General features: G+C 36.7%; 3 protein-coding genes across 5 annotated transcripts; all 3 read right to left on the reverse strand.

The window, feature by feature from the left end:
• Positions 1-29,023: 29,023 nt before the first annotated feature.
• Positions 29,024-30,242, reverse strand: LOC113275655 (protein MIZU-KUSSEI 1-like). The gene has a single exon (XM_026525194.1). It carries the CDS (start codon positions 30,050-30,052, stop codon positions 29,270-29,272), a length of 783 nt encoding a protein of 260 aa, XP_026380979.1. The 5' UTR covers positions 30,053-30,242; the 3' UTR covers positions 29,024-29,269.
• Positions 30,243-33,212: 2,970 nt separating this feature from the next.
• Positions 33,213-38,473, reverse strand: LOC113275656. Of its 3 annotated transcripts, none has more exons than XM_026525196.1 (9): positions 38,294-38,473; positions 36,783-37,357; positions 36,429-36,510; positions 36,192-36,267; positions 35,892-35,972; positions 35,237-35,373; positions 34,696-34,945; positions 34,086-34,149; positions 33,213-34,003 (listed from the first exon to the last, which is right to left on the reverse strand). In XM_026525196.1, the coding sequence occupies exons 2-9, from the start codon at positions 37,285-37,287 to the stop codon at positions 33,357-33,359; spliced, it is 1,842 nt and encodes a 613-aa protein (XP_026380981.1). In that variant the 5' UTR covers positions 37,288-37,357; positions 38,294-38,473; the 3' UTR covers positions 33,213-33,356. The 3 variants fall into 3 exon arrangements, with proteins under 3 accessions (XP_026380981.1, XP_026380982.1, XP_026380980.1); XM_026525197.1 differs by having other exon boundaries at positions 36,429-36,501; positions 36,783-37,361; XM_026525195.1 differs by having other exon boundaries at positions 36,783-37,361.
• A 9,730-nt stretch (positions 38,474-48,203) lies between these two features.
• Positions 48,204-51,246, reverse strand: LOC113272587 (protein GAMETE EXPRESSED 3-like). The gene is made up of 9 exons (XM_026522401.1): positions 51,162-51,246; positions 50,738-50,925; positions 50,323-50,652; positions 49,958-50,204; positions 49,553-49,837; positions 49,382-49,468; positions 49,239-49,271; positions 48,944-49,146; positions 48,204-48,858 (listed from the first exon to the last, which is right to left on the reverse strand). The coding sequence occupies exons 1-9, from the start codon at positions 51,244-51,246 to the stop codon at positions 48,322-48,324; spliced, it is 1,995 nt and encodes a 664-aa protein (XP_026378186.1). The 3' UTR covers positions 48,204-48,321.
• Positions 51,247-72,089: the final 20,843 nt, after the last annotated feature.

The following is a 72,089-nucleotide window of genomic DNA, read 5'->3' on the forward strand; positions in this document are numbered from 1 at the left end:
CAGATTAAATTGAGTAATAGAGATATAACTCTTTGATATACTTTTCTTAAGATTGAGTCCGTCTGTCTAGTTGATTCTCTTGAAAGTATATTGGAGTTAGTATATACATATTGCGAAGCAAAATATTGGGTGTGGTTGTTAGACCCATGCTTTTTCAATTGGTATCAGAGCAGGCAAACACGTTTAAGACCTCTTAAGTCTGTGTTTTTAGCGATCTAACTTTATGGATGATATTGTTATCTCTGACAACGCAGCACCAGCACAGAAACACTCTGATTTGGTTCAAAGCCTTAAATCTCATGAGAAATCTCTCACATCTTCTACATAGACCTAAACTGTGTTCAACTGGGAAAAACGCTTAGATGAACAGTTGGATGATCTTTCAGATGAAAGTGATTCAGAAGAGGGACAAGATGTTGATGAGGAAGTCTCACAATATATCAAGATTTTCGACCATCTCATAAAGAAAAGTAAGTCAACAGCTTGCTTGGATGAATATCTGAAACCTCTCTATCTAGAAAACAGGAAATTGAGAAAACTCTTTAAGGGATATGATTGTGGTTACAAACTCTTACAATCTCTTCTTAAAGATCGTGAAGAACATGTGCGTTCAAAAAATTCTGAATGTGATAATCTTCATCAAAATATCTTTATGTTGAAAGAAAGACTTGCAGAAACTGAAGCAATATATGACTCTCAACAAAAATGTTTTAACGACAGAGAAATTAGCTTTCTCACCAGAGAAAAACAATTGGAGGCTGAACTAGCTGCTGCTCTTGATAAGGTCAAATCACTGGAAGAGAATCTGAAAATATTCACTGCTAGCTCTACAAAATAATACACTATGCTGGGGGCATATAAAAAACATCGTGATACACGTGGTCTGGGCTATAAAGGAATAGACGCTCAATCAATTTAGTATGTGCTAATGGAAAACTCCCATGTGAAAATTTTACTGATATCAAAAGCGAAAGATTACCTTCATCAGCTGATGTTCCTAAGGACAAAGATTGTCAACCTTCAAAAATAGCTCATATGAGAACAATCAAAAACATTCTCCTCAACTGTTATTATTGCGGCAAAAAGGGTCGTCTTGAAAGGAGATGTCGTTTCCGACTGCGGAATGAAAAAACTTCATAACATTCTTGTATGGATGTCTAAAGAAGTAATCAAACCTGCTTCTCATTATTTTGGTGTTAAAGGTCAAGTCTACAATTAAGAAAAGTGCTGTGATGAGACAATTCTTGGTTGTAAATATGATGCAAAATATGTTTACAATTATAAAGGGAAGAATGTTATATGGACGACTGACTCTTTAATTGATCTGTGAAGAGAAAAAGTCATAGAAAGAAGAAGAAAAGTTCAAACTCCTTTCTTCTCGCTGAAGAAAGTCTTGAATCTAAAGTGTCTGTTCCCGAATACATTCACATCAATAATCATGTCTCAAAAATCAAGACCAGTATAAACAGACTTAAACACGGTATTAAGAAGGCGAAGAAAACTTCTACATCAGGTAATACTTGTTCTTCTTCTATTAATTCTTTTGAAAAGACTGAAAAGGCGAGGGTACCCAAATATACCTCAAGCTAAAACTTTTCCTACCTATAAGTCCTTTCTCCGAAAGTGATTGTCTATGGACTGAGTCGAGACAATACAACTAATCGGTTCACACTTCGTGTGATCATCTATGGATACGAGATCGAGAAAATACAATAACGAAGTATGTTTATGGTGGCTCTCTAAAAGAGTCACAAACTGATACCTGCAAGTGCACAGGGTCTGTTGTAGTGAGTGTGCAAGGCAGGGTCGAACCACAGAGACTAGGGTGTATAGTTGAAGTTTTTAAGCTAGTTATCCAAATTAACAAGGCAGTAACTAAAGCAATGAGGTAACAGTGACAGAGAACAAAGAAAGTGAAATTCAGTGGCAGTGAATAAGAAACATTGAAACAAAGACAAACAAACCAAGGTTGTGAGCCAAGGGCAGTGACAGAACTGAAAAACAGTAGCATGTAAAGCAAGTAAACAGGAACATGGTAGGGCTTTTGAATCCACATCTTGATCCTAAACTAAGGCAGATCCTAATCAAATCATGTTCTTGTTTCATCTCAGGGAAGATTATGGATGATTTAACTAATCTTACTAACTTACCCCTAGCATCAACTGTCTTCTCACAGTACAGCTGATCACAGGCTTGTTTGCTCAACCAGTTATCTAGCAATCCGCATTAGTGGAAGGTTAATCCCCTAAGTTCTCTAGTTCACCCCTAGCATTGAGTGTCTTCTTACAGCACACTCAATCACATGTGCATTTGATTACTAAGTTTACTAACTTCCATACTTCAATTAAGCACAGTCCTTCAAATGGACTGAATCCTTAGCTACTCTCACTCTTACACCCCTAGAATCAGCTGTCTTCTTACAGCACAGCTGATCACAGGTGCATTCACTCAACTAGCCAATTATCAATCCTACTTAGTTTCAGCACTACAAGAATAGTGAAATGAACAAGGACTATCCTAGCTTACAATTCAAGAGTATCATCTAACCCCTAGCAAATGGAGTTAGAACATAATGAAATTAAATGACAATGGAATTGAAATTGTTTAAAACATTGAACTGAAATTGAAACAACATTAACAATTGAGGTCCTGGCTATTCCAGGCCTCTTGGTGGTGCTCTGGCTAATCCAGGCATGCCCAAATTCACAACCCTTAACACCTATTTATACATATAAGCAAAATCCCAAAAATCCCCCAAATCAGTGAAATTAGGGTTTACCAAATATCCAAAATTGACTCACCTAACAGCTCTGATTTTACTCAATTATCTTCACCCACTCTGCTATTTCTAGTTACAATCAACAATTCCCAAAAATCTTCAATTTGTAAAATTAGGGTTTTCTGTTGTGAAATAGAAATCAAAATCGACTCACCTAATCTCTGATAACTGCTCCAAAGTGTCGACCCATACTTCAATTTCCTCTCCTGCGTCTCCTGTTGTTCCAACTGCTCCTCTAGCTCGAGCTATTTTACCAATTTCTCTTCTTTCCTGTCTCTGAAACCCTAGGAGAGAAATTGGTATGATAGCTGGCTAGAAATAAGGGGGAAATAGATAGGGTTTCGTTAGGTAATAGCCATGATGGCTTTTGGTGGTGGATGTGGCAGTTGAGGAAGGTGGTGGTGATGATGGTGGTGCGGCAGGGTATGGTGGTGTTGCAGAGGGTGAGGGAGAAAGAGAAGAAGTCGATGGAAAATGGATTGGGGTGCGTTTGTTTTGGGTATAGGGTATTTGGTACTCGGGTGTTGAGCGGGTTTAGCAATTGTTGATGAACAGCGAGGATGAGACGTTGGATGCGAAGATGATGGATCGATCTAACGGCGAGACAGAAGGAAGCGAGTAGCGACCGTTGGATGCGGAAGTACAACGAAACTGACGGCTCAAGATGGAGTTAGGTGCTGTAGTGTTAGACAGGAGCTTCAGACTTTGATGTACTGACTATGCTGCGACCGTAGGATGCTGAGATGATCCAATCTGATGGCTAGAAAGAGAAACGAGTATGGATATAGGAAATGGATTTGGGTGAGAGTTTTGGGCCTTGGGTATGCCAAACCCATATCTTTTCTAAGAACAATTCTTCCTCTTCAAGCCCACTTCTAGCCTTTTGGTCTTGTGCACAACATTCTTCGCGGCTTCCTTGTGTGATTCCTCTTGGATTCCATCACTTTTCTGCTCTTTTCCGCTCCGCAATTCATCCAAACTTTATTTGGTACCTAAAAATGCAAAATTAATTAATAAAAATATTTATTCTTGAAAACAATGAAAATACAGAATATGGGTTAAAATGGAGAATTAGAGCACAAAAGATGAGTTAAATGCCAAGAAAAATATATATAAATATGCACTTTTTAGCACTCATCAAATACCCCCAAACCTGAATTTTACTTGTCCTCAAGTAAAACAAAACTAAGGAAATCCTAACTATACCACTGTCGCTGGTCTCTCGAATGCATTTAGCGTATGCACTAAGCCTTTTAAACCACTAAGTGTCCCTAGTGGACGAGTGAAGTCTCGTGAAGGTTTGCTTAGAACGTACCTACAAAGTTCTAGGACAAAATATAAGCTCATATTCCATCAAATGTGACATGTGCAAGACAGTTTAAGCTCACAGCCAAATGGAGATGTCAATCTAGCTATCAAAGGCACAATCCTAGCACTGATAACAATAAAGACATGTGATAAGAGTGTAAAGTGTATCTACACATGTGTAAAGAAAGATCGGATGTTATGACTACTAATCACCAAGAGATAGTTTTTAGGCTAAGAACCGAATTCTAAGCCAAGCTAGCTGTCCGGCTTTACGAGAATTGTGAATGTTCACCCAATGAGTTGGTGATATTTCAGTTTACCCGCGTTATACATCGATGGCTGCACCCTCCTTGCTTATTACAAGACTATTTACAACAAAAGATGACTCTTTACATGACTCTTATTTACATTGATTACTCTCTTTTATTTTTGGAACAAGAGAGAACTATTGTCTTTAACATGACAAAACGGAATAAATACTTGTTTTTTTTTTTTTTTTTATTATTTTTTTTTTGATTATTTTTTTTGATTTTTTTTTTTGATTTTTTTTTTTTTTTGTAAGAAATAACTTTGATCTTTACAACATAGTGACACTTTTGATACATGAACAAAAAGAAAAACATAATTACATGACTCTTAGCAAGAGGTGGCCCATCCTTATCGATGCATCCGGTCAAATTCATGGTTGCTTTTCTTAACGTATCCTCCAACTTCTATCCCAGCCAACCAAAGAACAAGCTAGTCAAGTCTCATTCAGTATTCTAAAGTGATTGGCAATCAAACTTCCTATCAAACACCTTGAAGATCGAGGCTATACATGTATTGGTAGATTGTGCGTGTGCAAGTTTCTTATCACTATGTAAATTGTGCTAGAATCAGGGTGCCTAAATATCTAGACTAAGAATCCTAATAAAAATACATATTTGCACAAGAGTCAACATTTCAAGGTAAATGAGCTCCATTTTTATGTTTTTTTTAATTTTTTAATTAAATTTTTTTTTTTTCAATTTTTTCAAATAGAATTCAAAAAGAAGGAGTTCTTGTTTTCAATTATGGCATGTGATCGTGGTATCTACTCTATACCCCCAAACCTAAACTAAACATTGTCCTCAATGTTTCAAAAGATGTAAAGAATTATAATACAACATATGGAGAGGATTATGCTGAGTAGAGAAAAAGGAAAGAGAATACCCGATTTCGGCGAAAGCAAGATTAGAACTCCATTATTCAAGGAAAAAATCCAACATTTTTTAGCCCAGATCATATTGGATTAGAACTATATATACAAAAGAAACAAAAGATTTAACTAAGAAACTATCTACTAGATTTTATACAAGAAAATTTGGTTTTTAATGGGATTGGACTTTTTGGGAAAAATTTGGTTTTGTCGGGAGACATTTGGTTTTGATGGAAAAAAGAAAAATTTTGGTTTTTAGGGAAACATTTGGAAAACTTTGGTTTTTATGGGAGAAAAACATTTGGTTTTTAATGGGATAAGGAGACCAAGCCCACTGTTCGGTTTTGCGAAGCCCAACTACGTTTTTGAAAAACAGGCCCACTGCTGGTGAGTAAAGCTCACTGTTGGTTTTTGGAATTTTGAAATTTTGGCCCACTCGAACTTTGGTTCAGGACCACAGTTCAGAAACAAGCCCAGGTAACAATTTGAAATTTGGGCTCTTAAATAGCCAAAGGTCGAGGCCCAACTGAGCTTTGAAAACGTTTTCTGTTTTTGGGTCAAGCCCACAGTGTAAATGTTTAGTTTTCAAATGGATGTTAAACCCACAGTCCCAGAAATTTAGTTGGGCTTTGGCTAGCTACTAACTAAAATATGAGGCCCAACTGGGCTTTCAAAAGTTCAGTTTTCTTTAAATAAAACAACAGCCCAAATCAATCTAAAACCACAAGCCCACAAGAAATTAAACAAACAAGCCCACAAGAAATTAATTACAAACCCAACAGAAAATATAAGCCCAAATGTTGGGTTTAATATTACAAGCCCACAAGAAAAATGGAAGCCCACAGTTTGGGTTCTCTTAATGGGTTTAGGCTTACCTGTGAAGCACAGCCCAGTTGGGCTTTGGATCATCCTAAGCTTTGGCTTCAACACTCAAGGCCCAGTTGGGCTTGGTTCAATTTCCTCTCCTTCTGCAGCTTCAGCCCAGTTGGGCTTGGTTCAAATCAGTTTACTTCACAAGCCCAGTTGGGCTTTATCTTACACCAGCTGCAGCAGCTTCAGTAGCAGCAGGAGCACCAGTTCAGGTTCAAAATGGTGAAGCCCAAATATGACAAAGCAAGCAAGCAAGGGCTTTGCAACAACAGGTAGCAGCTTCAGCAGCAATCAAGGCTCAGCAGCTTCACCAGTTCAGGGCTTTGCACCATCAGCAGGGGCTTTAAGGCAGCACCAGGGGAAGATTCAGCTAGCTAGCAAGCAAGGGCTAGCCAGCAGCTACAATTCAGTGCAAGAGCCTGGTTCAAAGCAACAATTGCACAGCAGCAGCAAGCGCAGCAGAGCAGCAGGGACTCAGCAGCAGCAGCAGTACAGTTCAACAACAGCAACAGGCAGCAACATGGGTAGTTCAGCAGCAACAGGCTGCAACAGCAGCCACAGCAGCAGTCTTGGCCTGGCACAAGCAGGAGCACCACAGCAGCACAAGCACAACAGCTCAGCAGAGGCAGTGAACAGGGAAGAAAGCAAAGAATGCAGGATGATGCAAGAAATGAAAAAATGCTTAAACTAAGATGCTTATGATTACACTAATATGCAGATGCTCTAAGTTACAGTTAGACTAAGTTACATCTAAAGATACAAAATTACAGCTACACTAAAACAACAACATTAAATCTATACTAAGTTACACTACAGGTGGAAAACAGAAAGGCAAGAGCAATTTTTTTTTTCTTTCAACTACACAGCACCAGTCCCCGGCAACGGTGCCAAAAAATTGGTGGCTCTCTAAAAGAGTCACAAACTGATACCTACAAGTGCACAGGGTCTGTTGTAGTGAGTGTGCAAGGCAGGGTCGAACCACAGAGACTAGGGTGTATAGTTGAAGTTTTTAAGCTAGTTATCCAAATTAACAAGGCAGTAACTAAAGCAATGAGGTAACAGTGACAGAGAACAAAGAAAGTGAAATTCAGTGGCAGTGAATAAGAAACATTGAAACAAAGACAAACAAACCAAGGATGTGAGCCAAGGGCAGTGACAGAACTGAAAAACAGTAGCATGTAAAGCAAGTAAACATGAACATGGTAGGGCTTTTGAATCCACATCTTGATCCTAAACTAAGGAAGATCCTAATCAAATCATGTTCTTGTTTCATCTCAGGGAAGATTATGGATGATTTAACTAATCTTACTAACTTACCCCTAGCATCAACTGTCTTCTCACAGTACAGCTGATCACAGGCTTGTTTTCTCAACCAGTTATCTAGCAATCCGCATTAGTGGAAGGTTAATCCCCTAAGTTCTCTAGTTCACCCCTAGCATTGAGTGTCTTCTTACAGCACACTCAATCACAGGTGCATTTGATCACTAAGTTTACTAACTTCCCTACTTCAATTAAGCACAGTCCTTCAAATGGACTGAATCCTTAGCTACTCTCACTCTTACACCCCTAGAATCAGCTGTCTTCTTACAGCACAGCTGATCACAGGTGCATTCACTCAATTAGCCAATTATCAATCCTACTTAGTTTCAGCACTACAAGAACAGTGACATGAACAAGGACTATCCTAGCTTACAATTCAAGAGTATCATCTAACCCCTAGCAAATGGAGTTAGAACATAATGAAATTAAATGACAATGGAATTGAAATTGTTTAAAACATTGAACTGAACTTGAACTGAAATTGAAACAACATTAACAATTGAGGTCCTGGCTATTCCAGGCCTCTTGGTGGTGCTCTGGCTAATCCAGGCATGCCCAAATTCACAACCCTTAACACCTATTTATACATATAAGCAAAATCCCAAAAATCCCCCAAATCAGTGAAATTAGGGTTTACCAAATATCCAAAATTGACTCACCTAACAGCTCTGATTTTACTCAATTATCTTCACCCACTCTGCTATTTCTAGTTACAATCAACAATTCCCAAAAATCTTCAATTTGTAAAATTAGGGTTTTCTGTTGTGAAATAGAAATCAAAATCGACTCACCTAATCTCTGATAACTGCTCCAAAGTGTCGACCCATACTTCAATTTCGTCTCCTGCGTCTCCTGTTGTTCCAACTGCTCCTCTAGCTCGAGCTATTTTACCAATTTCTCTTCTTTCCTGTCTCTGAAACCCTAGGAGAGAAATTGGTATGATAGCTGGCTAGAAAGAAGGGGGAAATAGATAGGGTTTCGTTAGGTAATAGCCATGATGGCTTTTGGTGGTGGTTGTGGCAGTTGAGGAAGGTGGTGGTGATGATGGTGGTGCGGCAGGGTATGGTGGTGTTGCAGAGGGTGAGGGAGAAAGAGAAGAAGTCGATGGAAAATGGATTGGGGTGCGTTTGTTTTGGGTATAGGGTATTTGGTACTCGGGTGTTGAGCGGGTTTAGCAATTGTTGATGAACAGCGAGGATGAGACGTTGGATGCGAAGATGATGGATCGATCTAACGGCGAGACAGAAGGAAGCGAGTAGCGACCGTTGGATGCGGAAGTACAACGAAACTGACGGCTCAAGATGGAGTTAGGTGCTGTAGTGTTAGACAGGAGCTTCAGACTTTGATGTACTGACTATGCTGCGACCGTAGGATGCTGAGATGATCCAATCTGATGGCTAGAAAGAGAAACGAGTATGGATATAGGAAATGGATTTGGGTGACAGTTTTGGGCCTTGGGTATGCCAAACCCATATCTTTTCTAAGAACAATTCTTCCTCTTCAAGCCCACTTCTAGCCTTTTGGTCTTGTGCACAACATTCTTCGCGGCTTCCTTGTGTGATTCCTCTTGGCTTCCATCACTTTTCTGCTCTTTTCCGCTCCGCAATTCATCCAAACTTTATTTGGTACCTAAAAATGCAAAATTAATTAATAAAAATATTTATTCTTGAAAACAATGAAAATACAGAATATGGGTTAAAATGGAGAATTAGAGAACAAAAGATGAGTTAAATGCCAAGAAAAATATATATAAATATGCACTTTTTAGCACTCATCAGTTTACTTGATACAAAGGTTCAGACTTAACTAAACACAATAGGATTGCGTATCAAGTAAATAGGAATTAACGTTTGTGTAATTTACTTTAATTATAATAAAACAATTATAATGCGGAATATAAAAGTAAATGACACAGCAAGATTTTGAACGAGGAAACCGCAAATGCAGAAAAACCCCGGGACCTATTCCAGAATTGAATACTCTCAGGATTAAGCCGCTACACAAGATTAAACTAACTTCGCATAGTTGAGACCAAGTAACTAACCCTATAGTTCACCTATTTCCTTCTTTATTCCCACGCTTCTAACTTATAAATAAGTCACGTACTTGGAACAATTCCTTTGGTTCATATTCCAAACAGTAAAGGAACAACAAATCTGTTTGGTATCAACTCTATTCAACCAAGTGATATGAGTCAGACAAAGGCTCTTCCGTTTATCTCAACATAAACTCCTTCGTCAGGTCCTTAAATCTATCTTATATTCAATCACCCAAAGGTAATCAATTAAGATTAAGCCAACAACACCTTTAATCTGAAAAATCGTATTGATGCCGATCTACTCAATTAATCAATCCAATCTACCACAAGGATAAACGGATTATTAATTGGATCCTCTTTTACCGAAACAAGTATTGTGCACACCAAAGATTATAAAACCCAAGTCAGATCTTCAATATCTTCTTTTTCTTCAAATCTTCTTAAATCTTCAATAAAAAACTTGCACACAATCACTTGAATCTCTTGTGATCAATCACGCACAGAACGGAGTATGTTAACAATGGATTATCACAAGATCGTCTTTAGAACTAACAACAGTCTAAAGATCCATGTCGAAAATCTGAACTAGTTTGAGTGAATTTTATATCATAAGAGAAGATTCTCAAGAATAAACAAACTAGGTGCAATCAGATTTCAACCTCCGTTAGTCAATCAAATCAATCGAAAACAAAAGATAAACCGCAATTATCTAGTTTCCCACCAACGGGTCGCGCTAGAGCTTCTCAATCTCAAAGAAGACTTTAAACTGAGCGGTCGTAAGAGATTTTTCCTAATTAGGTTACTCTCCTCTCCGAATATTCGGCTACACCAGTAACAACAACAAAAGAGTAAATCTGTTGTTACGAAGGATTAGTTTGCTAGAAAGGAAAACTTCGAGTATTTATAGACAAGGAAGTTTGGACACCAAGGAATTTCCAAAACCGAAAATATTCTCAAGATACTCATTAAAGCACAGATTCTGTTTTCATAATTCCTGGAAATGCTCTGTCCAAAAATAACGATCGAAATCTCTCGGAAAATCTAATTAGTAAAGGCACATTACTAATTCTGTAATTTCTCTAAAAAATGAAATTAATAACCTTAATTAAAAGATTCCGAACTTACTTGTGTTTCGATCATGGGATTCACTTCCCTTAGCCGTTAAGGAATATCTTTAAAGAAATAAACATTCACAACACGTGTTCAAAGTTTGTCGACATCTTAACTTTGTAAGTTCTCTTTCACACTTACAACCTTGAAACCGATTTGCCACACTTCCAAACAAGTTTAGAATTGGTTCATCCGACTTTCAAGAACTATGTGATTGATCAAACCAACATTCAATCACGATCATGGGTTTACGGTTCTACCAAAACATGTTTCGGTTCTACCTCCATGTGAGTACTATGCATAGTCACACTAGCTTTCCAAAAATTCGGTTGACTAGGTACTAGGATCGGTTCCCCACTTATATATGGTATCTAACTTATATGTGTTGCACATGTCCATAGGATTGGTTCTCCTTTGCCTAAAAACGTGTTGCGCATGTCCATAGGATCGGTTCCCCTTTCTGCTATAAACCTTGTTGCACCCCATACAAGGATCGGTTCCCTTTGATGTACTGCACCCCTTACAAGGATCGGTTCCCCTTTCCTTTTAATTGGTCAGACATACAAAATCCGATCATACCACATGTGATTATTTAAGATCGGTTTTACTAATAAAAGTTATACTAATACATAAGTCAGGCCTTTGTGAATAGTTCTACCAAGAATACGACAAGTTGTGAGCGGTTATACTCTATCACACATATTGGTTTTTTATAAGATATGCAATGAATAACAAAACCAATAACACCTGGCAATTTCCTTTTCGGTCCACAAACAAGTTTATGAACTTACTTCCTTAGAACACATGTAAACACCGTTTCCTAGGATTAAATCCTCACCTCATATCCATACATAATCACAATAGCATTCAAATGATTATGGTGATGTCTTATCTACAAAGTTTAATGGTTAAGCAATAAACCTCGTATTGTATTCCTTAATACTATGTCTATCTAGAGTTGAAATATGCTTCGCAGTTATGTTTTCAATATGCACGACTTGAAAGATACGTTAGTGAATGAAACAGATCAAGTCTATCACTAACCTCAAGTGGAAGGATGATTGTTGTCGTTGTAGCTCCTTGCTTCTTCACATCTTCAAGAATTCGCAATACTTGTAATGTCTCATATCCTAATACTTTCAAGCTAACCTATACGAAGTTGACTCTAGTACATAATCAAGTGACTCTTAACATTAGTTTTGATTCACTAAAATATGACAACCAAACTTGACATACCAACGCTTGGTGTGTTCAACCGAGCAATGCTCTAACAAAGACTGATGATGTTTCTGATAACAGTCAGGAAAGAAAAAGGGAAAACGTCAATGCCCTTGATGAGATATTTTCTTGTCAAATTATAACTTGACTGCTTCTAATGATCATTCTCTTTGAGACCGTGTGAGGATGCTCATAATTCTCGAGAAGTTTTTCTTCTTAGCAAAGTGGTCTCTGTTGTATCTATTTTCGTTTAAAAAATAAATTGATCATCTTACTGTTGAGCCCGCTCCGGTTAATTATTATATTTGTAATATACTTGATCGGTAACTATTGAGAAAATTCTCTTTGTTGCTCACTTTGAAAACCCTCGTTTTTCTTCCTTATGACAGTTGATTTGTTGTCTTTCAAAAATTATCTTATGTTCTTTCCTCTTGAGCTAAGATCTTCTGTCAATGTGTTTAGAATTTGGATTTGATTTATATCAAAACAACTTCTAAATTAGGCTACATGGATATCTTGGTTTTGAACCTGATTCATAACCATGAGTGTACGTGCACCTGGCCCATTACCGAACGTAAACGAGTAACCCTAAGGTTTCCCTATGAACATCTTATATATATATATATATATATATATCACGAATTCTTCCTCTGATATATACTCGTTCGGTAACGTCAAAAATTCCCCTGTGAGAACATGGTGTGCACAATGGACGGATGCAAAAGGAACACAATAATGAAGGCGGCAAAGTTATTGAGTTTCAGGAAAATCCTCTCTCCATAACCTGCTTCCATGCAGTTGATCATGAAAAAGATATGCCAGTTCAAATGTCGTCTCAATTGGTGGAAAATCTTCTTCGAGATTTTGGGGTTGTTCGTGAACAACTTAAAATTGCAACAAAGAATCTTGAATTTCAGGAAATTGAACTGAAGAAAACAAATGATGAACTTACCTTTGTTCGATCTCTGGTTGTTGATTATGTCTGAAGACCTCCAGGTTTTGTTTTTTCTTAGGAGTTACACTTTATTTTTGTCCAGGAAACTTCTTATGAGAATTTATTCTTGTGTTTTAAGAAGGATAACTAAGGTTTGGAATAACAATTATCGTGATTACACATAGCTATTGCCAACGATTTTCATCTTGCAATGTTTTTAGATTTATTTATTTAAATTCTAAAGTTTATTTGGAAGATGATCTTGCAATATTAATCTTTGTTGTTTTAAATACTGCAACTTGTTATGGGATATGTGTGTTTGCGTCCGTGAACTATGATTGTCTCATATATGTCAAAAGTTAAGCCCATTATGCCATTATGCAAATATTGATGAAGATATGATGAACTTTTGATTGCAAAGATTAAGTCTATTATATGTCTTTGATGAAAAATAGAATAAATCTTTGGATATTCCGCAGTATTGGTCTTTCTCTGATCCACTTCTATGTGAAAGTACTGTGCGGTTCTGTAGGTTCTCTTATGCTGAGCATTTACGATTAAATTAATAATGGGTTCTCTTGTGGTTAATTTTATTGAGTATTTTGGATACAAATTCATGTTTCATGTGATTTGTTCATGTCCAAAGAAATCCTTCTTTTTTTGTAAAAGTAAGGTCGATCTTGTTGTTCTTTCAGGAATGATATTTTATGGGGGAAAGTTCTTAATTGAACTTGTGCTTAATTGCCAAATATTTGTGGGGAGTGCTGCTGTGGAATATTGTAAGAGTTTTCTTGTATCTTTATAAACTCCTTGATGAATACACTAAGTTTCGATTATGTGAAATCATCGAAACAAAGTTGATATGTTCTGTTTTAGTCATGAAGCATCTCTGTGAGAATTTCATTAGGACACTAGTTTTCGTACATTTGCCAACTTATATTGACAAAAATGGGGAGAATTAATGATTATTAATGTGTAGTTCACACTACAAATACATATGGTTTACGGATCACTATGTAAAGGTGGGTGGTTTTCATATGAGATGAAGTATTGACTAAGGAGGAGTGATACATATCACAATAGTATTGTTGTCAAAGTTGTGATACAATTGGACTTTGATGTTGTGTAATAATACTATGACACTGTATAACAATGATTGAGAGGTACTGTTTTCTCATTGTTATAGCTACGGATCTTCAACAACTATGATGCTGAGTTGAACAAGTTCAGAATCACTGGAGTACTTAGAAGTGACGAAGATTTCGAATAATGTTGAAAAACCAAGGAAATCAAGCATTTGAATGAGAAGCTACAAAGTTTATTTATTTTGTAATCCATATATAATGATAGTTTTGTCACTAAAATTGACAAAGGGGGAGATTGTTGGAGCACTGCTCGGTCGAACTCGCAAGTGTTGCTTTCTCAAGATTTTTGTCAAGTTTAGTTGCCAAAACTATAAGTCTTAATTTATAGTCTACTCATATCTAAGTCTCGGATTAAGATAGAAAGTGTAGTTGAGCATTAGACTTCACGGGATTCACCGATTAAAGACGAAGAACTACTAAGGGGAGCTTGTGGAACTTCATCAACAAAAGGTATATGGTGACTTGAACTCATCTGTCACTCAAAAGTCTATCTACTCCATCTCCTATTTGAGACAAAAGTCGTATAGTTATATAGACTTCGATTACACACATTTGATATTTCGAGATGAGTTTAACTCGCTTGTGAGACAGTCATTTGATATAGACTCAGAATGTTTCGTATTGATCATTCGATCACTTGAAAATTGCTTTGAAGCTAATAGTTTGTGTGAGATGTCTATTGTCGTCTTTTAAGAATGTTTCAATGATTGAAATGGGAGTTTAGAATACTTAACCATAAATGGATTATAAGCACAGTATGCTTACTTGCATATATGTTGATCCAAGACCGGAATATAGTATGCATAAACGTACGCGTACTGGAGAGGTCAGGTAAAGTCCAGGAGTTGGAGTCTGCGTACCTGTATGCATACTGGCAAAGTCAGTTGAAACCACTTTTCATTTGTGTGTAACAATCTAAGTTCGATCTAATGGTTAAAATATATTAGCTTGAGTCTAATCAGGTGAACATCTAACAGTGAATATTAAATGCTTTGTTACCAAGGTAACATTGATTGCAAACCCTGATTTGAAGATTGTATAAAGGGAGAACTCTAGCAACTGGGAAACCTAATCCCCACACTAGTTGCGACTAGAGTCGATTCTCCTTTAACCTTAGGTTTTTCCAAAACCCAGTAGGTTAACGACTTGAAGACTTCATTGGGATTGTGAAGCCAGACCCAACTATTTTTCTCTGTAGTTGCGTGTTCTGATCTTGCTGTTTTCTATCGTGTTGAGTACTATCTTCTCTAAGATTTGCTCGATATTTAAAGGCAAGATAAAAAGTAGTCACAAACTTCTTAGTCTCATCGTTTCTGATTCAATAATATCTTGTTTCGCTACCATATGATTAAGATTATTGTGAGGTGATTGATATTTCTAGGCTGTTCTTCGGGAATATAAGTATGGTATATCAATTGGTTCATGTTCACCTTGATTTATCAAAAGACGGAAAAAAAACTCATATGTATATCTGTAGGAGATAGATTTATCTATTCAATAGGTTTTTCTATGTGAGACAGATTGGTTTATCAAGTCTTCGACTTTGGGTCGTAGCAATTCTTAGTTGTGGGTGAGATCATCTAATGGAATCAAGTGCACTGAATCCGTCGTGGTTCTAGATGTTTAAGGAGCACAACTGTACCTTGATCATTGTGAGATTGGTTAGGGCTCAACTACATTCCAATCCGAAGTTAACTTTGAGTAGGCTAGTGTCTGCGGCTTAATACACCGTGGTGTTCAAATCTGGACTAGGTCCCGGGGTTTTTCTGCATTTGCAGTTTGCTTGTTAACAAAACTTCTGGTGTCTGTGTTATTTCTTTTCCGCGTTATATTTGTATATAATTGAAATATCACAGGTTGTGCGTAAATTCAATCAAATGTGAATCCAACCTTCGGTTGTTGATTAAATTGACTGACACTTGGATATTGGTTTTTGATACCGTCCAAGTTATTTATTATATTCAATCGGGCTCGCAAATTCCTATTTGTTTGATTGCATATTGAATTGAGAAATAGAGATATAACTCTTTGATATACTTTTCGTAAGATTGAGTCTGAATGTCTAGTTGATTCTCTTAGTATATTGGAGTTAGTCCATATAGATTTCTATGCGAAATATTGGGTGTGGTTGTTAGACCCCCGCTTTTTCAGTATTGGACATAGGTGTGGTTTCATCTTAGGAAACTATGTTTGATTACATATGTTTAAAGAAAGTACATATATAAAACTTGTTTTGTAATCGAAAAGAAATCAATAGGTGTTTTGGTCCGGTTTTCTATGAGGATTTATTGGATGACCAATTCGAACCTGAGGTGAGAGTTTTGGTAGAACGGATCTTAAGGATAGAAAGGTGAATATAACTTGAGAAATATGTGGTTCAGTCTTCACTTACCTTTAATTTGTTGATGAAGTTCTCCAAAATCTTTGGTTGATCTTCGCCTTTAATCGGTAGAACGCAAATGATGACTGGCTCGTTTCTCAACTCCACTATCCTAGACCGAGACTTAAGTTATTGTAGAATATAAATTAAGATATAATTTTGACAACTAAATTTGACAACAAGCTTGATATAACAACACTTGTGAGTTCGACCGAGCAATGCTCTAACAATCTCCTCCTTTGTCAATTTTAATGACAAAACTAATGCATATTCTCAATCTTTGATTTCCTTGGTTTCTACAACTCTCCTTGAACTCTTCGCTATTTCAAGTTGCAATGATTCTGAACGTGTTCTATTCAGCATCGTTGTTGTTGGAGAACCGATTCCATGGCGATAACAACTTTTTGAAAACAAATATTCTCGATCGTTGATATGCGGAAACATAGTATTATTATCTTCTCTCCAAAGTTCCGTTTTATCTTAACGCTGAAGTAATACTATGGTGATATGTTTCTCCCCCTTAATTAATACCCACATCTTTAATTTTGTTTAATAGGTAAACTTATTGCTTAAACGATCTACTCCTCCTTACATAATGATCCGTAAAACATATGTATGTAGTATGAAACTACTAACAATTCTCCCTTTTTTTTCTCAATAAAATTAACAAAGGTACGAAAATCGCGGGATCGTAATGAATACAAGCAAAAAATATCTCAAGCTTAAGGAATATGGAGATACTACATAATAACATAGTTAAAATGAAACTTCTCATATCAACTTGGTTAGATGATATCACATAGTAATGAATACTTAGCGCTCATCCTAGGAGATTAAAAAGATATAAGCATCCCCTTTATAATTCCACAGATTCCCCACAAATATATAGCAATTAAGCACAAGTTCATGTAAGAACTCTCCCCCATAAAACGACATTCCCAAGAGGACAACATGAGTGACCTTCCTTTCGTGAAAAAGAAGATTTGTGGACATTAAAAATCACAAGGTTTGTATCCATACTATCGACATAAATTAATCTCAAGGATAGTTACGAACAAGGAGACAATTTTACTCGATTTTACTCAGCATAAAAGAATCTTAGGGAGTGTTTCAAGCAGCGAAACACATAAGTGTGATCAAAAAGATCAATACTGCGAGAAAAATCTCAAAGAGTTTGTTTTATTTTCTGTTTATAAAAACATAATAGATTTAACTTCTGAGCATATATGAAATATTAGCTCGATTCACGAGAACGTAAAGGCACAAATATTTTATAAGATTTTTATAATAATTAAACCAATAATGATTACATACTGCAAGTTCATCTTACAACAACTCTAGAATTTAAATAAATAAATCTAAAAATATGCAAGATGAAAAAACGTTGGAAATAACTCTGTGTAATCACAATCTTTTCAATACCAAACCCTAATTATCCTTCTCAAGAATAAAATCCTCAAAATAAATTTCCTAGATATGCATCAGGTTTTTGATATCCTGAGCAGAGAATTCCTTCTCATTATTGAAAAACTCATTGATGCTGGGATCATTTGGTTTTTATAAGTCTCCAGAGATGTCAGTTAACTCACTAAGTTTTGTCCTCAGTTTACTCAGAGTATTTTTAGTTTGAGCCAGTGAGTGTTCATAGTAAGTTATCTCATCCAAAGAGCGATTGATTCGAGATTTTAAATCATTCCTCTTAGATACGAAATTCTTTAACTTATCCCTAAAATTATTATCTTGTTGACAAATAGATAAGAGATAAGTTGAGGAAGAACCTTTTTCATCTCCAGTTGACATCTTCTTATTGTTCCTTGATGTTTTGATTCCTTCACACAAGTAGACGTTAAAAACTACTATTGCATCCTTTTTGGTGATTCCTCTTGTTACAGGAGCCATGAAGCTTTCTTAGGAAGATGAGAGTAATTGTCAACCCTAAAAAATGACTTCCTCTATTCTGGTCCTCGAACCAGTGGACATATAATAGACGTTATCGTCCATGAGCCCAAAGGATTATGCACAAACGTTGACCAACATCCTATTGTGTAAATTGTGGCTACTCAATCCCAACATCTTTATATAAGATTGTAGCATCTCATTAACTCAAATAAAAAGAGTTTATAGCACAAGAGATGACCAATAAATCAAGTATAGATCACAAATATGCAACCTAGAATTTTTGGGGCTAGATCAACAAAAATCATTTATATTGACCGTTTATGAAAAGAGACGAGTCACACAAAAACAAAAAAAAAAATGGTCAATTTATACTTGAGCAGCATTGTCATCACAAAAGGTAATGTATCTCCCTCGAATATGGGATATACTTGAGTAGCATGGTCAATTTAGACTTAGTGCACGAAGTCACGTGGTACTGAAGATCTGGGCTTATAACGTGGATAATAGCATTTAACTCGTCTGAATTATGCTTTGCATCACTTATCTCGGATTCACTATATTGTATAAAAGGCTTTGCAACATTTGCTCCGTATACAACAACTGTTGCGGCGTTTTATCTAGTAACTACAATTTTCCATGTCTCAAAGCCACGGGCTTGTAGAAAGGAACACATAGCGATTTTCCACCATAAGTAATTTGAGCCACCAAACGTTGGCGGTACGTTTATCGAGATTTCGTCTCTGTCCATATAATCAGACTGCTTCAAACACAAACTTTTTAGGTCTTAACGTGTTTGCCTTCTCTGATACCAACTGAAAACGCTGGGGGTACCAAGATACACCACCAACTTTTTCTTAGGAAATCTGTATAGAAAAACTCAACACAACTTCAAGAGTAAAAACTTAATCAAGGAAAGTGCCTAGAGTTATATCTCTCTCTCTCTCTCTTGTTGTTATAACATTTACAAAATTGAATCTGTGAACCTAACTATAAAGAGAGTTCTTGGACGGTACGGAAGACCAATGTCCAAGGATCAATCAAGTATTTTCCAACTAACAAGGTTGGACATAGCTATTGTGATTGATCAACGCACAACCTTTGATATTTCAATTATAAAGATAAACAATATAATACGGAAAAAGAAATAACACATACACCAATAGTTTTGTTAAAAAGGAAACCGCAAATGCAGAAAAACCTCGGGACCTAGTATACATTGAATACCAAACTGTATTAAGCCGATGCAGACACTAGCCTACTACCAATTAACTTCGGTCTGGAATGTAGTTGATCCCGAACTCAGTCTCCCACTGATTCAGGTACAATCACGCTCCTTAACCTCTTGAATCCCAGCCGGACTCTACACAATTGATTCCCTTAAATGGTCTCACCCACGACTAAGAGTTGGTTCAACTCAATTGAAGACTTTAAACCAAATATGCCTCCCACAGATTAAGCCTATATTTGATTTTCTGATTTACTATCTAAACGGATGATCAGATCAAATGATAAATCCAGGTGATGAAAATCGATATCAACTTAGACAAAAGTCTGGATATCCTCAAAATCCGGACTTATGCAACCCGAAGTGCAGCCTAGATTATTATTCACCTCACAAGTATAAAACTTGTGGAATAAACAAAGTATGAGACGAAGAAACTTTGTTGATTACTATCTATCTTAATTGATGGAGCAAGGTTCTACAAACAATCAACATCAAGATACTCAAGTTATCAAGATAAAAGATAACTTGACCTGGCTTCACAAATCCCAGTGAAGTCTTTGTAATCGGAATGCCCTAAAAGGGTTTCTGGAGAGGACGACTCTAGATACAACTAGGACACACCAAAAAGTAGTGTTAGGATTCAAAGATCCCAGTTGCCAAGAGTTCCCCTTGTATATACTTCAAAGCCTAGGTTGAGTTAGGTTTAAGCTAAGATAGATTTGGAACCAAGTAAATAATATCCACAGTTAGATGAAAGCTTTGAATCTTAATCACATATACAAGATATATAATATGGCTAGGTAAAACGTAACCGAACTGTGTATAAAAACTATGTTCAACATGTTTATCCGAAACTAGCCGATTTGAACTTAAAAGCTTAACACTCATTTTCATGTTCACTAAGACATTAATATTGAGTCACAATCATGTGATCAAATGAGTCTAGTGTTAATTAGAGAAATAATCAAGTGAAAATTACTTCATAGAAATAATTTAATCGCAATTGAATCATGATTGACATAGTTTATAAATATACAAAGTACAATTACTTGAATCATTCGTGAATCGGCTGAGTCACAATAACAGACCGGTTTGCAAACTTATATGCAATTACCGAGTTCCGGAGTCTACAAACTTTTCAGTTCATAAACCAGTTTGCAAACCTATGCAATTACCAAGTTCCAGACTCTACATAACTTTTCAGTTCACATACCGGTTCGCAAACTTTGAACCAACTCAAATTTCCGGAATCTACAGAACTTTTTAGTTCAAGTACAAACTTAAGAACTTTTCCGGTTCCGGAGTTAGTATAACATTCATCTTGCATACCGGTTTGGGCACTAAACTGGTTCTAGAATATAGAACTATTTTAGCTCGCATAACGGTTTGATTATTTTATCCCGGTTCCCTTACCACAATTTCATAATGATTTGTATACGAATATATATACTTATCCGGATCATGAAACAAACATATTTTACCATGATGTACATATGAATATGCATATCACACAAATCTAAAATTCGATATATAGATACTCCGCTACGTGTACGAATGCATGTAATACGGCTTCAGACATATAACATTTTCCCAGTTTGTAAGACTGGTAACACTGTCTTGTATTCCGAATATAGTAGTTCTATATTTCTCTAAATCAATTTGAAGCATTTCTAAATAACAACAATGACACATATCATTGTTCCAGGCTATTTTCGAATGATAACCTTAAATCATGATTTGGTTTCGAACAATAAATTGTACTCCACCGAATTTGATCAAGTATGAACAAATTTAAGCTTAGTCATTATATTTTGAGAAATTCGTAAACTAAATGATTAGTTATGGACTCGAAATTCTTGTCTATGAAATCTAGTCTAATTAGTTATGCGACAATCGTCTCAAGGATATAAATGTGAATATAACTTGAGAAATAGGTGGTTCAGTCTTCATTTACCTTTTATTGATGAAGTTCTCGAAAAGCTTCGGTTGATCTTCGCCTTCAAACGGTAGAGCGCAAATGATGACTGACTCGTTTCTCAACTCCGCTATCCTAGACCGAGACTTAACTAATTGTAGACTAGAAATCAAGATATAGTTTTGACGAATAAATTTGACAACAAGCTTGATATAGCAACACTTGTGAGTTCGACCGAGCAATGCTATAACTATACATGGTAGAATTGGTCCCAAGAGAAAAACCGATTTTCAACATTCACATATTACTTACAATTTTGTGTGAATTTGGAATTAGGTTTTTCTAAATAGGAAAGTTCTAGATGTCGACATAATTTGAACATGTATATAATTTTTATCTTTAATTGTTCAAAGATATTCCTTGATACTCATTCATTCCGACGTTTTTGGAAACACACCTATTGTTTCTAAAGGGGGAGATTTATATTATTTTATTTTATCGACGATTATACTCGATATACTTGGGTATACCTCTTCATTCCAAGATCAGACTTCTTGAAATTATATAGTGAGCTTTCTACCATGATCAAAAACCAATTTACAATAACCATCAAAATCTTCGTGTTGATCAAGGAGGGGTATATATATATCAAATCCATTCAAAAAAATTCTCAAAACATAAGACACTCTTCTTCAATTATCTTAAACATAGACTCTCGAGAAAAATGGTGTTGTAGAATGCAAACACCGTCATATTGTTAAGACAGCTAGAACCTAATTACTCTCTGCATCTGCTCCCTCTAACTTTTAGGGAGAATCTGTTCTTACTGCCGTGTATGAAATAAATCGTATCCCAACAATTTTTATTAGCGGAGTGTCTCCATATAAACGTCTATATGAAAAATTACGTAATTATTTGAGCTTTGTGTATTTGGTTCAACATGTTTTGTTCTTTTTCCCGAGTATGAACTAAATAAACTTAGTAAAAAGAATGCAATATATGTATTTCTAGGGTATGAAATATAGCAGAAAGGATATTGTTGCTACCATCTAGAGAGTCAAAAACTTCGTATATCTCATCATGTAACCTTTTGGGATAAAATATCATTCTGGTCCCTTCCAAGTAGTAAGTATTCTGAGAGTTTCACATATCTAGACCCTTTAGATATCATATCTCTTTCATCAGAACCTATCTTTGTCACCTTCACTCCTACTCATGAGATTAATATGCCGATAAATACTCCTTAATATCATACTTCTGATATAGTTAGTCCTTTAGATGTGTCTCAACCCCCTCTCAACCACTTTATGCTTCACCCTGACATTGCTTTTCGAGAATAGGATCTTGCACCTGAAATAACTACTATGGCTCCTCGTGAAAGACGTCCATCACCTAATTTATCTGATTACCATCATTGTTATCTATCAACTATTTTTTTTCTATATGAACCTAAGTCTTACAAGGAAGCATTAGTCATCCCAGTTTGGCAACATTCAATGAAAAATGAGTTAATTGCACTTGATAGAGGTGGAATATCGGACATGGTAGACTTGCCTCATGGGAAGTCTGTTGTTGATGTAAATGGCTATATAAGATAAAAACAAAGTCTGATGGTTCGATAGATCGTTATAAGTCTCATTTTTTTTCTTCTAATGGATACACTCAAGAATATGGTATCGATTATGACGAAATATTTACTCCTTAGTTGCGTACTCCTTTTGTTGTTGTTTCTGCCCGTCAATGGGATCTTCATCAAATGGACGTTATAAATGTGTTTTTTCAAGGATATCTTCAAGAAGAGATGTATATGCAACCACCTCCAGGTTTATCTCACTCCCCGAAACAAATTTTTAATCCCCTTCGAGCATTATACGGTCTTAAACAAGCACCTCACGCATGGTTTAAGAAATTCAACAATGTTATTGTTCAATATAGATTTACTCAAAGTGCTTATTATTCTAATATGTTCTTTTGCCTGTCAAAAAAAGGGATTGTGCTTCTTTTTCTTTATGTTGATGACATGGTTATCACAGGTTGTGACTTAAAGGGAATTAATTTTCTAAAGTCATAATTGAGTTCATGTTTGAGATGAAAGACCTTGTCCTTTACGATATTTTCTCGGTGTTGGAGTTGATCGACTATCTAAGGTTTATTTTATTTCTCAAGTAAAGGATGCTTCTGAGATCCTCAGCCGTGCAGGGTTAATTGATAACAAAGTAGTTGATACTCCTCTTGAATTGAATGTGAAATATAATCATGTGGATAGAGAAGCTCTATCCAGTCCTACACTCTATTGTAAACTTGTGGGTAGTCTGAATTATTTAACTATCACTTGACCATGTATTAGTCATGCAGTTTATATTGTGAGTCAACATATGTCAGCTCCACGCTCAACATATTATGTTGTTGTTCTTAGAATCTTGCTTTATATCAACGGTACATTATATCGGGGTTATATTTTTCTTCTATATATGATATTTATCTCAGAGAATATTCCGAGTGATGTTACTGATCGTCGTTCAACCAATGGATATACTATGTTTATCGGAAATTTGATAATCTCTTTGCACAATAAGAAACAAACAGTCGTTTTTCGTTCTAGTGCTGAAGCAAAATATCGAGCTCATGCTTATATTATATCTGAAATTTCCTGGATGCGTTGGTTTCTTGGTGACATGTTAGTTCATTTTTTGGAACCCACTCCGTTATTCCGTGACAACAAGGATGCTATTCACATTACTCACAATGATATTTTTCATAAACGCACGAAATACATTAAAATCGACTGCCACTTTGCGACATCATTACAAACAACATACTATAAAACTATTATTTGTCACTTCAAAGTTTCAAACACCATAATTATTCACTAAATCACATAGCTCTGCTCGTCTCCGGTTTGTAGTTTAACATCTCTAGTACAAAGTGGAGTTGTGCTCTATTGTAATATTAGATTCAATAGAAAACTCGATTCCATGACTACTATTGTAACAAACCCTTAATAAAAAAGCACAAATATATACGGACATCTTAATAGGAATGTTGTTACGATGCATTGACTTTAGTCCTGTAAGTCAAAGGTCATTGACTTTATTGACCTGATTTTAACAGACAATATTTATGTTGTCTGAATATTATTTGTCTGTAACACAATTTTAAATGCATAAAATAATAAACTCTTCTTCCTTATTTCATCTTTTTCTTTGCAATCTTGAATCTTGATTATCATGAGATTTCAACAATTCTAATGGTATCAGATTAAGTAACGATCTTGTGTTCAAATTCTTTCAAGCTTAATATTTTTTCTCAACAAATTTTAGCTTCTGGGTAATGCAGATTTAATTTTTTTCCCAAATCAATTTTAGGGTTCATCCTGATCTTTTATGGTCACTACAAGAACAGGTTCTTACAAACGAAATCATACTAACACCAACAATCGAAATAAGAAGAACAACAAAAGAAATCAAATCAACAACAACATCAGCAGTGTTGTCAATCATATTGAAACTCAGGTCATTCTGCCTAATATTTCTTTATCTACAACAATGTCGACTTCCGCTGGTTCTGGTACTTCTTCTTCACTCCTCTTTACAAATATCATGAATTTCGTTTCTATGAAATTGGATGGGTCAAATTACTTGTTATGGCGTGACCAATTTGAAGGTGTTTTGATCTCTACTGATCTTTTTGGTTATGTTGATGGTGAGTTGGTAGAACCACCACAGAAAATAATTGTTGATGGTGTTGAGACTGTAAATCCAAAATGGGTATCTTGGAGAAAGTTAGATCGATTTGTATGTCTTAAGGATACTTTTACTGAAACTGTAAGTGGTGATGTTCTTGGTCTTTCCACGGCCAAGGATATTTGGGAATATCTTCCTGCAAGATTTAGAACCCAATTTCTTGCTAGGAAAAACATGCTTAGAACTTAATTACATGGCATCAAGAAGGGTAATCAGTCTATTGTAGTATACCTTCAAGTTTTATATAATGTTTTTCCAGATTACTCATTTCTAAGAGTTTTTGGTTTTGTTTGTTATCCCTTTTGGGGACATTCATTGATAAATTGGCTCCCAAATCTGTCAAATGTGTTTTCATTGGCTATAGTATATTGCATAAAGGTTATAAGTGTTATAATCCTCTCACCAAAAGAACATACATATCTAGGCATGTTGTTTTCTCTGAAAATGACTTTTATTTTTCTTCTCCTTCTACTACTGTCTCTGATTCTTTGGCTCATACAAATTCAATTTCTCCATCTATTTTGTCATCTTATGACTTTACTGTTATGGAAGATTCTTCTTTAGTTCCTTCTTCAAATATTGTTACAAAAGGGAATTTTAAAGCCCAATTTTTTTTCTGATCATGTTTCTTATAAATCTGTGAAATATCCTCTTTCATCTGCTTTTGCTTCTTTGCTTAATATTCCATCCGAACTAAAAAAGTTTTAAAGAAACTATCAAGATTCCACAATGGCAAGATCAACGAGAGATGAAAATACTGCTTTGCAGCTGCATGGTACATGGATTTGGTTGATCCTGAACCTCGTATGAATACATTGGGGTGTAAATGGATTTACAGGGTTAAGTTAAAATCAAATGGTACAATGGATAGGCTTAAGTCTAGATTAGTAGCTCAAGGTTATAATCAACAAGATGATATTGATTATGGAGAAACTTTTAGTCCTGTTGTTAAATCTACAACAGTTAGAGTGGTTATGTGTATTGTTATAACTAAAGGTTGGTCTATCAGGAAATTGGATGTTTCCAATGCTTTTTTACATGGAGATTTAACTGAGAATGTCTAGATGAAACAACCTCCAGGATTTTTTAGTGCTGAGTTTCCAAATAAGGTGTGTCATCTGGAAAAGAGTGTATATGGTTAAAGCAGGCACCAAGGGCATGGTTTCATAAGTTTAGCTCTGCATTACTTTCTTATGGTTTTGTTATAGCTATTTCATATTTCTCTATGTTTGTTTATGTTGCTGGTTCACAAATGATGGTGCTTCTTTTATATGTTGATGATATTCTTCTAACTGGAACTTCAGATGCTTTGCTTGATCTTTAATTCAGTTTTTGAAATCTAAATTTGCAATGAAACAATTGAGTGATCTGAATTATTTCTTGGGTATATAAGCACATAGGACTGCTACTGATATTCTCTTGACATAGAAGAAATACACTATTGAGTTGTTACATAAAGCTCAAATGACAGAATGTAGTCCATGTAGTACTTCAGTGGCTAAGGGACCTAGAGTTTCTATAAATGATGGTGTTTTATTGCAAGATGTGACAGCATACATGACTATAGTAGGAATGTTGCAGTACTTATGCTTGACACTGATATATGTTTTGGTGTTAGTTATGTGAGTCAAGTTATGCATGCTCCTACAGATGTTCATCTATTATTGGTTAAGAGAATTCTTAGATACTTGAAGGGCACTATCAGTTATGGTATTACATCGAGAAAATGTGCTCTAAATGAGTTAAAAGCTTATACTGACTCTGACTGGGGGAATTGTCCTAAGACAGCCAGATCTACTTGTGGATATGCAATCTTTCTTGGTAGTTCATTAATTTCCTGGTCAAGTAAAAAACATCCTACTGTGTCAAGATCAACAACAGAGGAAGAGTATAAATGTTTATATGTGGCTACAGCTGAATTAAAATGGCTTTCTTCTTTGTTGTCTGAGCTCCGTATTACTCTGAAGTTACCTATTACGCTCTATTGTGATAATACAAGTGATATTTACTTGACATATAATCATGTTTCTCATTCCAGGGAAAAACATATAAAAATATACTACCATGTGGTCAGAGAATTGGTAGCTAGTGGTTTTTTGAAAATTCAACACATCGCATCAGAACAACAGCTGGCAGATTTGTTTACTAAAGGACTGTGTGCTCCTATCTTTACTTATCTTCTGCAACAACTACTTGGTTCTTTTGCACTTACTTCTACTTCTTCTACTGTCTTATCAGTTTGAAGGAGGCTAATAGGAATGTTGTCATGATGTATTGACTTTAGTCCTGTAAGTCAAAGGCCATTGACTTTATTAACCTGATTTTAACAGATAGTATTTATGCTGTGTGTTATTGTTTGTCTGTAACTCAATTTTCAATACACACAATAATATACTCTTCTTCCATCTTTCATCTTTTACTTTACAATCTTAAATCTTGATTATCATGAGATTTCAATAATTCTCGCATCCATTAAATTGCAGACATGTGCAAACACTAAGTGGTGTGTCTAACAACAAGACAACTACATTCAAAAAAGTAGTTAGAAGAAGGCTTTAAATTCACATCTCAAATCCGTAAAATTTTAAGAAGATACTTTGAGAAACATAGATTTTCTCCATTTTTATGTGAAAAACATAAGTGAGGGAACCGAAAAAACAACAACATACCCACTGCTCCCTCAGTACCACATGTACATGCGGAATAGAAAAAAAAATTTAGATTAAGAAACTTTCTTTATTTTATACATTTTTATGTTTTTTCCTGTTTTACCCGTAATTATATTTCCAATGTTAGAGACATACACTCAATTGTGATGATTCCCAAACAAATAAATAGGGGTATTAAAAGTAAAAAAATCGTTTTGAAAATTGTACTCCGCCTATATAGTGGTACAAGGAAAAATGAAAATTCCACCTATATAATAGGTAACGAGGGAGTATGAAATTGTCAAGTACATCTCAAAAATTGAGTTTCCATGGCAGGGTGGCCAAGGGTCAGACTCGGGTTCTCTTGAAAATAATCTCCGCACTTGTTCACGATTTCATGGATGCATCAAACAACATGTTAGTTTGTCATTTTCGCAATTTGCTATATGTTTAGTGACTGATATAACATGTCCCTTGGGCCAAGAAAAGAGCTTTGTGTACGTTTATGAGGTGAAATGACATGTTTAAGTAGCTTTTGTTAGTACCTTGAGAGAATCACACCTCAACTTCCCAGGCTCCAATTATCACCTTCTTTTATGATTTGCTTGCGTATTTAAGTCGGGTTAATTACACTGCAAAGACTGGAGTCACTAGAAATAATAATTGAGAATTGACCTCAATTATATCGGTGGCAACTCATCTACATTTCTCTTAAATCTACGATTAGTCCCCTTCAACAAGAAAGTACATAAAATAGAAATCCAAGAAAGAAAGAAAGAAAATAAATCAAATCCCATTTTTGCACTTCACTAGAACACTTCCCTTTGGAGGATTTATGGTTACGGAAAATGATTTATTTGTTCAAATATTTTTAAATCACGGTTTAAATGGACCGGTAAAAAATAATTTGGGTGAAATGGCAAAAAAAAAATAATAAGGATGAAACTGGTTTCATTATAGCTTAAATTTAAAAAATAGCAAGGATGAAAATGGATACATCATGTTTAAATTAAAAATAAAAAAAAAATATTTGAAAAATAGGCACGATGAAATTGGTTACATCCTGCCTATTTTTATATTTTTGGCCATTTAAATAGTATCAAAATCTAACTGTCCATTTCACCCAGAAATTATTGATTTTGGTCTTTTTAACCAATTTTGTGTTATGGTTACGGATCACTGTAAATATAGAGGACATTATTGTAAAACTGGTTTGCAGTGGCTCAACCATTTCGAGGAGGTAGGGGGTAGTCGTTGGCAGTCTAGGGGTCTGGCAGATAGTAGATACCCACCTGTATTAAAAATCACTTATGCTAAAGAGAAATGAAAATTCTGCATAATATGAACTAACAAATCACAAAGCCGATAAGGCTATAACTAACTCACACCCAAATCTCTGTTGAGATAGTGAGACAAAACATGTAACTTATGTTTTCCATGGGAGGAGAATCACATCTCAATTTTACATGGCTCAAGATAAAAACCCTTTTTCAGTAGTATGAACACAAAGCCCTTCAATGGAGAAGAGTTCAGGACTAGAGTGAAGTCGGCTTGGCTTAATCACACTCTAATCAAAAAGATACTAAGCTCAGGACCTTTACTACCACTGGGATTCATCATATAAAATGCTTCAGAATCTTTAGAACCAACAACTCTTTCAAATCTAGCTCTCATATACATAAGCTCACCTTCTGATCCATCACCAACAATATTACCCGGCAAAACACCTCCACCAATCGATATCGGTTCAACCGCTTTCAAGACTTTCCACTCATCCGGTCCACAGTCAAACATCATCGCAAACCCACATTTCTGTCCGTTACAATAACTCCTCCACAGTGGCTCTTCCAACAATTTTTTTCCCTTCTTATCCGTTTTCTTATCACATTCCAACGCTATCCGGACTAAACCGGATGCCATTTCTTGTATCAACCCGCTTGTTGGAGTAGAAAGCTCAATCAGAAAAGCTGGATATGACTTTGCATCATCTTGAAACGCTAAGCTTACATGCCCTTGCCTGTTCCCGAATATGGTACCGATAACCCGACTACCGAGTCGATTGGAACCTGACCGTCTCCTCCCGAAAACATTAAGAACCGATTTCAAGCTTCCAAATCGAATAAGTTTATTATTCTTCTTTGGTCTTGCTGGTACCAAAGCTTTAGCATTTTTTTCTTGATTTTCCTCCTCCTCTTCGTTGTATAATCTTGTAGATGGGAATGAAGTGAGAATCTCATTATCTTGATTAATTTCAGAATCTTCAGTATTTGCAATCCAACAAAAATGCCTACTTGAGAGAGAGAATGAAGAATCATGAGGAGTTCTTGCCATAATTGTCTTCATATCTTAGAACCAGTAGTATGGGGGTTAATGAAGAAATGGGCAGTGGTGTATAATTGAGAAGAATTCAATGGCCTTCTTCTTGTTTATATCTTGTGGTTGGAAATGTTTGTGGTTCATTAAAAGCTTCTCCCATTCAGCTTTTATGGCAATACTGACAATCTCACACAGGAGAATCCAGAAAGAAGTTGAGCAGTCCCACCTATATTATGACAAGAAATTAATGAAAAACTATTTTATTTTTTTGTGGTATCAAAATTTGGTATTGTACTTTCTACATGTGCAATGGGCGTGTAACACGTAATTTTTTATTGCAGAAAGGAGTGATATAATCATGTGAATTGTTAATTCATCCGTTCCATGACCATGACTGCGCCAAGCTTATCTGCAGGTTTGGAAGACATGTGTGTCTGCCTCCATGGTTCAGGTATTTGGGGTTAAATCTCCCGAGATGAACGTGGTACAATAGCCATTAAATGTGTATATATCACATACGTCGTTTGCTAAGAAATACGTTTTTGTTTCCGGAAAATGGGTTTTTTGTCCAGATACTTTTAAAACATGATTCTAATGGACGAATAAAAATCATTACGGGTGAAATGGACAAAAAAAAAATTGCAAGGATGAAACTGGATTCATCTGGATTTAAACTTGAAAAATAGCGAGGATGAAACTGGATGCATCTTGATGTAAATTAAAAATAAGAAAAAGTATTTAAAAATGGGTAGGATGAAATTGTTTTCATCCTGACTATTTTTATATTTTTGTTCATTTAAACGGTATCAAAACCTAGATGTTTTTTTCACCCAAATTTTTTTTTTTTTGTCTTTTTAACCAATTTTGTGTTTGCATTAAGATGATGGCTTATGCCGCCTTATTTACGTTTGGTTTGGTTTGGTTTCTATCTACATTTTATCACACTATTATCACACTCCAGTCCTGTCAATCTTCTTACGTTTTTTTGTATTTTTTGTTTGCCTTTTTTTCTTCTTCTTTGGTGATGGTTATTATTGGGGGAAATAAAAAACAGTTATATGCAGGTAATACTGCAACTACCATAACTACCAACACCAACTGGGTCCTGGGGGTATCATTTGGTCTGGTTGCTCCTGCACTTGTGCTTACGTGAATGGAACTAAAACAGTGTATATTGGGTAATTCTAGTCCCTAAAATTTCATGTTCTTGTTTTTCTAGACGGCAAAAGGACAAACTTTTGAAAAGAGGTCTCACCGAATAGTGACAAAGAAAACAAAGAGTTAAGGGTTGAAAAAGAAAACACATTGTTAACAGCCCAATTAAACAAAGTACTAGTACATTGTACTGCATGCGACAACGAGTTGTTTTATGCCGCTTGATAGGGTGGAGATCGAAACATCCCTAGGACACCCCTTATCAGCCAGCTGTCAGCCTACCCCGCAGCTCCCAATTTTGCGTTCCTCTCCAAACGCCAGGGTTGGGTCTAGGGGTGCACATACCCTACCCATACCCGCCAACCCTACCCTATCCGCCAGTTTTTTAACCGTATCCTATCCTATCGACTATTTGGCGGGTAGGGTGGCGGGTGAAGATTTTCTTAACCGCCAATAAACGGGTAGGGTGGCGGGTAAAGCTCGAAATTATCCTACCCTACTGGTCTTCGAGCAATTCCTACTAGGGATGCACATACCCTACCCATACCCGCCAACCCTACCCTACCAGCCAGTTTTTTAACCGTATCCAATGTAGTCAATATCGGCCGTATCGGCCGATATATCGGGGATATTTCGGATATCGGCCCATAACGATACGATAAGAAGGATATTGGGGATACGATATTCGCCCGATAATATCGGCCGTATCGGTCGATACGAAATTTTTCTACATTTCCCGATATGAGACGGTATTGGTCGTTTTCTATAAAGTTTAAGGGTAATTTTGGCGAAGAAAGTCTTCCAGGTGGTAGTAGAGGTGCATGTAGCTCTCGAAGCAAGTTATTAAAGTTACTCTTTTGTTTTTTTTGATAAAATTGATGTTATCTATTATATCTTATCCGAAACTGTGTGAAGAAAATGTTTAATATAAAATTATAGTCTCTAAATCTAGAACCGATATTATACCGATATTTCAACGATAATATCCCCGATATAAAATCGTACCAGTTTATCGGTCCCGGCCGAGATGAACCGATATCCGATATTAACTACATTGACCGTATCCTACCCTATCCACTATTTGGCGGGTAGGGTGACGGGTAAAGATTTTCTTAACCGCCAATAAACGGGTAGGGTGGCGGGTTAAGCCATATCCTACCCACCCTACCCGTTGTGCAGCCGTAGTTGGCTCCGCATAAAGTTGTATACATAACGTGAAAGTGGAGCATAACACAGTTGGGTCACACAAATAATGTGGAACATAAATACAGTTGGTCACGCATGTACGCTTATAACAGAAATGCAAAAGTTTAACCATACACCGCTATATGTTATCCTACACCGCACCATAGAAGCTAACTTAGCTTCACCAATAGAAGTCACGAATGAGTTATATGTTGTATTATGTGCGATCCAAGAGCAATCAGCCACCAGTCGTGTCCCTAAATCAGGTCATACAATCCAACGAGAACTTGCAAAAATTGTGTGGACTTGTAGTCTCACACCTGAATATGACTGGTGGGTGTTAGTTGTCATAATGGGATACCTCGAGGATAATATCTGTAGGCATTGTGGCGATGTTAATATATAACTCCTCCACAAAATACAACTGGAGCCAGTTTTTGGCACTCTCTTAGAGCAAGGAATACTAAATCTTCATGTCCTATAAACCACTAATCAATCTTGCTGATTTTATTTAAATACTAGTATATGATTTCTTTAGCACCAGCTATAATATGCAGGTGAACTGACATCACTTAATTAGGTCAAAATATGGGCAGATGTTGATAAGCACTGACTAAATTGTAACATAACGGACTCGTCACTTGGTGCCATCTGAAAGTCGTTTTGTGGTTTGTGGTGTCTTGTAACTTCAAATTCAGCAGCTGCTTTATCTATTAAAAAAAAGAGACTAAATTGTGTAATGCAGCTTCAGAGACCACAGTGGTCCCTGTATAATAACACATTCCATATTGATACTGCAGATTACAGTTGACAAAAAACACCTGATAAGTTCTACAATTGTTGGAAATAAAAAACTTGTGTTATCATGTTCCGTGGATTTTTATAGTTTGCTAAAAAGTAAACATTACAGATTAGATAAACTAAATCAACCATAAATGAAACTAATAATAAAAGTTACAATACATTAGTGTACAAAATTTATAATGAGAATTTAAGGTCCCTCAGTAAAGCGCCGTTTCAATTGCTTGTGACCAGAGCCACTTCTGTGCGAATCTGTGCCCGAGTGCTGCAAAGATTCATAGGGACTCTGATTGGATGAATCTCCATTCCCAGAAGGGTTCCACCTTCCTCTATCAGATAGAGATCTACCTAAATTCGGACTTCTATAAGATGGAATGAATGGGGATATACCAGCTTCTGGGTTACATCCCGGGGGTGCATCATCTCTGTAGTCCCTGGGTCGCCTCTGATCACTGTAGTGACTATCATCTCGGTAGTCCCTGGATCGTCTCTGATCACTGTAGTGCCCATCATCTCGGTAGTCTCTGGGCCGTCTCTGATCACTGAAGTGGCCTCTGTAATTGGCCTCTGATGAGTGGCTTGGAGATGGGTTAAACCTGTTAATAGCATTCCTATATGGGTCAAAACTTGAAACTGCTGGCAAAGCTGCCCATCGTCTCTCATCAGCATTCTTGGGAATTGGAGCATTAATCCCTGGAAACTCAACACTCATCTTCTTCTTCTGCTCTGGTTGCTCGGGTTCATCTGTTTCAGAGAGTTCTCCGTCCTCCTGGTCAATCCTGGTCTTCTCATCCAAGTATATTTTGATACCAGAAGCTTGATCCTCGTCATCCAGATCTAAAACATTTTAACATGACAGTAAGACATGTTTCCCGAAGAACTCAATTCTGACAGGAAAAAAGAACGTGTAGAAAATTACCCATATATCCTGGAGGATATCCTATTTCACGCATTCTGTGCAACCACGGAGGTGGATCCAACTCCTGTATATCCAAAGGAAGTAGTTAGAAAGCTTATCTTGAACCAGAGCAAAGGCACCATGGTTGCAAATACGAATAAGAATTAGAAAATCCTTAGAAATTCAACACCCAGTCAAGACGTCAAATAATAGGTCACAAGGACTAACATATTAAAAGAGCAGGATTCGTAGCGGACATAACTAATGTCTCATATTTCAATTAACAAAAATACTTAATCACATGTGTAAGATAAAGTAAGTGATCTATTTTTATTATTTTGGTATTTGTTAATTGATTCAGGTCATTATACTTGCAGATCAACTATGGAAAGCATATCAACATTAATATATTGCAACTAATTAACAAATTGTCCAGTTTCTAACTGCCAAACTTCAAACTGATGTATCTTTGAGCAGTCAACAACACACATATAATGAGCAGCAACAAGCGGCTTTCCCTAAAAGGACAGCAAGGCTAAGAATGCAACTACTCAAGATGCAGAAACTAGATTTAACACACCAAAAAATATAAACAAAGTATGATAGGCGAGAGAAATAAAAGTCATGTTACCCCAATACCCAGAAGCTGTCTTGTTTCTGTACCAAGGAATCCAGGCCTTAAACCATCATACTTTCCACCAGAAGAACTCTCATAGTACCGAGTATTCTTATGGGGACCAGAAGTTTGATTCTTTTTGGAATTGTGTTCCTTCCGAGCATTATTTACAGCAGTGTGATCACGAGGCTTGGGGCAATCTTTCAGTGCATGGTTATATGAACTACAATTGAAACATCGAGAAGCCTCTACTGCTTCCAAACCCCTGCATAAAAAATACTTGTGTAATTAGTTTGAATCTACTTACAACAGTACTTGGTTCACGTCCCCAAACCAAATGACCCTAAGTATTCCATAACCATCACGAATTGTGAGTGATAAACAAGAAGTATTCAGCATTATCCACGAAAGCCCATTAATCTAACCAGTGCGTCTTACAAATACCAAAATCCTAAACACAAAAACTGGTCGAAAACTGGTCCTCAGCATGATTCAACATATTTTTCAATTCCCATATAATGACAATCTTATTTGTGGAAGAAGAAAGGAAACTTACCCCTCCACATTAGATGGTCCATCCATTGAAGTCAAACCCAATAAAAACCCTCGATCATAAAGAGGTGCAGAATCGCCATCCACACGAATGATCTCCTCAGTTTGCTCTTTTCTTGTATCATCGTCCATCCAGAAAGACTTAAATAAAAAAGGACACAGTTATTAGAGCAATATCCAGAACTTGCATATCTACTGTAGCAGATCCACAAGGAGGTACTATTAACCTAATAAGTATGAAAGTTTAACGAACAAAGCAGGAGCAATCACTGCTATTTCCACAAAAAGAAAATTACACTTATAATCATATGACAGAATGCATCTTATCTCGTGAAAATCAATCCAATATCTTCAGTAACTGGGTGATGGTAGAATATTCTGAAAACATCATAAACCTGCGGGACTCATTGATTGTAGAATTGCAGCAATTCCAGAGGACATATTATAAAGCTACAATCCCTAGAAAGTGGGAACTGGTATATTGATGTGAGGTAAAATGTGCATTCCAAGATACCTATCTACTGATTTTGTCACTGGTTTTGAAATGCAAAAACAGAATACCCAACTAAGATTAAAAAAGAACAGATCAAAACTGAAAATTCAGGGCAACGTCATATTGTTGATGCATGGGAGCAACACATGTTCAATAAATAACCTACCACTGCAGAAGATCTTTCTGTGCCAACTTGTAGTGCCGGAAAGTAAGTCTCCTCACCAGATACCAAGTTTTCGTGAGGCTTCTGATAAGATGGAAAGCAAAGAACTTAGTCGCAAATAAATGAAAATTGTAACCAAAACTTGGATTCTACCGTAATATTGCTAAGTGAAACCAGTCAATATACTTGATTGAGATTCATACCGACATCGGTACTCAATGCACAAGTCCATGCTGAATTGGAATGAGTGTGTACAACACAAACAGAAAACAGAGTCTCACTGTTTCGGATTATGAGGCTTACATTTGTCGAAGAATCATGTTGAGCATTCCACTTAGACCACTGCTGCAAAAGTTCTTCAAGCTTCCTTTTGCTTGCACTGAGAAGATTGACCATAACATGAATAAATGATAATATGCAAGTACTATAATTTCAAGAGAACTCAGCATAATTCTTTTTTGGTGGGTATTCTGTCTGATCTGAATTCACGAACCATACGAGTTACTTTCTGATAAAAAAAAAAATTGATCATGCTCTAACCTTGTTAAGGAATTATATATGACACGCACAGATGGTTCCTGATCAGCATATTCAACTCGCTTCCTTTTGACACCTGATATAGCTAAAGCATGACTAGTCATGGAAACCATGAGAAAACAACAGATAGGAGCATGCATAGTAATATTGTACCCAAAATTTGCGTACTGATAGAAAGCTAAAAATGACACCAGAATAGCAAATTGTACTATGAGATTCAGAATATACTGAAAAAAAATGCATTTATCACCATCAGTCGGGGTAACAATTGGCCTTCCAAAATTGACTGGTACTGTGGCAAATAAAAGAAATGGCTAGAAGAAACTATCAACAGAGTCACAAGTGAAAAAAGGATACGTCTGTCATCTATTTTACTGTAGCTGATGTCAATATCATTCCGGACTACTGCAAAACCATTGTCAACCTTCTCCACCATTTTGAAAGTTTCAGCCACTATAATACTTTCCTGCATAACTAGTGGTTGCTCAAACAAATCCTTGTCAACCTCCATATCCTGTGTGTGTTGGGTCTGTTGACCTTCCATATTTCCTCCGATACATTGCCCTTTTTCCAATTCCTCATCGTTGACAAGGCTCGCTCTGCCTTGACTCTCTTCATCGATGACACTCTCTCTACCTTGATTTCTATCATTCACAGAGTCCTCTGTAACTTGATCCTCATTATTAGCAACATCATCTCTACCTTGAATTTCCCCATTGATGGCGTCCTTCGTACCTCGAGATTTGCTAGGCTGAGGATCTGGCTCACTAATAACACAATCTGAATTTGGTGCTTCATTGTTCTCAGTTCCGCTAACAGAGGCACTAGATGCATTGAGGTCAATAAAATCCTCAAGTGCCATGTTCCAATAATTAACCAATGTTTCTCAGCAAACCCAACCAACTTCCAGCAAAAACCAATCTCCACTAAAACTTCCTTAATAGAAGTCAATATACAAAGTCAGTCTCCATAAGTATTAATAATTACACAGCATGACAACAGTAATATTTCACTGGAGGAACAGACAAACAGATGCCTTAACAGATAGTAAAATTCTTGTATAGTTTAATGCCCCACTCAATTAATGGCTTAAAGCTAAGGATAATGGATGATGACGCTTTTTTATTTTACAAATTTAAATATTGTGTTTATACATCAAATGTCATGGTAGGTTTCAGCCTGTATCAACACGGTTTGATCATGTTCAAGATATCCTATAATATGCACATGAAGACATGCCGCACATGCCAATTTCCAAATTTCAGTATTTGCTACCCATAGATTCATATTTGTGAACATCACAAGAAAAAAAGAGCTTTTAATTATATATTCAAGATGGGCTCTATGTTTAAGCGCTACGAAATTTCCTATTACGTCTCACTGAAAGATATTTTGTGAACAAGAAGTCAAGAACAATTTTAGGGGTATCACCTAGAGGACAAATCCATTACTTCATGCATTCTAATATTCCTTAAGAAAACTTATTGCGGCTATTAAAATCTAGGGTTTTCAATAAACCATTACAAATCTATAGTGTTCTACTGTTCTCTTAAATTACATTCTTGATTGAAAATAAAAACTAAGATTTTAACCAAATCACATCCACTCAATTCATCCAATTCCGGCTAAGATCTTATTCAACTACTACAAATCCAAAGGTGTTAAAACCATTATAATTAAAAAATAATAAAAATTGGATAAAGATAAGAGATACCTAAAGAAAGAAACTTAAGCTACAAATACAGTAACCTAAACCCTAAACATTAGGATAATTCAAACTTGACTAATCCAATAAAAATAAAGTAGAAGAGATTCAGAATAAAACTTTTAAGCTACAATAAATTAGGGTTTGAGAATGGGGGTTTTACCTGTAGAAGAGAATCTTCAAAACCAACACAAAGTTTGAGTTGAGGATTTAGAGGGGGGAAGAGAGATCCATACAATAAATTCCAACCAGAGAAGAAGAAGCAGCCTCAAGTGATGATGAGATAGATGAAGAAGGAGAAGCGAGAGGGAAATTTCTAGTGGGTGTGTTTTCAAAGAGGAAATTAATCATAAAGAGGTAATTATCGGATGCATCTAGGTTTAGAATATTAAATCTAGGAATTACCAATAGGTACTATTATGGTAGTCTTAGTTAATGGCAGGTCCATCCACTAAAGCCCAGTAACCAGAGGTCTATAATAAAAGGAAAAAGAGAAAATTGGACCAAAAATTTTATCTCCTGGTCCGGTACACGTGCGGGAACGGTAATGCGTAATTTCAAAATTCCCAAATTAACCTTCCACCTCTAGATATTTAAGCTCCTGGTTCTTATCGTCACCTTCTCTTTCAATTTTTGGTTTTGCTCCAAAGAAGCTTTCACGCTGGAGATCTTTTTGATTTCGTTAATTGAGTCGCCAATTCGATCCCAAAGCTATCGTTTTGTATATTATAGAAGAACTCCTCCGATGAAGATTTTTGCAAGATATATAGGTTGATTTTCTTACTGTTGATGTTAGTCTAGTTTTTTTTTTATAATCAATTTTCATCTAGTAATGTTTATTTTAAGGCTTCTAATATTAATCGTTTAATGGATGTTTGATTATGATTTGATCTCCTTGTTTGATTGTTTATTTTATTTATTAAAAATAGTTCAGATCTATATGGATAATCATGTTTTTTGTCAATTTCTTCACTAGATCTGATCATATCAGTTTCATTTTGTTGGTTTTAGATGTGTTTCGGTTTATTTTTGTGTATGAACCAACAATACGTATCTGCAGTACTGACAGAAACCTAGTTTTGAAGACCTTTTTTTATTTGATTCAGAAGTACATATATGGAATATTGAAATAGAAGTGTTTCAATACTGTTTTTTCACGGATTCGTTAATTATTTTTGACATGCAGCTGATTGTTGTGTATGAACCAACAGTACGTATATCCCGTACTGACAGAAACCTAGTCTACTTTTAAGAAGAAGAAGAAGAACAACAAGATGGTGCATCGTTATGATTTACGAGGAGAATATTTGTTTTCTGTTTCCATGTATGCTTTATAATCATCTTGTTTGATTATTTTGTTCGGTTTTTCTTCTTTTGATTTGTTTTTTTGATTGTATTCTGATAATCAAATCGATTTGATTGACGCTTTTATGGTTTTTAGGTTTGTTACAGTTGTTTTTCGTGTATGAATTGACAGTACATATATGGCGTACTGATACAAAACTCTTCTAATTTTGTTTTATTTGAAGTTTTTCCAATTTTTTTGGTTCGATCCATGAGTATGTATGTATAATACTGATAGGAAGTGCTATTTGCTGTGTTTTTGCTCCTTTTTTAGTCTTACCCTTCAGTACTTATGTGAGATACTGTAATATGTCTTTCGATTCTCTTATTTTTCATAGATCTGTCACCTGTTGTTGTCATACTGTTGATTTGTAGTTCATGAATCTTCAGTACATATATCACATACTGATAGGAAGTGCTCCTTGTTATGTTTGATTCAGTACGTATATGAAACACTGAAATAGATGCTCTTTGTTACGTTTGATTCAGTACTGGAATTGGATATGTAGATGATCTGGAGTTGCAGTTCAGAACTTATTGCAAGAAATGACAGATTTTGAATGATAGGAACAAGAGTTGTTGTTCGTTCAGATTTGCAAGCTTGTGAAATTGGTGGTGGTCTTGATGAAGTTACAAATTGGTTGTGATGTGTGTTTGCAAGAAGGTGTGCTGCAAATGGATTTGGAGGAACATAGAAGGTTGGGTTGCTGATGCAAACTGAAGATACAGATGAGATAGAGGAGGAATTGTAGGTGGTGATTACTGTGAACAAAATCAGTGGATGAGATGTTCGTCTCAATGGGTTTATGAAGATGGTAGTGTTGTTTAAACAGGGAAGAAGAACAAGTCTGTGTTGCAGCTGAATTGAAATGACAATGGTGTTGATGTAGTTGTTGCAGTTGTGGTTTAAGCTAAGAAGATTGTGATGCAGCAAGATAGAAGATTACTGAGAAGATGGAGATGAAGGCAGTGGTGAATGGTTGACTGCAGAGGTGCTGGTGCTGCAATAAAGTAAAGTGAATTGAGGAGTACTCAGATTCCTAAGTAGTGTAGCAGATATGTACTCATATTTGTAAGCAGTGTGGCAGATATGTACTCAAATTTGTAAACAATGTAGAAGATATGTACTCAAATCTATGGTCCTTTATATGTTTTAATTAAATTTGGACCTCCAGATAAATAAAATCCCGATTTGGTAGAAGTATGTTATTTCACACGTACTTAAACAGTGGGGTATATTAGTCATTTCCATGTTTTCAAATAACTTTGGACCTTAGAATAAGAGTAAAATCTAGTTGGAACCTGCTATAAATAACCTTATGGGCTTAGGACCAAACAAGAAATTTTCCATATTAAATTGAAACAGTTTGCTGGTGCGGGGTGCCGGGGTCGGTGCTTTGAAGTTATGGAAGATCTGTGGACCTGGGTGTTCGGGAAAAGGAACTTTCTCGAGAGAGCTCTATTCTCTTTCCTCCGAATCGGCGAAAAACTCGGCAGTGAATCGGCGCAACTCACGATGAGATAAGTGAATTAATTCTTCGTTCTCTTGATAATTTTAATCTCTTCGTTCTTATTAACATGGGGGTTGCTTGAAATTAGAGCGGTTTTGCCTTTTTTTCACAGCAATCGGGTGAATTCTGCAGACATGGAACCACTTTTGGTTGTCTCAGTGCAAACGTTGATTAATCTAATATTGGTTATTAATGAGTTTTCAAATTTGGTGCTACACGAAACTGGAGTAAATATACAACGGCTGTTTTTTAGGGTTTCGAGTTGTAATAGCTGCTACTCAGTTAATGCACAAATAATTTTAAATGCTTGTAAGAAGAGTTTCAACAGGTGTATGACATTCACAGATGGAATAAGGGGCAGGATATTATTTAAGAGGATTTGTATCTTTGTTATCTTCTCCAAAATATTTCTATGTTCTGCTGTTGAGTTTACAATGGACTCGGAAATCATTCAAGTCCAAAACCAAATGGCATCCACTTCGATAGCAGACAGATTGCGAGCGTTGAAAGAACCAAACATATCCTCTGAAGATCTACTACAAGGAGCACTACAATTCAAATATAGCTTTCTGGGAAAAGTTTATTCAGATAGAACTTTCTCAGTTAGTGACCTGAATAAAGAGTTGAAGAATCTTTAGCCAAAAAGTAAAGATATATTCATTAAAAAGGAAGAAGATGAATCTTATCTTGTAAAGTTCCAGACACAAGAGGAGTATGATATAGTTTTAAAGCTCATACCCTGGTTTTTAGATGGAGATTTATTTGTGCTGGTTCCATGGAATCCCCAAATACCAAAAAGCTCAGTGGATTTGACAAAGCAACTTTTATGGTTAAGACTCTACAACATGCGGCCGGGTTTCGCAAGTAAAAAGATAGTTTATGAGATAGCAGGAGCAAGGGGAGAAGTTAAGGAGTTAGATCCCCTGATTGTGTTGTCCCTGAAGGAAAAGTTCAAAGAGCATCAGTGATAGTTGATGTAAGGAATCCACTCCGTAGAGGTATCTGGGTGAAAAATGCAGCCGGTGAAGAGGTATAGATTAGGTTGTTTTATGAAAAAAAGCCTTTCAATCTCCGTGACTTCTGATACACCATAGATCACAAGGAGGTTGAATGTGCCACAATAACTTCTTTTCTTCTTCATCGACAAAGAGGACATCTCTCATCGACCTCGATCTATGATCCACCATCATGGACAAACCCAGATGCAAGAAAGCACAAAGCTGCAAAACAACATGCATTAGAAGCTTATCAAAATAATAAGGAAGGAAATCATGAAGATACTATTAAAAAGAAAGTGGTTGTTGCTGAGGAGGACTGCATGCATGAAGCTCAACAGAATCCTACAGAGTTTATTGTTGAACTGTCAAAGGATGCAGTCAGTCTAAAGGAACAGGATAAAGACAATAACATCAGGAATGTTCCTTTGTCTTCTTCTCAATCTAATGTTGTAGTTGATGAAGATGTTCAAGGTATGATAAATATGCATACAGATAAAAATTTAAATGATAATGCTATGGTCCAAATACATGGGAAAAAAAATAAGATTTGAGGAGAGTGGTCCCAGTAATTCTAATATCATGAATAATAGTGCTTACAGAAATATGGACAACATTAACTTTTTGAGTAACATGTCTGAAGAATATGTGGAGAATCAGTTAAGAGACTTTAATGTGTCAATGGGTCAGAAAAGTGGATACAGGTCGAACATGCAGCTACTTAGGTCTTATGTGGCTTTAGGGGAATTTGATCTAACTCTTGATGATTATAATGTGGTTAATTTAGACCCAGATACAGCTAGTCTTGTCAAGTATTCAAGGATCCACTCAGAGAACTTGTTAATGAAGTGGAGGATAATCTATCGACTTTCAATGCTAATGAGTACAATCTAGATGGGTCAGGATATGAACATATCAGTTTAGAGGAACATTCACCATCTACTAATTCTCGTACCTCCTTTCATGGAACAGTTTCTGAGCAAAAACAATCCAAGAGACGAAAAACAACCTCTTCTAGCACTGATGCCCATGTACCAATCTATTTCTTTTATAACCCTAACATCATTACTGAGTTTATTACTTTCAGAATATCATATACTTTAGGTTTTCCTTCAGCTGCTTCACTGATCTTGTTCATATTGAATTCAATATTGATGTGCATTCTCATTACTTCCACCAAATCATGAAGATTTTATCGTGGAATGTCCAAGGGTTAGCTTCTAAGGATACTATAGAATTTTTAGCACATATTATACAACATCATAACCCATATATTGTCTTCTTAATGGAAACTAAGGTGTTTGAGTCTACAGCTAGAGTGTTAACTCAACAATTCTGTTATCCAAATCTCTTCTTTGTGAGTTCTATTGGCCTCTCTGGTGGACTAGCTTTAATGTGGAAAGATGGATTTCCTTGTGATATAGCATGCAATAATGATAACATAATCCATGTTATCTTAACTTCAAATGCTTCTAAACAAGAATGCCTCCTATCTTGTGTGTATGGTTCAACTCATTATGAGATAAAACAAATATAATGGGAGTTCATTAAAGATTTAAGTGATAATGTTTATCAACCTTGGGTGGTTATTGGAGATTTAAACATCCATCTAAAAAATTCCCATGCATCTACTAGTCAATCTTCCTTTGACAACTGGGTTTGTAATATCATATATAGTGCTGGTTTAATGGATATGGGATTTATAGGCTCAAATCATACTTGGTCTAACAGAATTAATGGGAAGGGACATAGAAGAGCCAGGATTGATTTGGATCTACAAAATGGGAACTGGATCAGATACTATCCAAACTCAAAGGTGTTACATCTTCCATTTTTGGGTTCAGATCATTTCCCTTTGTTGTTGATTACTGAAAGTATATTGCCGCCACAAAGAAATAACTGGAAGTTTTTTAGGTGTTGGTTACAAGATTTGACGTGTTCTGAACTAATATCTAATAAGTGGGATTCAGTGCCAACAAATGTTGATCTGAATACCAAGTTAGTGACCACTAGAAAAATATTATCAAAACGGAATAAACAACATTTTGGTAGTATACATTCTCATATGCAACAACTTTTTCAACATCTTTCTCAGCTACAGGCGCAGCCGTTTAGTGAAAGTATTTCAAATGAAATATGTGTAACTATTCAGAAGCTTGACTACTGGAAAAGGATTGAAGCAGATTTTTGGAATAAAAAATCTGGTGACCATTGGATTGAGGATATGGATAACAACACTGCTTATTTCCATACTAAAACAAATCGCAGAAGATCAAGAAATCATATATCAGCTTTGAAAGATATAAATGGTCAATGGTGTCATTCAATGAACGATTTTGAAAATCTCCCCACTTCTCATTTTGAAAAGATTGCTACGTCTACTAATCCAGATTTTCAACCAAATTCATTTGATCTAATAAATCCATTTGTCACTTATGAAGAGAATCAAGCTCTAATCTCAATTCCCTCTGCTGAACAGATTTATGAGGCTTTACATACTATTCCTAGATGGAATGCTCCAGGGCCGGATGGCTTCCCGGCTGAGTTCTTTCAAACTCAATGGTCTACTGTTGGTAATGATGTGGTTAAGATAGTTCAATAATTTTTTCAAGCTAGGCATCTTCCACCACACATCAACCAAATTGTTACATGTTTGATACCTAGAACTCAAAACCCTTCAACTCTTGGAGATTACAGACCTATAGGGCTTTGTAATATAATCTATAAAATAATATCGAAACTCTTAGTAATACGAATGAAACCATTAATGGAAAAAATCATTTCCCCTACACAAGCAACATATGTCCCGAAAAGATATATCAATGATAACATAGTAGTGGCACATGAATTGATTCATTCCATGAAAAAATCTAAAAAGAAACATGGATTAGTAGCATTGAAGCTAGATATGTCTAAAGCATTCGATAGAATCGAATGGCCTTTTGTAGACAAAATTCTAAGCTCTTTAGGCTTCTGTGAGGAATGGAAAATAATTATTTAACAGTGTATATCAACTACTTCTGTCTTTGTTCGTCTAAATGGTAATGTATGCAGAGCATATCAACCAACAAGAGGGCTTGGACAGGGTGACCCACTCTCACCATACTTATTCATCATCTCCATAGAATATTTTACTAGATCTTTAATGCATGATGAGGCAATGGGCTTGGTAAAAGGAATTCAGGCAGGTAGCAAATCTTTAACAATCAATCATCTATTATTCGCAGATAACTGTATGTTGTTTTTTCAGGATACTAATAATGGCATAAATCACATAAAGGACATATTACATGATTTCAGTCTTCTATCAGGTGAAATGATTAACTTCAGCAAATCATCAGCATTTATTGCAGGTGACATTTCTTCAAGTCAAAAGGAATTAATTCAACATAGTCTTGGAGTTAAGAAGCTTGAAACTTCTGAGAAATATTTAGGACTTCCAATACTGTTGGGGAAGTCAAAAACTAACTCTTTTGGCTCTGTTAAGGATGCTTGTGAACACAGACTTCAAGGTTGGTGTTCTAAAACGCTTAACTTGGCGTCTAGGACTACCTTAATTAAGTCAATACTAAATGCCATGCCAACTCATTACATGAGAAATTTTAAACTGCCAGAGACTATCACTACTAGGTTTGAAATGATATAAAGGAGGTTTTGGTGGGGACGTAATAAAAATAAGGGCTACAATCCTGTTTCGTGGAACTCGCTTTGCATTCCTAAAGAGGAAGGAGGGTTAGGTTTTAGAAATCTGCAGTTGTATGATAAATCTCTTATGATCAAATTAGCATGCAGATTATGTACAAAGGAAGATAAACCTGAGCCCCAGATTATGAAATCCAAGTACTCTCCACACTGTCATTTTCTTCATCTTCAGGAACCACATAACAATAGCTCATGCGTTTGGAAAGGACTATAATTAGGACTACAATATGTTAGACAGTATCACAGATGGGATGTCAGGTGTGGTACAAGAATCTTAGTTTGGTATGGCAAATGGGTAAGAGGGCTAAACACACCACCTCTCCCAAAAGAAAACTTCTCTGAGTCAGTTAGGATAGTTTATGTTTCGAATTTAATGCTGCAGAATCCTAGGAGATGGAACACAAATTTAGTGCTAAGGGTATTCTCAAAGGAAACTGCAGATCTCATCCTCAAAATGCCTTCAGTGCAATATGGAAAAAACAAGTTGATCTGGGAGTTGAATAGAACAGGGGAATTTACTATCAAGTCTACTTACAATGAACTAGTTAGGCAGTCAAGGAACTCTAATGGGCAGAGAATTAATGATGTTCCAAGCATAGTCTGGAAAAGGCCATGGAAAATGAATGTCCCACATAAAGTCAAATTATTCATCTTGAAATGCATTAGAGATATTGTACCTACTAAAACAAAACTTCATAAGGTTAAACAAGATGTAAACCCACTGTGTTCTAGATGCTTGCAACAAGAGGAAACTTTAAAATATCTGTTGATAGACTGTGACTATTCAAGATCAGTGTGGTTGACTATGAATATAAACATCTCTTCTCTGCAAGTACATGATACCCAGATTAAAACTTGGCTACTTTCTTGGTTCTCCAAAGTAGATGACAACTCTTCACCTTTGATTTCTACATTCATGGTAACTGCATGGTTCATCTGGAAAAATCGATGTTTGAAAGAGTTTACCAATAAACACCAAAACATTCACTCAACAGTTTATTCTATTAAGCACATGATCGACCACTGTTCTAGTACCAAACAACATAATAAGGAATCACAGATTACTCATTGGTATCCACCTCAGGCAGATATGCTTAAAATCAATATGGATGCATCTTTTGATGAAAGTAACTCATACATAGGTATTGGTTTAATCATTCGTGATTCTGCAGGAAACTGCATCAGAGGGAGGTTCATCAATGGAGGAGTAGATCCTGAGCATGGGGAATGTCTAGTCTTCAAAGAAGCTATCAACTGGGCTAGAGAGAAGAATCTGACTAAAGTAATGTTCAAAGGTGACTGTGTAAACATGATCAACTCTGTGAAGCAAGCCAAATCTTCGGTTCACTGGATGAACGAAGGCATTGTAAATGAAATAAGGCAACTCCTTTCTTAGTTTGATGTTAGTTATGTTAAAAGACAAGCAAACAATATGGCGCATGTAATAGCTAACAAAGCTAGAACTGACAGAAAATCTTTTAATTATCGTTGTAACATTCCTGAAATTCTTTTAATTAACTTAGCATATTAATACAAGAAGATGTTTGCATAAAAAAAAAAGTGGACCTGGGTGTTCTTAGAAGTTGATGATGAGTCCAGGTGGCTGAATCTGGTGATTGTGATAGACGATATTTTAGGCCACACGTCGGAATCTCTAAAAACCTGTTTGGATACAGAGAGAAGCAGAAGTCCGTACTCCGTAGCAAAAAAAATCACAAAATATTTCGTTTCTAGAAATTATATACAGTTTGTACGTTTGGATACCAGAAGCAAAAATTAAAAATGAGAAAAAGCGAAAGGTTAGTTTTGACGCAAAATTTCACAACGACTTTCAAAAGCAGAAAAATCAACTTTGTGTGAAGCAAAATGTTTTTATTTCTGACTTATGCTTCCGGAGAAGCTAACAACGCGTTTGTATACAAATCTGCTTATGACTTCTGCTTCTCCAGAAGTAGAAGTCAGAAGAAAAATTATTTTGCTTCGAGCGTGTTTGGATACACATCCAGAAGTTACTTTTTGACTTTTGGAAGCAAAAAAATCCGAAGTTAGTTTGGGTAAACAATTTCAGAATGACTTCCAGAAGCAGAAAAGTTAACTTTTTGTGAAGCAAAATGTTTTTGCTTTTGACTTCTGACATCTGCTTCTAACTTCTACTTCTTCTGGAGAAGCAGAAGTCAGAAGCAGATTTATATCAAAACGTGTTATAATAATAAATTCTGACTTTACTGCTACCAGAAGTCAAACATCAAACAGGCTAGCACGAATCAAAAGTCAGAAGCAGCTTTGACAAATAACTGACTTTTCTATTTTTAGAAGTTGTTCTGAAAAATTATTGTGAAACCGACTTCTAATTTTTCGATTTCCAAAAATAAAAAAATAACTTTTGAGTGTACATCCAAACACTCTAGCGTGTGTTTTAGTTTGGAAGGATTAGAAGATCATGTACCGGCTTTTGGGCCATAATGCCTACTCTAGCAACTTTATACCAAAAACTTTACCACAATAACATCCGCGGTGATGCAAACTTTCACGAATAGATAAAGAAGCAAATTTTAACAAATACAGTCATTGAACGGTGCATTTTGTGCCACGGACTTACAGAACTTTAAAAACTTTTAAAAGTCTAAATTGAACTTCTTCTAGTTGATAGAAGATAATGTCCTCTTCAACCGGTTGTTATTACTAGTACTACCACCCTTCTCCCCATGAATGTATAATGGGTACGCAAAACAAGATGTAGCCACTGCGGAACTCTCCCAATCCATCTCTTTGAATTTCCCAGCACTTGTATTAGAAGGTCCAGCTTCATCACTTTCTACCTTCTTTTTTCCTTTTAGAGCAGATTCTTCGTCTCCATCGTAACCCAAATTCTTAGCTTCATCTTCTCGACTACTACTTCCATGACTGCCACTGTAATCACTTGTACCCTCACTTGATGAAGTATATGTCTTGTCATCGTACAATGGAAGAACAGATTTTGATATTGACTCATTACATTTATCTCTACCCAAGCTATACGTTGTCGAGAGTTTCCGTGCTATACCATCTCTCTCTTTAACCAAGATTCCTAATTTCTCCATTGCCTCATGTCTCGAGGCTTCGTCTCCTACTGCCGCATTCTGCTTTTGCTTAGTAATTGCCCGGTCAAATACCTTTAGATCTTCCTGGAGCGAACGCTGAAATATAAATCAAGGTTAGGAAGGAAATTCGGCAAGGATAGGCTCACTGTACTATCTGTATGATTTTCAATTCATGACTCACCCTATTCTCTAGAAATGTTCCGAGGTCTTGGTTTTTGAGTTTTTCCTTTCCCCAAAATATACAGCAGAAACGGACGGCACATAGCAATATTATCAAAACAAGAGATTCAAATAACAGATACAATAGTAGTGTTCTTTCATTCTCTGCGTAAATGCTGAGATGCTTAGGCTTTGCTAGGGAGCAGCTCGACGCATGATTCTGACCTGGTTATATATGAAAGAAGAGATAATCACATATCAAGCATGTACTAGTTTTATGCCATTTGCAAAAGTGATAAGAAAAAAAGAGATTTTACGTGTTGTGCGGCATTGCAGAGGGTTTCCCATATCTGCACAGCAGGAAATTGTCCAAAATGTTAATCCCCATTTTAAAGATTGCGGTTTATGACAAAAGTAGAAATGGGGGTGGTGCTAGAATGTCTTTGTAAAAGAAACTTACTTCCTGCAGCTACAAAAGCAAGAAGAATTCTCTCATCCATTGCGAAGTACTGTAGAATGCTTTCATTCAAGAACGACGCGAATTGGCCTGATACATGTAGTCTGACTATTAAAAAAGAATGTGGTAATCAGATCTTTGTACCCGAACAAGAATGAGAGAAATTAGACATACCTGTATAAGTTCCTGACCAGTATACAGATCCAGTAGCTGGCACTAACATAGTAAATACAACATTTTTGGGTTTCATTACAGAAATGTAAGTGAAATCACCAATGGTTCGGCTAGTTTTTCCCTCCATAACAGTTTGAGAAAAATAGATTGCATATCCAGAGCAATGTAGAAGTGGACTAACCAGAGCAACTGAATCAAGTACATTTGCTTTTGGAAATTTCCTAAGATCTCCAGAAGGTGAAAATGAGTACAGAAAACCATCCAGTGAACCGATGGATATCCAACCTGTTTCATAGAGGAATATGTATAAAGGTGTTTTTTGTTAATTCAACTATTGGCGAATCTCTGGCACTCGTTCTTAACATACTATAACTTAAAAATTCGAGAAGAGGCGTAGCTAGTTACCGTTGGAATCGACTATTGGAGAGCAATCTATTGTACTTAGAGGGCCAATATTCTTCTGCCACAAAATATTTCCAGTAAAAACATCCAATGCCAACAAAAGAGCCTTCACAGGGAAAGTAACATACACAAGACCATTGTTTCCAGGGGTTATTGTGAGAAGTTTATCGAATTCACTTAGATCCTGAATCCATTTGAATTGAGGATTTCGAATCACCAATGCGTAGAGCTCCCCGTAAGTGTTAGAAATCTACAAAAAGCACACATACCATCTTAGGCAATAAAGTTTGCTAATGGAATAGAAATTTAAGCCCTACTAAACTGACAAGCACAATTACGGATGGAAGCGTAGGAATTGGTGATCTTACATAGACACTACCTTCGCATTGATCAACAACAGGAGCTGAAGTAAAATGACAATCTGTAACATTTCTTTTACAGCCTACACGGTAACCAGATCTATAAAGAACAGGTCCAGCACTCCATAATCTTTGACCCCGCAGCGTGTATGCAAATAGTGCTCGGTTTTCAACGGTGATAAACATCAGTGAACTTATAACACTTACTGCCATCCCAGAAATTTTATTTGATCCTTCTGTAGTTAACATTTTACCAAAGAATATCTCGAATGTAGATTCAGGATTCCGAACACTTGGAGGATTGATTTTCAAAATTTTGTTTTCTGCCACCAAATATATCTGACAAAAAAAATATGCAGAACCACAAACAAATTGAGAGAACATAAAAGAAGACAACAATCTACAAATGAACGAAATTGTGTACCTTTCCGAACTCATCTTGATATGGAGGTATATCAACATAGCATGTAAAATTTATATGCACGCTCCAGGCTATAGAACCATTGCTTTCGAAAGCAAAAAAGTTTCGATCTGAACACGTATAGATCTTTCCATTATCTCCAACAAGTGGTTTTGAAAGCCTGTAAGTTGTCTTTCTTGTAGGCTCTTGAGCTGAAAACAAAAAGGAATTCGCCAAAGACATACGCGCTAGTCAGCAAGTAAAAAGTAATAAAAACTCGAGTCATCTAATTGTTTACAGTTTCTTGAAAACATTAATCATCAACGAGAAGATTAGCACTAAAATTGTTCAAAAGAAGGCTAAAACTGTACAGTTTCTTTACATGTTAATGCACTCAAATTGAACCATAAATCACAATTTGAGAGAGAGAGACGGAGAGAGTTTGTACCTCCAAGAAATTTCAGGGCATCAGGTGATTGGGAATTGACAGAAATTGCTCGGAAAAGAAAGAGGAGAAGAATTAAGGGTGCCATTGGAGCAGAAAAATGGTTAGAAGAGGGTTATGATAATGTTCAAAAGTATGTCCTCCGGTAAGTTTTAAAACGGTTATTTTAACTACCTTGATTCTGGAGGGAAGGATCATTTTGAACCCCATATTGGCCACAATTATCCTTTTCCCATACGTACCCAATGGAGGCAAGAACCACTTTCTCACTTTCCATGGTAAAACGAGCAATTAATTTTCACAGCCGGGAGGAGAAAAAAAAAAGAGACACGATGGGTGTGCCCTCGCTTACAAACAACCAAGAAAAAATATCGACAGAACCCAAAACACTGGAACAGGAAGCAAGAGTTTTTAAAAGGTTAGAATTTATTGAGGCAAAAAAGAAACAGAAAGAAAAAAGCACTTACAGTGCTACAAACTGGCATCAGCCAGACGTCCAAGAAAAACAGGAAACAAAGGTATAAAAGCCTACTACAAGACTTCAACCGGAAAACACAGTTACACAGCAAACTAATACTTCTTCTCAGCAGGTATAGATGATCTTTTCCCACGCCCCAAATTCTCATTGTCATTCCAGGAAAGTTTAGCCACTTCCTTGTCCGATTTCGACGGCTTGTACCTGTCCACAGTATCATTACAATTTCTCTTCACTTCCTTGTTCTTCCCTCCAAAATAAGTTCCCAAGAGGCTAGTGATTTGCAAAAGTTTTTCCTCATGTTGCTCTCTATCTAAAGGTTTAATCTTTTAAAGGCTTCAATTTCTCTACAGCCATCTTAATTGTCTGTCTCATTTTCTGAAACACTGCAACTTCTTATCTTTCTCCTTGACAGTCTCTTCTCTGATTTCAGGTGAACCATTAAGGTTCTCAACGTTGCAACATCAGAATTTACATCCAGGGCAGTGTAAGGGTTCACTAGCAGCTCCTAGAAAGCGAAAAAAGCGGAAAGAAAAACAGCAGAGAGGCTCTGGGGGGTTCAAAAACATGTCTCCACCTGTTTACAGAAGTCTCCAGAGAAACTCCTTTAAAGGGCACTCTATGACTCAACCATAAACCAACCATCTGCACTTCATTAGATGAGAGAATCTTGAAAAACTCTAATGTTTCGTTCCTTCCGAATAGCCCAAATGATCGCTGCAGGCAAAACTTTCCAAACTAGTGGCATTCCGTTCTTGCCTCTATTGTTCCAAGAGTTAAGAAGATCACAGACATTTCGAGGAGTAACCCAACTAAAGCCAAAATCTCTAAGAAAATTATTCCAAATTCACCAAGCAAAATCACAATGAATTAAGAGGTGACAATTGGTTTCTTCTTCCTTGAGGCAAAAATAAGACCTATTGACCCAAGGTCATCCTCTCACTTCATCCTGAGTCAAATCCGTTGGAGCGAGATCCACATGACGAAACTGGCCCTTGTTATAATGCAGCTCACCAGAAGATAGCGAAGCATAACAAGATTTAATTGAAATTTTTTAGGAAGAAGGCCAGAAATTTCCATTATCGTGAACCCTTCTAGAGATGTTAAGGTTCCATTCCCATTTTCCACCATTCATAGCCCTCATACTGCAAACTGTGGAGTCTTTGTTATTTCCCTTACCGCAGAGAAGAAAGAAAGCAAAAAAAATTGGATTTAAGAGCACCATCTTCAATCCAAATACCCTCACAAACCCTATTGTTCGTGCCTATAAAGACCTCAAATCTGCAATTGGAAGAAAGCAGAGGTAAGAACTTAGAAATTCCATGCTAAAAAACAAGAAAAAGATCAAAAGAACCGAAAACAGAAGGAGAAAGGAGAAAGGAGTTGACTAGCAGCTCCTAGAAAGAGAAAAAGACAATAGAAAGGCTCACGGGGGTACAAAAACAGCATGTCTCCACCTGTTTATTAGGGTGAGATATTGTTGCCCAAGATTATACTACATACGAGCTTATAAAGTTCTATTTCTTTTCCCTTCAACGGTAGAATTATATGCAAAACAAAAGTAAGGTTGAACCAGTTTCAACCACCACAGAGACTTGAAGAAAGCACTGCCAATAGACGTGCAAAAAGGATGGACACGTAAAAGATTATATACAGGAGACTATATTTGCTGGCTTTAGAATAATCACAACCTCTATCTTTTCTCCCCTCTATTTGCTAAACCTCATGTTTTTCCCTTTAAAACAAGAGAACAGAAGATGCGACCATTTAGTACATGAGATAAAAGTATTTTACTAAAACGTAGATAATCCTAATTATGATAATCCTGGCTCAATACATATGTACATTAAGTCATCTTAATCCTAGAAGTAAGTTTCAGGTTGAAGGTAGAACCAAGTTAAAAACAAGAAAAGAAAAATCCTTGGTAAAAGAAAGAACAAACAACTCATGATCAAAATAACCCATCTTCCAAGCCATCTACCTGCATCCCAATTGATTGATATGATATGATTCATCCTACGGATGATATAAATAGGTGATGGAGACAATCAACTCATTAAGTTTTATAGACACCATGATAAAAATTATATGTCTAAAACCTTGGCTGGTCTCCTAGGAATCATCTTCCCATCACCCTCAATTTCATTCTCAGCATATGAAGCTTTAGGAGAACAAAATCATTTGTACTTTGTTTAATAACAATTAAGATAACAACAGCAACAGTTATTCAAGATTCAGAACAAAACCAATTTAAAAGCTTTTATTCAGTTTGGTAACAAATTAGAACCTAACATTACCCAAATTTCAATTTCAATACTTGGCCAGAAGAATAACAGCAGAATCAAAAAGTTGTATTACCATAGTCACAAGAGTCCCTCCGGGTGATGAAAATTCGAGTAGGTATTTTACCAAAGTGGTCATAGCTTCTTCAGGAAACAAGGAAAATCCCTCTCAAGCATGGACTGAATCTTCTCACGAAGAAAGTGACAATCACAACAACCACCATTGATTATTCAAAAGAAAAAAATCCACTGGCAGATGAAAAGAATTACCAAATGGTTGCCTATGTGGTAATTTTTTTCACCTCCAGTGGATTTTTTCCTCTAAATAGATAGCCAGATTTAGCTGATTTCAGAAATTTGAGTTCTTTATTCATATGAAACAATTTATAAGCTGATCTAGAACTATAACCTTGTACGAAAGCTAAACGAGAGTATGAAGCATGAATACCTTCACTCGTGTGTTTGTTTTCTCACGTCTCATTGCAACGGCGTCTGATTTCTTTCATCTCCTTGACAGGGTTTAAGACGGAGAAAGGGAGAGGAAGAAATAGAGAAGGAGAAAAGAGATTGTATAACGGTTTAGCCCGCCTGTTAAAACCTAGTAACTTTTTATTAGGGTTCAAGATCTTTGGGTTGGGCTTGGGATAGTCATCACAAATGGTTTGCGCTCAAAGTTGAGTCAGTGAGGGGTGAGCAAAAACACCCGTTGGCCGTAGGGGTTTGCGCTCCATAAGAATCCGGTTTGCGCTCAAACTAGGGGGGAGCAGAAACACCCAAATCCGCTGATTTCACCCAAACTAAACCGTATTTTGGCGGATTACTACTAGGTGTTTTTAAAACAAATAGACATGGTGGTTAACTTTGGTCATTTTTGGAAATAAGAACGATTAACACAAATTCAAATCAGCTTGCATGTCACAAACAAAAATGAAATTAAAGACATGGATTTAGACTCGCCTAGGCAACTTGCATAGGACTAGACCTCCCCCAAACAACAAATATTGTAAGAATTGCTCTAATCCTAAGGGTTTTTATGGAGTTTATGGAGACACGGCTGATGCGCACCGAATAGAGCTCAGACAGCCAATGAGTGATGTGATTTTTATGTTGTTGTAGAAAGTGGTAGTAAAAGTTCGTTCAACTCGGACTCGTTGAGGTTTGATTTAAGACTTAAGGATAAAAATATTAAAAATATACTCACAAGGTTGTCACAAATATCGAGAGGTATTGAGACTCAAGATTCCACCAATTCTCATATTCACGTGGTTCAACTATCAATTCCAGACAATTATAGCTCATAAAATAATACCTATTGACTCTGTATTCTTTGCCAAGGTAGATTTTATAAAAGATTGACTGTAAAACACAAGCATGACGTATCAAAAACATTAAGACCAAACATACGTCATCAAACAAAATCACAATCAATTAAGAAAAATCATGAATCAATTTAAAATAGTGCAAAAGTCATAAAGGAATTAAATAGATTTACCACATTCGTAGAGAATGACTTCCTCCGTCATCCCAGTGTTGGGGTTTAGCTCATCATGTTCAACAGACACTCATAAGATAGAAACACGGCTCAAAAGGTGTTTTTATTGAAGGAGAATAATAATACATCAAATCTGCAACGTTGTACTTACGTTACAGAAGTCACCTTTACAAGATTTGTTATAAATTCAAAATTAGCGTGCCAAGCAGACTGTTACGAGTATTGTTGACAAAAGACAGTTCTCTGCGATAGTCCGTGGACGTTAAAGGTTCTTCTTCTGCACAGGAACGACTCTGCAATATACGAACTGAATCAGGGAGTCACTTCTTCTTCTTCCTCCTCCCTGAAAGTGCAGAGTTCGTCTGCAACTTTTCCTTCGAACCAGAGCTTCTCCCCGAACTCTCCGTTAACTCTCGACCAAACCCTTTGAACCTTCCGACACCTCTTATATACTTCACAAGTCACAAAATCTTCGAGTTTTCTTCCCCCACAATCCACGGGATTTTTCCTTCTTTTCCACGGAAAATATTCCTTCGGGAATTATTTCTTCCCTTTATTATTTATTATCATGTATCTGAATTCTTCCCAGCTCTTCTATATGCAATAAAATCAAATATAACAGGAAGATATTTGTAACTTCCATAAACATACCTGAGACTTCCTTTGTTTCATATTCTTCGTGGTTTCAAATATTAGGAGATTTGATCCTCTATCTTACGTGAACCAACCCTGTTTTATCGAAAAATGCTAATCTATATCCAAAATACAAGTGAAATCCCATGAAAATCTCCAAGTAACTCGATTGAAATTTGGTCCGCAAAACTTGAGAATATCTACCCCTGTTTTCGTGAAACAACAAATACCTTCCTGTATGATCGAGCTTAGAACCATTACCTATCCTGTTTTATCAAAACATGCCCAATCCAATCATAGCAGCTCATATATCCGAGAAAAACACGCTGAAATCAAGCCTGCTAAGTTCGCTGTAACACATTTTCAAACACAACATTTCCCGCCACTTTCTAAAGTACGAATGATGAAGAAAGACTGCCCTTTGACCAGAGTAGGGTGTCAATAACCATGGGGTGTAAAAAGCAAATCTTGGGTGCAAGTAGTAATAGAGTTCCCCTTAACAATTGTCTTCCGGGTGCGTTTATCAACTTTCTTCGGGTCCCAATAACACTTCTTCGAGGTGCATTTAGAAATTCCTCCCGGCGGTCCAAATGCCACTTTTAAACCCAATATTGACGCAAAAGCTCATTTCTCCAAAAACACCTACAAAAACATAAAAATCCATAATAAATACAAAATTGGGTGCTAACAATATAGAAAATTGAGATCAAAATAAAGACATAGATGCGTCTATCAAATACCCCCAAACTTATTATTTGCTAGTCCTCGAGCAAAACTAAAATAAATAAAATCCTAACTCATTGTCGCAGGCATCGCGATTGCACTTAGCATGTGCAACAAGCCTTTGAACCCCCTAGGTGGCCCTAGTGGCCTAGTTATAGTCTCGGGAGGGTTTACAAGAGGTGTACCCACAAAACCTTTACTCCAGACCCTAGCTATCTCGCAGAACCTTGGAATAGCACTAAAGAACCTCATTGGTTGGCATACTCTCATTGACTACAGGAGGAAGTATCCTGATTCGAAATTCCAATTGTTGTAACTCACATACTAAATTTCATATATAAGTGACAGAGCTCTACTCAGATAGTCACACTATGGACATCAATATCCAAACAAATCACATGAATAGACTAAGAAGATGGAAATAGAAATAGATGGTTGCGAATGGACGTCAATGCCAAGATGAATATTATGGCCCAATGGATTGAGATACTGGTCTGGACTAATATCAACACAGCTGGCATATACAAGGGAACCAGTATAGACTTGTATTATTAATAAAGCTTCACGCTTATAATATTGAATTCATCCTTAATCAACAAAGGATTTAGCTACTCATATTACAAAGAAGATGAATCATGGTGGTTTCCCCCTAAAGGGGTAAACCCTAGGTTTTGATATAGAACTTGTGATATGAGATCGATGATATAAGATTACATAACCTAATACCTTTTTATAGGTTTACATTGCTTGGCCATCAAGTATTTAGTTCGGTTTAAGAACCCGACCTGAAAATACAATATAACGAAACTAAACGTGCCCTTAGGCTTTCCAAGGTGTGCATAAACGTTTTCCACTTGCTAAGTACGCGAACCCAGTCCGCGAACTTCAAATTCCAACAGATATTTTCGAAATTAAAGTATGAAACCCGTCCGCGAACTTTACTGCCTTCGGTATTCAATAAAAACTGTTTTGGCCACAACTTCTTCATGATGACGTTTCAATCTTGAAAATAGCTTTGATGACGATAGTCGTGAATAACGATTGTCCATAACATTATAGAATAATGTTTAAATGATTGAAATTTAGAGTTGAGACTACCATCTATGGATATAAACATATATAGTGTGTTCGCACATTAGTGTATAAATCCATGTGCCGGAAACCAAGTGCGTGCATATGTGTGCATGCGATATTGGTGAATGAGACAGGTTGAGTACGCGTACCCACAAAAGTTTTCATACCGAAAATTTCTGCTGGAGTTTGTAAGTTTGCAAACTAGTAAACCAGTCACCTTAAGTACGCGTACTCGCGGAAGTTTTCGAACCGAAAATTTCTGCTGAGTTTATAAACTCAAATCTGGTAGCTAAGGTACGCATACCCGTACGTGTACTCAAGCTGGTGATATCTCAAATTGGTAATTCATGAACTTAAAAAAATAAATTATAAGGAATGCAATATTTGCAAACCGTGGCTATATTTTTCATGAATTGATTCAAGTGGATCAAACCGATTTTGTTTCAATTGTGTCTATGAATAAAGACCCAAGCAATTGAACAACTCTTCAACTAGTTCTTATGAGTCATTTGAACTAGTTATGAGAAAGATGAATACGGTTAATATGAAAGTGCTCATATAGCTAAACATTGGTTAACTATTTGTGAACCAACTAAGTGTACACGTTTAGGTACGGTTACTCAAACCTAAATGAATACATTTCATTTGTGTGTGTGACAAGCTAAATTTCGATCTAATGCTTGAAATATATTAGCTTGGTTGAATCAGGTTTTTCATCTAACGGTGAATATTGAATGCTTTGTTACCAAGGTAACTTAGATTGCAAACCCTGATTTGAAAACTATATAAAAGAGACATCTAGCATCTGGAAAAACTAATCCCCACACCTCCTGTGTGATACTAGTTTGTTTGCTAGAGTCGATTCTTCTTTAACCTTAGGTTTCTTCTCAAGACCCTGTAGGTTAACGACTGAAAGACTTCATTGGGATTGTGAAGCCAGACGAAACTATTTTTCTTGTATTTGAGCGATTTGATCTTTCCATTTTCTATCGTACGAGTTCAATTGAATAATTGGCTTGAGATTATATCTCCAATAGGGCAAGATAAAAAGAAATCACAAACATCTTCGTCTCATCGTTTGTGATTCCACAATAACCAGTTTCGCTACCATACGATTTAGATTATTGTGAGGTGATTGATAACACTAGGATGTTCTTCGGGTATATAAGTCTGGTTTATCAATTAGTTCCTATTCACCTTGATTTATCAAAAGACGGAACAAAAACTCTTGGGTATTTCTGTGGGAGACAGATTTATTCAATTCTATAGACTTTTCTGTGTGAGACAGATTTGTTTATCAAGTCTTCGACTTTGGTTCGTAAAAAATCTTAGTTGTGGGTGAGATCAGCTAAGGGAATCAATTGCATAGTATCCTGCTGGGATCAGAGACGTAAGGAGCACAACTGTACCTTGAATCAGTGTGAGATTGATTAGGGTTCAACTACAGTCCAGGATGAAGTTAGTTTGTAGTAGGCTAGTGTCTGTAGCGGCTTAATACAGTGTGGTGTTCAATCTGGACTAGGTCCCGGGGATTTTCTGCATTTGCGGTTTCCTCGTTAACAAAACTTTCGGTGTCTGTGTTATTTATATTCCGCATTATATTTTGTTATATAATTGAAATATCACAGGTTGTGCATTGTATCGATCAATTGTGAAATCCAACCTTTGGTTGTTGATTGGAAATTGATTGATCCTTGGATATTGGTCTTTGGTACCATCCAAGTTTTATCCTTGTATTTGATAAAGACTTGCAGATTTCTATTTGCTTGAGTAAAGATCAAATCAAGAGATTGAGATATTAACTCCTCGATATACTTTTCTCTAGATTGAGTCTGACTGTCTAGTTGATTCTCTAGAAAGTATATTGGAGTTAGTCTATACAGATTGCTAATCGAAATATTGGGTGAGGTTGTTGTACCCCCGCATTTTCAATTGGTATCAGAGCAGTCAAACACGTTCAAGACCTCAAAAGTCTGTGTTTGTGGCGATCTGACTATGGACAAGAGTATTATATCTGATACACGCGTCACCAGAAATAAAGACTATGTTTCTAATAGGTCTATCAAAGAGAAAGATCCCCTAATCTCTGTCATAGATGAACCTAGTGTTCAAACGAAACAGACTAACACTGCATGCTTGTTTCTAATGAATCTGACTCTGTTATTCAAGAGGAAACAACTAGAGAGAGTAAACTAATTCTAAACCTTGTTAGAATTCATGCTGATAGATTCAAACAGTTAAAAAAACATGTCAATGTTCTTCTTGGTTTAGTAAAAGACTATGGCTCCAGTGAAAATGCTCCTTTTAAAGAAAAACCTGAAGTTCGATCAACTCGTATCTTACTTGAGGCAAAGATTAAAAAGGATGCCTTAGATGTTGAACATATCTTGAGAAGACTCTCCATTCAAGGATGTTCAGAAAAGTATACTATACCATCTACTTCTATTCAAACTGAAAGAGCTCCAGTTTCAGAAGTAATTTCAAATTCTCTTCCCACTCAAATTTTTGGGCATAAATGGTAATTTTTATGGGGTTTCTCCGGCACATTTTTGGGGTGCTTCCGGTGCATTTCTAGGGTGCCTTTAATACTTTATCCTGGGGTGTAAAACACCACTTTTCGAGCAAATTTTTGCTGCAAGATCTTATTTCTCTATAAATACCTACAAAGACATAAAATAACAAAATAAATACAAAATCGAGCACTAACAATACATATAATTGAGACATATTAGACATATAAATGCGTCTATCAACACCCCCAAACTTATTATTTTCTAGTCCTCGAGCAAAAATAAAATAGAAATAAAATCCTAACTCACTGTCGCAGGCATCGTCGATTGCATTTAGCATATGCAATAAGCCTTTAAACCCCTAGGTGTCCCTAGTGGCGGAGTGAAGTCTCCGGAGGGCTTACCAGAGGTATACCCACAAAACCTTTATACTCCAGATCCTAGCTATCTACACAGAACCTTGAAAGGCACTAAAGAATCTCCTTGGTTGGCATACTTATTGACTACAAGAGGAAGTACCCTGATGCGAAATTCCAATTGTTGTACACGAGTTTGCACTCAAGCATACTAAAATTCATATGAAGTGACAGAGCTCTACTCAGATAGTCGCACTATGGACATCAATATCCGGAGTCAAAACTAATCACATGGATAGATCAAGAAGATGGATATAGAAAAACATAGATGGTTTTGATGTTTACTAGGTGAACGGTGTTTCTCATATCTGTCTGAAGGCCTCCGCCAAAATGAACCTATCCTAATGGACTGAGATACCGGTTTGACTAATATCAGCACACTGGCATATACAAGGGTACCAGTGGTCGATAAACCTAACTATAGGTCAACACAACTGGCATATACAAGGGCACCAGTGGTCGACTTTATTGAATTTATTCCGGTTGGTCTAATGGTCTGGTCTTTTTTTTTTTTTCATTTTTTTTCATTTTTTTTTGGTATCTCAATCACTCTATTCCACCCTATCAAAGGTAACAACTTGAATCGTGTGCCCCACCAAATCACTTAAAAAATAAAAACAGAAGGATTAGGATTCAACAAGATATGGCGAAACTACCATGTTTTTTTTTAATTCTAACACCTGAGCTCTATGCTTTTATGAATAGACTCTTTAGATGTTTCCATATAATCAGATTGGTTCCTCAACTCCTACAACCAAGATGTTCCCATCCACTTAGATTGGTTAGTGCCAACCTTAATAAGCATAAATTTCTAGGCTCTGGAGTTTATTTGTTGCAGCTAAGAGCTAACAAAAAGTTTCTTCCCCACCCCCAAACTTAAATCTAACATTGTCCTCAATGTTCTAAAGATGAAATTAAAAGCATGAACAATAAGAAACTGTTACCACTTGATGGATGGAAAAAGAAATAAGGAAGGATATTACCGTAAGCATGAGTACCTCCCAGGAAATGCTAAATTTAAAGTCTTTAGCTAGACATCAAATACCTCAAAAAAGATTGTCACCTTCCAAAGTCATATATCAATAGTCGAAACAATTGTGGGTCCATAAGACCAAATAGAGTTGACACCAGTATGAGACAACTGCACTGATTCAGAAAAATGAAAAGAAGGAGCACGTCCTCATCTAAGGTTTCTGTCAAGATAACTGGGTTTATCTGCGGCGTGTAATTGAACTTCATATGTGTGTCTCGATAAATAGATTCATCCGAAAGAAGGGTCTCTAATACCCGGGTTACCTCCTGGACAATATCAGGAGGATCGGGTTGCGGAGTCTGAAAAAGACTCAAGTAATATCTCAAATATACAAGGCTCGAGTCCCAAGTTAGGGACTCTAATTAGGGATACGATACAATCACAAGAACCATCACTACCCCCAAACTTAGGGTTCACAGACAAACCTCTAACTATTTCTTGAATTTCTGGATCTTCAGAGTCCTTAAAATACTCAAGAGATTCTTATAGTTTTCTACCCCCAAACTTAGGGTCGTCATTATTCTCAGAAAAACCTAAAACTATTGCCTGAATTTCTGGGTCCATAGAATCTTTAAAATACTCAAGAGCTTCTTCTAAAGATTGACCACGTATCTGATCTAAGAGAATGGTTTCCTCAAAATCATCTAAATAATCTACCAGTAAAGTGTCAAGCCAATTATCCTGAACCAAATCCTGAACTAAAGTGCTAATCATATTCACTTCTTCTAAATCATCATTCTCAGAAGGTTGTCTAGTAACATTAAAGACATTTAGTTCAGTGGTCATATTACCAAAGGATATGTTCATAAGCCCAGTCCTACAGTTGATGATAGCGTTAGCTGTGGCTAAAAATGGGCGACCTAAAATCACTGGGATTTGACGACTTGGGTCCTGAACAGGTTGGGTGTCTAGAACAACGAAATCCACAGGATAAATAAACTTATCAACCTCAATAAGAACATCCTCTATGACTCCACGAGGGACTTTGACATACCTATCAGCTAATTGAAGTGTCATTTTAGTCGGTTTCAACTTACCAAGACCTAGCTGAGTGTATGCATGATACGGGAGTAAGTTACACTAGCTCCTAAGTCAAGTAAAGCTTTATCGACCATGTGATTACCAATCGCACAAGATATGGTGGGGCATCCAGGATCCATACACTTAGGGGGTGTTTGGTTCAGAAGAATGGAACTTACCTGACCAGCTAAAAAAGCTTTCTTATGGACATTAAGCTTACGGTTTCGTGTACAAAGATCTTTAAGGAACTTGGCATAAGCAGACATCTGCCTAATTTCTTCTAATAGCGGAATGTTGATGTTCACCTGCTTAAATGTTTCCATTATCTCGTTGAAAGTCGACTCCTTCTTTGTTGGGGCTAACAAATGTGGATATGGGGCTCTAGGCACAAAGGTAGACCTATCAGGAATTTCTTGGGAATCCTTAGAGACTGTTTCAGTTTCCTCGTCTACGGGCTCCTCTTGGGAATTAGAAGGTGGAACTACAGTATGTCCACTAGGCATGGTTACCTTATTGTCTACCGTCTTACCACTCCTAAGTGTTGTTATCGAGTTCACATGGTTTGATGATTTCTCACCAGCTAAAGCTATTTGATGGGCTCCCCTAGGGTTGGGTTGTGGTTGACTAGGAAACTTTACTTTTTCTCTCAATGTCTCATTTATCTGACTAACCTGGGTTTTCAACTCGGAAATAGCCTGAGAGTTAGCCTGACCTATTCTCTTATTTTCTTCTAAACCTTGAGCAACAGATTGCTGAAACTGCACAGTGTTACGAGTTAACAAAGCAAGAGACTCTTCTAAACTCATAATCTTCTTATCCGAAGGGTTCTGAAACTGTGTCGGAGCTGAAGGATTCTTAGTATAGCCAAAACCTTGGGGAACCTGAGCATTACTAGACTGACCTTGATTCTGGCCCTTGGACCAAGAAAGGTTTGGATGGTTTCTCCAGTCAGGGTTATAGGTTTCTGAATATGGGTCAAACTTCTGTTGGTTATCAAACGTAGTGTTTTTATAAAGATCATTGACTTGCTCTTCAACAACATGGCCTTCCTAAAAAGGCTCATTTCTTCCACTACTACCACTAGAATGACCTAATTCTAAGGCTTCTAACCTTTTGGATATAGCTGTTATTTTGGCATCTGACTCATAAGATCCTTCTACCCTATTAACATTTCCTCTACTTAGAAGAATTGTTTTCTGGGGTTCCCTACTATTTTCCCATTGTTGGGTCTTATCGGCGATTTCATTCAAAAATGTCATCGCTTCATCAACAGTTTTATTTTCAAACCTACCTGTGCATAAGGACTCAACCATGGTTGTTGTTGAATAATCTAAACCCTCGTAGAGGATCTGAACTAACCTAACCTTCTCCAAACCATGATGAGGACATTGAGATATCAAGTCATTGAACCTTTCTAAGTACCTATATAAAGATTCTCCCTCTTGTTGGGCAAAAGTACATATTTGTGTCCTAATAGACGATGTTTTATGCCTTGGGAAAAACTTATGTATAAAGGCAGAAGTAAGTTGGTCATAGGTTTCAATTGACTCAGAGTCCAAACTATACAGCCAAGATTTGGCTTTATCTTTTAAGGAAAAGGGGAATAACCTAAGTTTCAACGCATCATCACTTAGGTTCTTAATTTTTAGAGTACTACAAACTTCCTCAAATTCCCTAGCATGAAAATAGGGGTTCTCATTCTCCTTCCCTAAAAACATTGGGAGCATCTGTAAAGTCCCAGGTTTCAGTTCATAATTTGCCTCGGTTTCAGCTAACTTGATACAAGACGGACGAGAGGTCCTAGTTGGGTTTAGCAAAGCTTTCAAAGTTGCCATTTCTGGCACTACCAAAGGACTAGGGGTACTTTCCTCACAAAGAGACAGATTCTCAAAACTGAAGTTTTCCAAAAACGGGGCTCTCAAAAGAAGAGTCTTCGAGCTCCCCGCCTTCACAAGAATAACTACTAGGTTTGTCACTAATCAAACGACCTAGAGTGTTTCTTTTCCAAGCCCGCTTAAAAACTTCGGGCATACACTAGAAAAACAAAATCAAAAAGAAAAGTCCTAAAACGGAAGGGATGTTCTATGCAAACACAAACAAGGCTGACTCCACCACAACAAACCTACTGATTTCTAGCAAACAAAAAGCATGATGGCTCCACTTAGATTGTTTCTAGACCAGCTTCTAATCTTTCGAATGGGAATTCGTTACAATTTAAGCAAACCCCTCTGGAATCAATCCGAGTCAAAGTAAGTTGAATAGAGGCGAGGGAAGCTCGGTGGAGCTTTGATACCCAAGGCCTCACCGATATTACAAGGCGGCGCAGTCACGCATTCAACTTACAGAAACCGTCAAGAACTTCGAAGTATGCTTAAAAGAGTAACCAATATTTTTCGAATGACTTTCCTGTTAAGCTCGTTACCCTATCAGTCTCGTTCTAGTCAAAATTTTAGGCTTAGGTTTGCGTTTGGTGTCGTTTTCCTAATGCGGGCAAGAAGAGAACGATGATGAAATCCGAACCCTTATCTTGTATGGCCAGTCCTTGCCCTTTATTAGGAAATTAAAGCAGCCGTTTTCAAGTCCTCAACATATATGCATACGAAGGAAGACAGTAACTCACTGACAAGGGATTCACGAGTGTTTCGACAAACTTACCTCCCGTACCAGACGGGGGATGAACCTTTGTAGTCGACTCGGGCCACGAATCCTATGTCATGTACGAACCCGAGGGGCCAAGGTGATATCGTAATCACCGTCCTTCTCTGCAAACAGTTTGTATATAAACCACCCTTCCGTAGGGTTTAAAAAATAATGTCCCAAAATTTAAAGTCCAAAGTCCAAAAATATAAAGTGCAAAAGAAAAAAAAAGTCTAAAAAAAATAAAAATCTACAAAAATAAAAATGTCTCTCTTTTTATATATAAAAAAAAAATCTTCTTCTTTCGCTCCTTTCGCTTTGCCTTTTACTCCAGTCTTTAAGTATTCACCAAAAGCTTTGGCAAAATTTTCTTTCGCACCAAATTCCAAAATCTGAAAGAAAAAGACAAAAACCCAAAAACGTAAAGAAGAACAAATAAAAATAAAAACCTAAAAAAAAAAAAAAAAATCTTAAAACTCTAGCCAAAAGACAAGTCCGCGTAGGCGGCGCCAAAAATTTGATGTAATTTCAAAGTTGTTGTAGTAATAAATAATAGAGTTCGTTCAAGACTTGTGAAGGTTGTGCTTTTAGATTTAAATTTTAAAACTAAAGAAAATAAAGCAAATTAAAACTGATTATATTAGAGAGACCGGGGTTCAGGATTTCACCATTCACCAAAATTCATGTAATTTAATGTTAATTTTATCATGCAATTCTAGACAATATAACTCCAATCAAAATAAATTGTGATTCTAATCATTGCCTAAATTAGATTTTCAAAACATCAATTGTTAATCGCAAGAATGAAGTATCAAAAGCCCTAAACTAAGCACACTTCATTAAGAGAAAACACAACTAATTAATAAAAATCATTACTCAATTTTCATTCGGTGCAAATAATCATAAAAGAATTGCATAAATAAATTCAAATAAATTTTACCACATAACTTTTGGAAGAATGGCTTCCTCCATCGCCCCGAAAGATTGGGTTTAGCTCATCATGTTGGAAACACACTCAAAATATGTATTCATGGCTCAAAAAGTGTTTACAAGAAGAGAAAATAGTGAAACAAGAAATCTGCAACAGCACATGCGCGTTGCAGACCGACTGTTTCAACTCTCAACTGTTATGATGAAGATTACCGTTACAAATATGAAGATAAATGTTGCAGAATAGGATGAAGAAACTGTTACAATGAAGATAAATGTTGCAGAAGAGGATGAAGAAACTGTTACAATGAAGATAAATGTTGCAGACCAGTTGAAGCAACTGTGACAAGCATTTGAAGAAACCGTTACGACGGATGAACAAACCGTCGTTGTTTCCCTGTTCCTCACAACTCGTGCAAGCTCATGTTTTTCCTCCAACTCCCTGTTTGGATTAAACCAAGTTATCCAGCCAAATTTGATCGAAACAAACACCCATACTAGCTCTGTTAGGACATATCACAACTACCCATGAAGTTTCAGCGATTGAATCACACAAAAACTCCTCCAAACATTCGATCGAAATTCTTCCAGTGAAGTGAAATGTTTTCCTGCCAAAATTGGTTTTGAATTTGAAAAGAAGATGTCCTCCCCCTAATCCTGTACAGGTTTCCCTTTAGCACTTGCCTTATGGGGTGCAAATAGTAATTTTTGGGCGTAAATAGTAATTTTTCTGGGGTTTCTCCGGCACATTTTTGGGGTGCTTCCGGTGCATTTCTGGGGTGCCTTTAGTACTTTATCCTGGGGGTGTAAAACACCACTTTTCGAGCCAATTTTTGCTGCAAGAGCTTATTTCTCTATAAATACCTACAAAGACATAAAATAACAAAATAAATACAAAATCGAGCACTAACAATACATACAATTGAGACATATTAGACACATAAATGCGTCTATCACGAGTTCAATTGAATAATTGTCTTGAGATTATATCTTCGATAGGGTAAGATAAAAAGAAATCACAAACATCTTCGTCTCATCGTTTGTGATTCCACAATATCTAGTTTCGCTACCATGCAGTTTAGATTATTGTGAGGTGATTGATAATACTAGGCTGTTCTTCGGGAATATAAGTATGGTTTATCAATTAGTTCCTGTTCACTTTGATTTATCAAAATACGAAATAAAAACTCTTGGGTATTTCTGTGGGAGACAGATTTATTCAATTCTATAGACTTTTCTGTGTGAGACAGATTTGTCTATCAAGACTTCGACTTTAGGTCGTAGCAACTCTTAGTTGTGGGTGAGATCAGCTAAGGGAATCAAGTGCGTAGTATCCTGCTGGTATCAGAGACATAAGGATCACAACTGTACCTTGAATCAATGTGAGATTGATTGGGGGTTCAACTACAATCCAGACCGAAGTTAGTTTATAGTATGCTAGTGTCTGTAGCGGCTTAATACAATGTGGTGTTCAATATGGACTAGGTCCCGGGGTTTTTCTGCATTTGCGGTTTCCTCGTTAACAAAATATCTGGTGTCTGTGTTATTTCTATTCCGTATTATATTTTGTTATATAATTGAAATATCACAGGTTGTGCGTTAAGATCAATCAATTAGAATATCCAACCTTTGGTTGTTGATTTAAATTGATTGACACTTGGATATTGGTCTTTGGTACCATCCAAGTTTTTATCCTTGTATTTGATAAAGACTCGCAGATTTCTATTTGCTTGAGTAAAAAAAATAAATGATGGTGGTTTTGAACCCCTCTACAGAGGAATGTCGACATATGTGATTGGTTGGCATACAATCCAAATTAAGTTGGATTAGTTTCTCAATTAACACAATTTTTTGGATCCAAAACTTAACACTTTAAAAATGCCAAGCCTATTAATTACAGGCCAGTGTAGTCATAATGCATTATACGAGAAATTTTTAGTTGTAAAAATGATTTAAGGGTTTCATTTTTTCTCAGACCCTAGGATTGATTCATTAATAGTTCCCTTTATAAAAGGCCCTTGGCGTGGTAGTCTTTGAAGGACTCATATTGCATTGACACGAGAAATTTGGTCGAAGAACATATTGAATTTGTAATATTTTGAGGATTCAAATTTTATTCAGGCAACCACCTTACTTGCTTACATAAGGTTTAACAATCCTTTATGTGTTTTTAGAAATTTGGTACACAACCAAAAATCCGGATTAATTAGTTGATGATTTCAACGTTATAGGTCTCTTGAGGAGTCCTTAAAAGCACTAAAATCCACGCTTGGCAGCATAAATTATATTATTTTTCTTTCTTAATCTGCAGTTTGAATTATGCTAGATTAAACTCTTATTTGAGGTAGACTAGAGTTATGATTTTGATGCTCATTTTCTGTAATACTCATATAGTTGAGTTAGCATCCATAAATCGTCAAAAGTTGTACTCTTCTTCCCCCGTTTCAGGTTTTGTCCCACGTGGTTTTCCTAACAAGGTTTTAACGAGGCAACATCTTGTTGACATTTAATTATTTTATTTTATTTAAAATGTTGATATTTGTGCTCTTTTTCCTTCGTCCAAATTTTTTCCCATTGGGTTTTATTGGCAAGGTTTTAGTTAGACAATTTAATTCAACATGATGGTCATCCAAGGGGGAGTTGTATCAATTTTGGTTGTTTAGTGAATGCCCACGTTTGATTAAACCAAATCAATTCATCTCCTAAAAATTTGGATTTCCTTCTCACAAATACGATTTTTGTTCACGTATGATAAGGTATTCATATCTTGGCTTTTTGTTGAAGAAACTACATCAATTATTCTGCAAATCATCTCCAAGAAATAAGCAATCCAAGACTCAAGTACTTAATGTATTGAAAGAAACATGAAGATTCGAGAACACCACTATTAGAAGACTAACACAAAAGAAGACTTCATCAACTGGCAGATTTCTCACGAAAGCATTGCTATCTTCGGCATTCAAGAAATTTGTTTATCAAAATTGGGAATTGTCGACTCAAAGATTCGCAAGCCAAGATTTAACAGAAGTACTTATCAGGGGGATCATCATAGTGAGAGGTATTTTACTGGACTATCACGTTGTACTCTTTTTCCTTCGTCAAGGTTTTGTCCCACTGGGTTTTTTCTTATCAAGGTTTTAATGAGGCAACATATGCATGTCCAGCTAGGTTATAAGTTTACTCAAAATTGTACTCTTTTCCTTTCGATCAGGTTTTGTCTCTTTGTGGTTTCTTGACAAGATTTTAACGAGGCAATTAACTTAGACATAATGTCATCAGGGGGTGTTATAAACGTGTAATTATGTTAAGAATATCTAGGGTGAATCTCGTTTATTAATGGGATGCCCTTGTGTCTAGATCTATAAATAGAGGCTCTAATGTTTGTCTACAATACACATCTAATGAGAACTCTTCTTTCTTCTCCCTTTACTTTGTGTCTTCTTCTCTTCTTTCTCTATATTACAACAAATTGTTGAATATTGGCATATTTCAGTTCACTATTGGTTCCTTGACTTTGAATACTTTCAAGTGAATGAGGCACCATAAGAATAGGAAGCAAAAGTGGGACAAGTTTTGGTCCAGTTGGCTAAGGAGATCAGGCAACACAGTGAGATTTCTTTTCCTTTGGATTTTGTTAGGTCAAACGTGTCTTTGAAAGAATTTTTTAGTTGTTCTCTCGCTACATGTCACATTGTCATTGGTTCTTGGTTTTAATTAGTGGAAAATTTCGAGGAACCCAAGTCTAGTTCCTCTCTCTTTCAGAAACCCGTCATTAAGATGGTATATATGTGTAGCCCCAAATACACGATCAACGGCTAGGATTATTAGTTTTAGATTTGATTTATAATTCCACACTTTTGGATGGACTTAATTAACCTTCATTAGTTATTTATTATTGACTAATTTTTATTGTTTTTTACAATCGCTGATTTGGATAGTGGTCAACTGGGCGTTTTTTATGGGAGTTTTTTTGGGCAGTTTCTTATTGTTTCTCTTTTTAGGAGATTTTGAAGACGATAATCTTTGAAGACTACTAGTATTTTGGGTTTTATCTTCTTTTTACCAGTAAAAACAATCGCGAGAACATTTTATTCAGGTGAACTATATTTTCTTCGTCTTCTTCGTCTTCACCTGTAAAAGGTTTGGGTTTGGCAAGGTGTTTGAGAAGTTTTTTCGATAATGAGGTGTTGATGGTGGTTTTTAGCTTAGGGTTAAAATCGTAAAACCTTACATCTGACATGACGTCACTACAACCACTAGCGCATTTATTGAATCATTCAACATAACTACGTAAGAATTACCAGGGCACCTTTTTTTTATACATATGTCATGTTCCACAGCAGAACCATTAGTATTGACCGACATCATCTTCGTACATACCAAACCCTAATTCTCATGCTACCGCGCCAAGGCATGCCAACCATGCCATCCGCACCATTGTGCCAATGGCAAACCATACCAGCCACATCTCCGTGCCAAGGCATGCCAACCATGCCAGCCGCACCACTGTGCCAATGGCAAACCATGCCAGCCACAATTCCGCACCAAGGCATGCCAACCATGCCAGCCGCACCACTGTGCCAATGAAAAACCATGCCAGCCACATCTCCGCGCCAAGGCATGCCAACCATGCCAGCCGCACCACTGTGCCAATGGAAAACCATGCCAGCCACATCTCCGCGCCAAGACATGCCAACCATGCCAGCCGCACCACTGTGCCAATGGCAAAACATGCCATCCACATCTCTGCGCCAAGGCATGCCAACCATGCCAGCCAAATCACTGTGCCAATGGAAAACCATGCCAGCCACATCTCTGCGCCAAGGAATGCCAACCATGCCAGCCAAACCACTGTGCCAATGGCAAACCATGCCATCCACGTCTACCGCACCAAGGCATGCCAACCATGCTAGCCACATCATGCGCCAATGGCATGCCAAACCCTTGGCCCCACCATGCCAAGCCAAACGCACCTTGCCTTGGTCCCAACCATGCTAGCCGCACTATGCGCCAATGGCATGCCAAACCCTTGGCTCCACCATGCCAAGCCAACTGCGCCTTGCCTTGGCCCCAACCATGCTATCCGCACCATGCGCCAATGGCATGCCAAACCCTTGGCCCCAACCATGCTAGCCGCATCATGCGCCAATGGCATGCCAAACCCTTGGCCCCACCATGCCAAGCCAACCGCACCTTGCCTTGGCCCCACCACGCCAAGCCGTCCGTACCAAACCCTTGGCCCGACTATGCCAAGCCATCCACGCCATTGGCCTTGGCCCCACAATGTCGGCCTTCCCTATGCGGCTACCAAAACGAAGGTGTGCGACGATTAACGGCCACCCTTCCATCCTGGATGCAAATCCTAACCGTCCAAGGTCGTCAAACAACGCATGGTAACCTTTGGCCCAAAACCCTAGTTTTGGCCATGCCAAACCGCGTCAAGGCATGCCATGCCACATGTGCTAATAGCATGCCGACCACCTTGCCGCGCAACACCATGCCGGCCTTCCCTATGCGGCTACCAAAACGAAGGCGTGCGACGATCAACAACCACCCTTCCATCCCGGATGTAAATCCTAGCCGTCCAAGGTCGCCAAACAACGCATGGTAACCTTTGGCCCAAAACCATAGTTTTGGCCACGCCAAACCACGCCAAGGCATGTCATGCCACATGTTCCAATGGCATGCCAACCACCTTGCCGCGCC

The sequence above is a fragment of the Papaver somniferum genome, chromosome 4 (genome assembly GCF_003573695.1).
Source record: "Papaver somniferum cultivar HN1 chromosome 4, ASM357369v1, whole genome shotgun sequence".
Classification (NCBI taxonomy): Eukaryota; Viridiplantae; Streptophyta; class Magnoliopsida; order Ranunculales; family Papaveraceae; genus Papaver; species Papaver somniferum.

What these genes read in the sequence shown, in the direction of transcription:
- LOC113275655 (XM_026525194.1), bottom strand. Translation starts at nt 30,052, where the DNA reads ATGAAGACAATTATGGCAAGAACTCCTCATGATTCTTCATTCTCTCTC.
- LOC113275656 (XM_026525196.1), bottom strand. Translation starts at nt 37,287, where the DNA reads ATGGCACTTGAGGATTTTATTGACCTCAATGCATCTAGTGCCTCTGTT. An exon ending in AACATGATTCTTCGACAAAT is followed by an intron (nt 35,973 to 36,191) that starts GTAAGCCTCATA and finishes CCATCTTATCAG; the next exon opens with AAGCCTCACGAAAACTTGGT. An exon ending in CAGAAAGATCTTCTGCAGTG is followed by an intron (nt 35,374 to 35,891) that starts GTAGGTTATTTA and finishes TTTTTATTTAAG; the next exon opens with TCTTTCTGGATGGACGATGA.
- LOC113272587 (XM_026522401.1), bottom strand. Translation starts at nt 51,246, where the DNA reads ATGGCACCCTTAATTCTTCTCCTCTTTCTTTTCCGAGCAATTTCTGTC. An exon ending in TCTGCAATGCCGCACAACAC is followed by an intron (nt 49,147 to 49,238) that starts GTAAAATCTCTT and finishes ATATATAACCAG; the next exon opens with GTCAGAATCATGCGTCGAGC. An exon ending in GAACATTTCTAGAGAATAGG is followed by an intron (nt 48,859 to 48,943) that starts GTGAGTCATGAA and finishes TTTATATTTCAG; the next exon opens with CGTTCGCTCCAGGAAGATCT.